The sequence below is a fragment of the Sceloporus occidentalis genome, unplaced genomic scaffold, assembly GCF_023333645.1.
Source record: "Sceloporus occidentalis isolate IW3139 unplaced genomic scaffold, rSceOcc1.0.p SCAF_240, whole genome shotgun sequence".
Classification (NCBI taxonomy): Eukaryota; Metazoa; Chordata; class Lepidosauria; order Squamata; family Phrynosomatidae; genus Sceloporus; species Sceloporus occidentalis.
The window spans coordinates 759869-831957 of NW_028317220.1; the positions used below are offsets into that span (position 1 = coordinate 759869).

Sequence of the window (72089 nt, forward strand, 5' to 3'; positions counted from 1 at the left end):
CTAATGTTGTTAAAGATGCTGTTACACAAATATGAATTGTGCTTTGTAGCAGATCTGCCATTTTCTTCTTTCATCTTTAGCATTTATCACAAAAATGCAGCTAAGAGATGTGTAAGGGGCCCTTTTTAGTTTCTATGGTGTTACATTTTCCAGAAAAGGTGGCACACTACCTTTAACTTGCAGTGGGGCACCTTTGACATGTGCGTGTTGCATTGCTTAAGTTTATTCCCTAAAAAAGGTACGTTTACAATGAGCTGTGATAAAATTAAGACTTGTTATTTAAACCCCACTTTATCAGGTTACATTCTAACCTTGATGTCCAGTTACATTGTTACAGGCTGGTTGGCATCATGCGGTCTTCTTCATGCTGTGTTTGGTGAGCCCTAAAAAGTAATGCCATCCTTATTATTTTCCTTGAAGTTATGTTCTGCCTCCAGTCAAACAAGTGAACTACTCCATGTTATTAACACTATGTTCTGTAAGATATAAGGTTATATATGTTATTCTATGGATATGTTTTATGTTTGAATTAATTTTAAGCTATTTCAAGAATTTAGGAAAAAGCAGCATGCCTTTTAAAGCTGAAAGAAAACTCCTTTCTTTTATATACATCACCTCAAACAATCTGGGGTGAAAAAAAAATACTTGAGCCAAAGCAGGTCACAGCTACAGTGGAGGAAAAAATGATTTGATCCCCTGCTGATGTTGTACGTTTGCCCACTGACAAAGACATGATGAGTCTATAATGTTAATGGTAGGTTTATTTGAACAGCGAGAGACAGAATAACAAGAAAACTATCCAGAATAACGCATTTGAAATACGTTATAAATTGATTTGCATTTTACTGAAATAAGTATTTGACCCCTTTGCAAAATATGACTTAGTACTTGGTGGCCACTCCTCTTTGCAGATCCTCTCCAAGTCATTAAGGTTTCGAGGCTGACGTTTGGCAACTCGAACCTTCAGCTTCCTTCACAGATTTTCTATGGGATTCCACTCCAGGACCTTAATGTGCTTCTTCTTGAGCCACTCCTTTGTTGCCTTGGCCGTGTGTTTTGGGTCATTGTCATGCTGGAATACCCGTCCACGACCCATTTTCAATGTCCTGGCTGAATGAAGGCAGTCCTCACCCAGAATTTGACATCCATCCTTCCTTTGATGCGGTGAAGTTGTCCTGTCCCATTAGCAGAAAAACACCCCCAAAGCATAATGTTTCCACCTCCATGTTTGACAGTGGGGGATGGTGTTTTTGGGGTCATAAGCACCATTCCTCCTCCTCCAAACACGGCTAGTTGAGTTGATGCCAAATAGCTCGATTTTGGTCTCATCTGACCATAACACTTTCACCCAGTTCTTCTCTGAATCATTCAGATGTTCGTTGGCAAACTTCGGACGGGCCTGTACATGTGCTTTCTTGAGCAAGGGGACCTTGCGGGTGCTGCAGGATTTCAGTCCTTCACGGCATAGCGTGTTACCAATTGTTTTCTTGGTGACTATGGTCCCAGCTGCCTTGAGATCATTGACAAGATCCTCCTGTGTAGTTCTAGGCTGATTCCTCACTGTTCTCATGATCTTTGAAACTCCACGAGGTGAGATCTTGCATGGAGTCCCAGACCGAGGGAGAGTGACAGTTATTTTGTGTTTATTCCATTTGTGAATAATCACAACAATAAACTGTTGTCACCTTCTCACCAAGCTGATTGGTGATGGTCTTGTAGCCCATTCCAGCTTTGTGTAGATCTACAATCTTGTCCCTGACATCCTTGGACAGCTCTTTGGTCTTGGCCAGAGCTTGGAATCTTAATGCTTGCTTGCTTCTGTGGACAGGTGTCTTTTATACAGGTAACAAGCTGAGATTAGGAGCACTCCCTACCATTAAAACTATAGACTGATCATGTCTTTGTCAGTGAGCAAAAGTACAAAATCAGCAGGGGATAAAATATTTTTTTCCCTTCACTGTATAAGACAGGCATGCAGTGACAGCATCACTGTGCACCTCCATATTATCATCTGAGAGGCTGCAGACAGAAATAATGCAAAAAAATATTTTTCAAAAAAATCCTACATTCTAAAAAGAACATAGGCTTCTTACAGTTTTTGAAATATGTTTTTATTTATTGGTTGCATATAAAAGGAAGCAAAACATAATCCTATTTTATAGTATTTTGAACAGAAGACGGATAAAAAGGGAAGTGACAACTTTATATTTCACATACATAAAAACATTGAATTTGTCGTCAAGAAAGAACCATTTGGCCCATCTACTCGGCCCAGTCTGTTTCCATCTCTAAGTAGACTATTGACAACGGTTTGCCATTTTCCTACGGCAGGATAGATGGATTAAACTGCATTCCATTTAGTAATTATTTTATTTATTCTAAGCCTTTAGAAATTTGGTGAAGTGGAACTGCATACCACTGCATCCATGTTGCTTTGCATAATGCTGGACCTACTTCCCAACTAATAAGTAGAAAGCTGATTTATATTACAGTGGCATGATAGGGATAGAATGGATTTTAAGGAAAGAAACATTGGAGGTTATCCATAAAGAGCAATTATGGCTCCAAATAGTACAATAGAATACATAACCAAGATAACAACTATGCAATGTTACCCCTGCTTTTGCCAGAACTCTGGAGCCCCTAGGCACAGTCATACACACTTGCGAAACAAATCTTACTTGTCGGCGTGATACTCTCCCCCTTAAGTGCCCATTTCCCAGCTATAGCACCCTGCACAATGAGACTATAGCTATGGGGCTGGTAGCAGTGCAGCAGCCAGAGAACATGTGCTTAGTGTGTCAGATTATTCGGAAGTCGGTTTTAGCACTTCACATCAGAATTGCTCTTTATTCATAACCACGGCAGTCTAATTAGTATACGGACAGTTGTTAAAATATTTTTCATTTGAGCATTAACTACAATGTTGGATGTGGTAATGTAGTTTAGCACTGAAGAAAACCTGGTTTTATTTCATTAGATTTCAATAAACTTCCTTTATCTGCAGACCTGGAGGCATGAGATATTTTGTGTGCTTTTCTGTGCTGAAACACCACATCGAGCTGATTCTTGATGGCAATGCTAATGAAGTCCTGCTTATCCAAAAAGGCATTTTCTCCATAGATTTTTATGAGTCAGAGTTTCTGATAAAATTGAGCTATCAGTTAACCAGAAGCAAGACTCATAAAGAGTGGTTGTCTACTATTTTCTTCTCCCAAAAACTGCTGCAGGGACCCTTTGTGATCGCTCCCCGGAGCAACAACGTGCACAATATACAATATGTCCACGGCCGCCTGCTTTAAAAGAACTTAGGAGGCTATCAACAATCTCTTCCTTAGCTAAAAAGGTGTTACTGAAATGACTCGATATCGAGGCTTTCATTGACACCAAAAAGCGACTAGTGCCATAATGAGAGACATGTTGCCTCTCGCAAGATGGCAGCACCTACTAAAAAATAAACAAGTTCCCAAGAGGTTCTGCATTCAACAATGCAAGTCAATGGAACCCAGCTTACCAATCACAATGTGATTAGTAAAATATCTGAAGTCTTAAAATTAGCACTGTATCTTCCCAAAAATCCTGGAATTGAAAGAGGTAAAATGCTAGCATTTGAAATACCCATGGGGTGTCTAGTTTTTAAAAATTTATGGTTTGATGGGGTAAATTGAATTGGCCAGGTTCACTGATCAGATGTCAAATTTTTTTACAAAAATGTACACCCCCAAACAACCCGACAAACCAATGCATGGGTGGTATCACAGTACTCAGGAGATGTTGCTGAACACATATTGGGGTGTTATTTGGTAGTGACATATACCAGGAGCTGTAAATTCATACCTGAAGTACTATGTGTGTGAAAAAAATAAAAATACTACCCCAAACTTTGGCTAAGGATAGTAGTAGAAAGGTGCATGGAAATAATGGAATGGATGGAAAGATATCAGCATTTGAAAAACCACAACAAATGTAAACTATCCAGACTCTTCTTTAAGAAATAGATAAATAGATAGATAGGAAAGGAATAAAATCTATTTTTGCAAACTGCAGTATTTGTTAAGAGGGGAGGCGGATGGCATATTGCAAGGAATCAAATCCATTTTCAATGAAGATATAAAGAACATCAAATTCAATACATAGCCACCCACTGTTTTTTTGTTTCTTTTTAATAAACTACAAGTTAAAACATCCCTCCTTCTGTGCATGTGAGTGCTTTCTTTACTAATTAACTGACCCCCTACAGCCTACATCCATTTCACAAGCTACAGTCTTGCCATCATCTGGTGCGCAAGGCCTATAGCATGCTACATTATCATTTATTGTTTAATATAGTGTAATCATATTCCTTAGCGCTGTACAATGGGCAGACAGGACAACAAGTAGTATATAACATAACAATTTGACTTACAGAAACAACAGTTGAGGAGCGCCCTGCTCAAACTAGCTTACAATATAAAGGGTGTATTACACAAGAGGTAAAGTTGTACAATATTGCACACAGAGACACAAGACCAATACACTTACATAGTGTTAGCAAATAACCATATAATAGGCCGATCCGCCTGAAGCAATAAGAAACAAATCTCTTATGACAATCACTGAGGTGATGTCTTAGAAACATGGATTCAACAGCATGTTGTTGAAGGACACCTAAATATAGAAAAATATCCATTCTATTTGACAAAGTTATGTAGGGATGGACCATGTGCATTACGAGTATAAATACATAGTATTTTATTTTATAAACTGCAAATGGACCTTTTCGACACCTAGTGGTCAGCTCCTGTATAAAAAGGACCTAGCCTAAAAGTAAGAGTGGTCAGCTACCAGCAAGTAAGCAGGTTGGTCAGCTACCAGCAAGTAAGCAGGTTGGTCAGCTACCAGCAAGTAAGCAGATTCCTATATGTAAGCACCCAGGCTAAACAATGGCAAATTGTTAAAAGTTTTTGGAGTTTATCCAAAGCTCCTCTAGCGTCTCTATTGGGGTTTTTTCCATTTCAGTGGTCATGCAAATTTTATGTTTATGAAATAGACAGGTGGTTAATGTCCTTCATGCATGAATTATGAAACACCTTATAGTTGTTGATGATTAACTCTGTACCTGAGGATACCTTTCCATATCAATCATCCTAACAAGCTAAGCCTGGTAAAGAGACAATTGTCTTTGTAGGATGGGAATCTGCAGTAATGTAAAAACCCCTTGGACTAGGAACTTGTTTTTGTCTGCATGCCATGGTAAAGTGCTGATGCTGATACCTATAATTTTCACCGGAGGAAGCCCGAAGACTTCTTGTCTGGGAATGTTAATGAAATATAGGTCTCTAAATGAAACAACTGAGATAGGTCCACCAAGAAAAAGTGAGTAATAAAGTGTCTGAAGGGGACCATACCGTATTGAGATAATACATAGAAATGGAGCGAGTTTCTGTTTAAAAAGACACCACTATTGCTAATTGTTATATTTTGTTTAATTTACCTTGCCAACTCTATTACAAATGCTAGTTTTTATACTGAACTGTGAAATGTATGGTTTGATGATGCGACAGATTCCCATTTGAAGGGGAGTCTCATGGAAAAATATTTTTCTTTGAACCTTAAATAAAGTATTGTATTCTGTAATGTGGTTTTTACAATTTAAGAAAACATGGATGCACTTTTTTATCTGCGGACTAGGTGGCTGCCATTGTTAGTAGTTGTGATATTGTGGATGACTTTCCATGCTGAAATACGACAGCAAGCCAATTATTTATGGCAATGCTAATGATGTCCTGCTTGTACAAAAAACTACATTTTCAGACGAATGCGCTTACATGCCAAATGTTGCCATTTCATCCATTGTTCGTTTTTTATTTATTTCGTAAAAGTTCGTTGTACATTTTAACTTTACTAGGAGGAGGGAAATTTCACCATCTAAGATGAGTGAGCTGATCTTCTTTGTCCTATCACTCACTGTCACATCATCCTGAGAGCTGCTGCATCTTTCAAAGAAAAAAAAAGCAGACTAGTAATGAAACAAGCCTATATAAGAGCAGAGCAGGCAGGGGATCCGTTCCTTTTACTGTGACTGCTTTATGTAACACTGCTGTGTTGCATCTAACCATTTTAGAGAGTGAGATTCTTCTGTGTGGGACTTGGTGAGCCTCTAAAAGCCCCTCTAAAGTTGTGATTTAATTAAGATCATTTAACCAGTCCACTACTATCCTTAACCTTAACTCTATAACTCTAAGCTAATTTTGACCCACTTTCTTCCATCCATCGGTCTCAAATTCCACTTCCACATGTTATTTTCTCGTTTCCTTTGCAACCAGACAAACCAAAGCGATTTTTGAAAACGTTGGACAAATTTCGTCAAATACAAAGACGGAGGAATTTTGTGTAATACGAAGAAAGGCTATCTATGGATTTCCTCTATAGAAATCCTCTATGGATTTCCATTACTCAGAGCATCAGTGTTTGGGTGATTAGGATTTTTTAAATTTTTTGAAAAGGAGTAGATGTTTTGGCTAGTAGATTGGCTAGGTAGCAGAGCTAGAGCATGTACATATGACAAATACACAGCTCTCTGAAAGTATTGTATTATCTATAAACTAAAATCATGCAATAATTTGAAAAGAATGTTTAATGTGATACTAGTAAAAAAATGGTAGTTCCCATTTGAGGGGAACATGTCCAAAACAAGGAGAAATTCTGTATTCCAGACTCCTTACTCTAAAGTAGTCAATATCTTGATTGTAAGCTCTTTAGGGCATGGCCCTCATCACCCTTTGTTTCTGTAAATCCTAATTGTTATGTGATGCACCTGTTGTGCTGTTTACCCATTGTACATGGTACATTATAAATCAATAAATTATCGTATTTGCTTGATTATAAGACGACCCCCCAAAATTTGAATATTAATTTAGAAAAAAACTAAAAAGCCTGAATATAAGACTACCCTAAAGGAAAAAAGTTTTACTAGTAAATATTAATTCACGTGTAAACTATTTTTTCATATTTAACCCCTTAAGGACCAGGCTTTTTTATTTATTGTACCCTTTGGGATTAAGGCTGTTTTAACACCTTTTGCAGTGCTCACGTTTAGCTCCCGAGTACAGTGATACCCATGTATGGGTTTGTCGGGTTGTTTGGGAGGTAACATTTTTCAACTTCTAACTTTAACATCTGGTCCTACTGCCCCCGTGTCCTAAGTGGGCCATCTTTGAATCCGGCTAATTCATTTTACCCCATCAAGCCATATATTTTTGAAAACTAGACACCCCAAGGTATTTTAAATGGTGGTATTTTATCCCTTATTTTTTGTCACATAAAATGTACTTCAGGTGTGAATTTACAGCTCTTGGTACATGTCACTGTCACACAACATCCCAATATATGTTCAGCAACATTTTTGATTACAGTGATACCACCCAGGCATTGGTTTGTCTGGTATTTTTTTCCATTTTGGTCATTCTGTGCCCATGCCCTATCTTTGAAACCGGCCACTCCAATTTACCCCATCAAACCATTTTTTTTTTCAAATTAGACACCCATTGGGTATTCGAAATGCTTTTATTTAAACTTTTTCCATGACATGATTTTTGGCACTTGCTCATAATAAACATTTTTTATTTTAACCCCTTCAATCCCCTATAGACGTACCGGGACGTCCAAAAAACGCCTATTAAGAAACCCCTATGGACGTCCCGGTACGTCCAGCCCTTCGTGCAGCGTCAGGGACACATCCCTGCCGCTGCACGGGAGACTCCCCACTGACAGCAGAAGCCGACATTTCCGGCTTTCTGCTGTCCGATCTCCTGTAACAGCTTCCAGCATGAAAGCCGGTAAGCTGTTACACTGTAAACTGCCCGATCGCGCATTCCCTTCCGGGTTGCGTCACTGCTCATATGTGGCGGAACGTTGGCGTTCCCAGTGTTTCCATGAACACGACTACTCGCTAAGTGACAAAACACATCAGACGGTTTCTCACACTCTTTGCGTTATTTCATATTGCTGGATTTTATTTAGTATTTGGATGAATCGCTAAATTAAAATTTCCCTGCTAACATTTCATACTTGTCTTCTCACTTAAGTATCATCACGTACACCGCTTTTGGTGATCTTAACTCTTGATAACCTCTTTATTGCAATGGCCTAGCCATAGTTCTAGGACCTCTGCCCAATTACTGCACGGACAAAGGAGTGATTGTTGGTTCATGGTATTAACCTGCATGGTTAAGCGCTTAGTGGTACCCCTTATTTTATTTATATCTTGATGCTGACCTGGCCTTAGAAATATGCATCAAAATGAAATCTTAAATAAATATAATTAAAAACATAATTATCATCTAGAAAGGAAGCCGCCATGAACGCACAATACATTTTAAGAAATACGCATGTATTGCTACTTCCTGTAAAGCGTTTGAAACTCCGACACGCATAACCCGTTCTCTCCATTTAATCATCCCGCCCAGACCCTTCCTGTAATCCCTATACGCCACATGACCATTCGAGTCACATGGTGTAAACGTCACTTGTCCATCAGCCGGATAGAATTAGTCGCCACCGTGATCTATTGGTGCCCACGGAAGTGCCGGAACGGAGTATTATACGGTTCCAGTTTACAAGATAACGCCGCTGACAGTACAGAAACGAGGGCAAGAGAGGTAAGAATAAGTGAAAGTCATAGTCAAATGCTCCCAAGCCTTCTAGAAGCCTCTGTAATTAGCTAGCGTAGCTTTCTGCAGTAAACACCAAGATGGCGACTGAGCGCAGGCGGCTCAAGGGCAGCCCGGGTGCAGGACCCCGGGATTTGGAAACGTGTGTGTATTAATAGGATGGCTTTGAATAAGTGTCTCTTTACCCCTCTGTCGTGGTATTGGATATTTTAATACATATTCGTGGATATGAAAATAAGTGGCATATAAAAAAAAAAAAACCTGCGTTACGTTTATATGGCTGAAGTAGAGTCACATTACTCTACGCTAACCGTCTGACCTATATTAACCCTGACCCTATAATATGTATTTTTTTTTTTTGTTGAATGTATATATGTTTGGTTTATTTGTGTCAATATACTATAAACATTTCAATTAGTTTTGTTAAGCATCAATGTAAAGGTTGAGACCTTTTATTCTTTTATTTGGCACAAATGTCCTACTGCTTGAGGAAAAAGTTTGAGCAGCCAGAAGGATCTTAATTATGTCCCCCCCCCCCCCCCCGATAGATACTCCATGGTACTTTCGTGCAACTTGTAAAATGTAGTGGCATAAATGGAGAGTATATAGTGCTTTAAGGTTCGCTTCAGCCATCAAATGCAATTTAAATGAACATTTTGCCCCCTTTTCAAAAGCCAGGAGGATTTTCCCTCATGTGTGTTATACCCACCATCAGTCGGCCCCAGAGCTAGCTCACCCGAGAGTACTGGGAGACCCCACCATCATTCATTATTATGATCTTTTACTTATATAGAGCCAACAATTTATGCAGCACTTAATACAATACACATATTCAAGGGATATGACAAGACTAGAATTGACAGACTAAGACAAACCGATACATTGGGGGGAGAGAACCCTGCTCGCAAGCTTACAATCTTGAGGGAATGGGGTAACAAACATAAGTCACAGAGAAAGGGCGAGCGTTCATTTGCAGAAAGTACTCTTACTGAGGATAGGTTATGTATGTTTAAGTACTTGTGCTTAAGTACGCGTTAATCCTTGGTTTTGGTGTATGGGGTACTAGACTGTCACTTTAAAAAAAAAAAAACCTCTTACACCACAAGTGATCCATCAATGCATATGTTCCTCTCAGGGGTATGAGCCTCTGCAAGAATGTTTGACAGATGTATAAGAAGTGGTGGATAGTATTATCCAGTCCCTGACTAACCCCACTCTAATCCACCTCCAATTCCCTTCATTGAAAAAAAAATACACTGATCACTGTGATCAGAAAATATCAGATGAGGTTATACTAAAACACGATGTGCGATTTTAGGGTAAAGGAACCAAAGGTAATGTCCTAAGCAGAGCTTGACCCCGCCAATGCACTGAATATTCTGGAAATGGTGAACTGGATCTATAGCAGTCAGGTCGCCTCATAAATCTCGTATTTAACTGTTTCACCAACTACTCCATTGCCCTGGTCTCCTCAACCTTATCGACCCATTGCCTAATGGAGGGGACAGTAGTGGACCCCACGCACTTTGCAGCATGAAGTAAGTGAATTGTAAGAGCATGTTTGTATGTGGACATCTTCAGGCAGGAACGGTGGGGAAGCATCTCACTGGAAGTCAAGGAAGGCAGGACATTTACCACCTATGCGATCACATTGCGAACCTCTACCCAAAATGGCCCCACAAGTTTACAATTCTACCAGAGGGGGATAAAACAACCCTCTGATTCATGGCAACACCAACATAGCGGGTCCTATCCTCTATATCCTGAGGGTGGTGGTGTACCACATCTCTTGTACCCTAGTAATGGGAATCGGACCCCTTTTAAGGGCTCTGTTCCTGGGAGAGGCATCCTTGTGCCTGCATAGGAGAGCCTTAACAAACTTCTCCAAACCTGTTGGCCGAATGTCAGGAACCAATTGTTGGGACAACCAATTGTTATAAGGGGATTTCCCCATCCTGTGAAGACCTGAGAAAACCTTACTGAAACAGTCATTTGTAGGACCCCCTTTCCATCCCCACTGGAAGGTTTGGGTGAGAGGCAACATTAGAGAAGGGTGGGACGAAAAGTGTCCCCCGACCCTCCCCAGCTGCCAAATGGAGTGGTGCGAGGGAACCACCGACTTCAGTGATTCCAGGGGGATCCATAGGCAGTTTCCCAAATGGATCACGACTGGGCTTGTTCCAGTTCCACCAAGAGCATATTCTACGAACTGACAGACCACTTTGAGGCAAATGAGACGCACAATAGTATTTTTGTAAGTCTAGGAGGGTTAGTCCCCATTCCGCTTAGGGAAGGTAAGAACTTTAAAACAATCTGGGAGAGGATCCTCGACAGGCAAATTTTAGTATTAAATATGTTTAATATGTATAGGAATTCTTTAAAAAAAGAGGGTTCTAGGCAACAGATTAATTTTAATGGCATTGATGCGCACATAACAGAAGAAATGCAGTAGACCTAGGCCTTCATATCCTGGCCAAACGTGGAAGCCAACACCTCAAGGTTTTTTGAGGAACATGTGGCCCAGGTCCTTTGTGAGCCAGATGCTTTAGCTGCTTCTGGTACCATTTAAAGGAGAAGGCAGATAGGGGATAGCGTGAGAGGTTCAACACTTCATATTTGTCCCAAATAATTTCATAGTTTGAGAGGGACCCGTAGTTCGTCAAGAATTTTTGGCATAGGGCTCAGGGGTCATAAAACAGTAAATGGCAAGTTGTCAACATATGTGAGGATTTTATATCCCTGTGGACTTTGAAAGCCTGATATAGCCGGGTTACCCCTGATCACCTCTGTGAAGGGGCTCCAGGGTGAAGATAAGTAGTAAAAGGGAGAGGAGGCAATCCTGCCTAGTACCGATAGAAATTTCAAAAGGTGGTTAAGGTCTGTGGGACTGGACAAGTGCACGAGGTTGGGAACTCTCATTGTGTTGTCTCTGACCTCCCTACCTGGGAAAAAACCCTGTTCGGTTGAGGCCAAACCCGTTTTAATCCCGTTTAATCCTAGTTGCGAGGACCTTCACAAATATCCTTGTCTGCATTTAGCAGTGAGGTTGCGCAGTAGTCTGAAGGCAGTGTCAGCTCCTTTACTTCTTTTGGGAGCAAAGTAATGTTGGCCGAAAGGGAATGTGATTGGAATTGGGATCCCTCTGAGACAGAATTCAAGACCTTTGTTAATAGTGGAATCAAAATTTCTAAAACCTTGTATTGTGAAGGCCCTGGGGCCTTACTGGGCTGGGCACAGTATAGTTTATTTTTTATCCCTGTGCCAGCTTAATATTGGCATACCCAATGATAAAGGGTGGGAGAATTTTAGATATACTTTTTTTACCTATACTTTGCGGACATTGCAATAATATTACCACTAATTAACTTAAAAGAAAATGAATTGCTGTTTGAGTTTGTGACCAATATAAACATTTTGGAAGAAGACATTTGCATTGTAACGATTACTCTCTTAAATAACTATAAAAAAGGACTAGTGCTTTACCAAAGCTAACATTACTCAAAAATAAGAAAGTATCTTTTTATTCACTTGATTCCAAATGATCTTTAATCCTGGGGATTTTTTATAAGGATATATTAACTGAAACAATTTAACAGCTCTTACTCAACAGGGTCAGAGTTTTGTGAACTTCATGTCATATGGACCGGGCAGGATAAGGAACAACAACTGATGTCCATGTTGACATAACTATAAATCCAATTGGCAACTGACTCCATCAGTCAAAACAGAATTTTATTAATCCTTCACGTGTGCACACTAGTCTGTAGGTAATCTTTCAGTTTAAACTGTTCAGTAGTTATGCATCGTAAACCAACAGATAAACTGAGTAACACCTTGCATTGCGGGTATGGATCAAATAAGAACCACAAGAAAACAGAGAAATCAACTGAGTAACACATGCAAACCACGCATTGTGTGTATAGATCAAATGAGAAACTTAAGGATTTAAAGAAATGCCTATAACATTTTTAGGATAAATATCCTAAAATGTATGTATGAGTAAGTGTATGCTGCTTAGAGAGGTTGTGTATGTGTGCATGTAGTTATATGGAAGTGTATGGAGTGTATGTATGCGCAACTATATGGTGTTGGAAAGGCCGTGTGTAGGTATGTATGTATCACGTGTTAGATTGTGTGTATGTGTAAGTATAGAGCTGTCCCATACATATATTCATACATACATACACATTGCCACTTGCGCATACACACAAACATCCTGGCACACGCATGCCCTTACTGTACCCCTTTTTACCCCTCATCTACCGCCTGTTTTTCCCATCTCTTAACTTTTCTCCTCTTCCTGTCCCTCTCATTTCGTACTATATTGGGAGCATGAGGTCTGTTACTTCAGACCTCTGTATTGGTGCTCCCTGGCAGTACGCATGTTGAGTTGCCAGGATATGACTTCTAATCCCATCGTCTGACATAAAACACTGGAGTGTTGTGCTAGATGGTGAGGAAGCTGAGGTCTGAAGTGACAGACTATCAGCAATTAAGTACAGCAGGTTGCATGCCAAGTATTGATCTCACAGCTGTTCTTCTATTCGGATTAACCGTAAAAGACTGGACCTGGTACCCTCCAAATGGGACCAAGCATGCCAGCAGAAAGCAAAAGAAGACCTCAACAGCAATTAACCGATATGGGAAAGGCTGAACTTGATGGACGCATGTCTTTTTTCAGCCTATGTAACTATGTAACCTCACACGGTCTGATGCTTTTAAGTGTATTTTATTGATTAACCAGTGCTAGTATACACGTAGACTAGGAGGCTTGCCACATTTTGCGCCCAACTGGCGCTTTCTCATAAGCTTGGTACCAATGTGAGGGTGGGTATAATTAACATCAACCATCACTTACAACCTTAATTTGTACAGTAAAGTATCATCAGCCATCCTGTTTGTGGTTCTTTTAAGACTGATTGCTGATTAGAGAATAAATAACCATTGACTAACTAAGCAGTGATTGTACAAAAATGATACAAAATACAAAATTAATTATGAAACAAAATTACAAATAATTCATTACAAATATATACTGTATTAAATCATATTAATAAAATGCATAATTCAAATCCATGATCTCCTCAACCAGTTCTGCTTATCTGGCAGCATGTGGCGGCTACCCAGACCGGCTCTCGTGGAGCCTGGTTGTGCTGCACCCCTCGCCTCGGCACAGACCCAGGTCCGATGGCTTATCAGGAAATTTCCTGGTATCCTGGAAGCACCACTGAATCAATTAAATTATCAATAGAAAATAACCTGGCATGGTCAATAAATAGAAACAAAATCCAATATATAATCATACTAAGACACAAAAGGATGCACATAGCGTAGTGTTTATTAGCTATCGTTTTCCATGTTTGATCACACCAAATAATGCTTGTATGTACATGTATTTTTACGGAAGTATGCAGTTTTTGTGACTCACCCTTGGGACCTGCTCACTTCCTCTGCAGTGATTCATGCACACATGGTTTAAGTGTCAGAGAGAACCAGACACAACACCTGCCTTATTTCCTGGGAACTTCGCAGGGGTTTTCCATTCCTCTTTTATCATTTTTGCTTTTTAAGGCATCATTTTGCCCCTGTAGTAACATACAGAGACAATTAATTCTTTGAGACTTAAAGTTTGTGAAATTTTTGCCTGCCTCTCTGGAGCTGATGATTATTGCACAGTACTAGAAAGTCACCACCATATTTTGTCTCACTAATTTGTTTCTTTCTTGTAGAATTCGAGTCCTGTGAAAATGAATGTTCAGGGACAGGTTGTGGAAGAGACTGTCTTTGAGAAAGTTGAAGAAGAGACAATTGAATCAATATATGTTGATGTTCCACATAATGCACACGTTAACACAACAGAGGATGCTGTGAGAACGTTGGAGACCCAGGATCTGAGCATGGACCAGAACCTACATAAAATGACTGTTTGTGAACCTTGCATTAAGCCGGGCACTAATGACATGGATGCCGAAGAGACTGATATGAGACAAAATACTAATACAGAGCATCTACTCGTAAGTCTGAGCCCGGATGACCAAAACACACATGTTGTCGTAACACAACACCAAGACAACATAGGTGTGCAGGCTCTTAATATAATTCAGTATCCAATTGTTATGAACACACAGCAGCCCACTGTGGACCAGAGACAAGAGACATTCGATTCCCAAGAGTACAGCACCAAGCAAAGTTCTAATAGCGTAGGCACACAAGATTCTGGCATTGAACTGATCCCAGAAAATACCACACAAAATCACAGGTCAGAGAACAAGGGTAACCAGGAACAATATACAATACTAAATTCAGCTAACATAGACCCACATGAGGTGGTGATCATACAAGGCCATGTTAGCCAAAGTACACAGCATCAGGCTTTGTGTCAAAGACCAGATACCAATAACCACAATGTGGCTCCGAGCCAAAGTGCAGACAGCATAGAACAGAGCTCTTTCATGGAAACCAAAGCTACTTCCTCCACAAAAAGTCTGGATAACTTGGACCCACAGGATTCTGGGATTCCAGAAAGCCTAGAGAACATGGAAACACAGGACATAGAGCAGAATCTGAGCAGAGCGCAAGTGGTGTGCACAATGCAGAGCCTCGATCCTAATAGCTCCATTGAGAACCAAGATAACAAGATCACTGAGGTGACTGATGTTTCAGTGCCCAATGAAAACACAGTATGTATTTTACGGCTTTTTAATCTCCCCACTTTACTTCTTCAACCCCTACGTCCCTTGCTCATACAATCCCTTGGGGTCTATTCATTATTCCGGTGGTTTGTAAAAGAGCTGAAAATATGAACTTCCTGACTTCATTGTAATGGGCCAATACCAGTGATTTTTTTTTTGTGTGTGTGTAAGATGGGCTGAGCCATTTTCTGGAAAGTCACCTCACTGGTTTAACTTTGCTTTATACAGAGCCAACTCTTCTTCACTTGCAGGAGATGCTCGCTGGTGCGAGTTGTTTTAATGCATAGTGACGTTAGGGAGCTGGAATGGTCAGTTCTACAAACTCCATGGTTTGTGAATATACCCAAGAGCCACCCCAACCAATTTCTACCTTCACCTTCTACTCTTCATGGCGCTTATTATCCTATGTTTTCATTTTTCAGGAGCAAATGACACACACACAGGTAGATTCATGTCCATCTGTCTCATGCTCTGTGCCAGGAGTGTGTTCCATGTGTCATTCACTTTTCACTCAGACTTCACAACCTGTCCTGCTTCACTCGGATGCCACAGGACCAACCTATACCACCAGTTCATCTGTAGACAGGATTATACACAGCTCTATCAACCCTCAACTGATCCAGGGTAAGGCATAATCAAGGAGAATCTTGGCCTATACACTTCATTATTTTATCTCTGGAAAAACCAGCATCTGTCCCAACCCAGTGCCTGGCTCTATTATATATACAGCAAATATGGGCATTTATCCTCTCTTCATGATGTTTACTTCCTTCCATATAAACTATGGTAGCTTACCACCTGTTGCATATTGTTACTACTTTATTCTGTGTATGTTTGTGTGAAAGATGTCCTTTGTCCTCAGGCTGCATATTGACAAGTGCTGAGGGCAGGAACCCTGGAATTACTCAGTACCTGATCCTACAGGAGCCAGAAGATGGTAAGCTGGAACTCATTGTGAAATTGTGTAGAATACCTGGTATCACTTTATCCATAAACCCATCAGCTGCCAGTTAACATGTTTCCTGCAGAAGTTGTTGCTGTCTATACATATCATATCCTGTTTTGAGTGTGGCTGGTACGTTATGTGTCAGAACCTTTATATAACAAAATAGAGTGGTAATATTAAATATAATAGACACTTAAAGATGCAAACTGTTCCCCTCGATTCCAAGATGCAGCTACCATGAAAACAGGGCTGGGATATACTTTTAAAGAAAATACCAGGTTTATTTTCTGAGCAAGAATAAATGTACAAAGCTCTAACACAATAGTGTGAGATTTAGGGACAAAGAAGGACTTTTTTTCTTGTTGGAATACAATTAGTACTTTAGTTTGAGAACTTCATATGTTCTCTCTTTAATGCTTATATATATTCACCAATGACACTATTATCTTTTATTTATATACCGCCAACAGTTTACGCAGCGCTTAATACAATACATAAATTCAAGGGGACAAGACAAGAATTGACAGACTAAGACAAACCGATACATTTGGTGGAGAGAGCCCTGCTCGCAAGCTTACAATCTAGAGGGAAATGGGGTGACAAACATAAGGCATAGAGAAAGGGTGAGAGGTAGTGTGGTGGTTGGATCGATGTCAAGGAAGTTCTAGCAGCTAAGATGTTATGCTTCTCTGAAGAAGTGGGTTTTTAGATGTTTCTTGAATGTCGGGAGGGAGGGTGAATGCTGAAGGTTCCTTGGGAGTAGATTCCAGAGATATGGGGCAGCTCGAGTGAAATCTTGTAGACGGGAAAAGGAAGAGGTGATAAGTGAGGAGGAGAGCCTTAGCCCGTGGGAAGAACGTAGGGAACGAGTAGGAGAGTATTTGCTAATGAGGTCAGAAATGTACGGAGGAACAGTATTATGGATGGCCTTATATGTCAGTACCAGGATCTTAAATTTAATTCTAAGGGTAATTGGGAGCCAGTGGAGGGTTTCACAGAGGGGGGAAGCAGAAGAGGAGCGACGTGCAAGGAAGATAAGCCTAGCAGCGGCTTTTAGGATAGACTGTAGAGGATACAGTCGAGACAGCGGAGTGCATACCAGAAGAGTGTTGCAGTAGTCAAGACGGGAAATGATAAGTGAATGAACCAGAGTTTTTGTGGATTCTTGGGTGAGGAATGGGCAGATATGTTTTTAGGTGCAAGCGGCAGGATCTGGCGAGGGACTGAATGTGAGGGATGAAGGAGAGGTTTGAGTCAAGGATGACCCCAAGGCATCGGGCCTGGTTAGTAGGAGAGATAGTCGTGTTGTTAATGGTGATAGAGAATTCAGGTAGTGGAGATGGAGGGAGGGAAGATAATGAGTTCAGTTTTAGAAAGATTACGTTTCAGGTAGCGTTGTGACACCTCAGTGAAGTAATTTGGGTCTATTTACTCAATGAAGAGTTGTTTCAGCTCCTTCACTATACATCATGTATCCTCACCCACTGAATTAAGCATTATGCAGGACCAGCTCAGCCCTTTTAGCTGGCAGTAAAACCAGCTAAGTGTTTGCCCTTCAAAATATCTTTGCCCTTCATAATGTGAAAAAGCCCCATTGTCTTGGCGGTTGTCCTGTTAATTGCCTGGTATCTTGATTTACCAGCTACGTGTTATTCAACATAGTCAATTGATGATTTCTGTGTGCCCTTATATGTATGTTTTTGTATATTATTTGTATATATGTATAAATTTGTGGTACTATGTGGAAATAAAATTACACTGTATTTCAGCTGGCCCAAGCTACCCACTTGCTCTGAGTCCAGTAGCTGTAGGGGAGATGTCTCTGTCACATGACTCTTCCTGTGGCCCCGAAGCAGTGTCTGACATGGATGCTTTGGAAGGAATGATGGAGGTGGTTGTGGTGCAGCAATACAAGTGCAAGATGTGCCAGTACAAAAGTGCCTCCAAAACGACACTACTACGCCATGTCAGAGAGCGCCACGTCCAGACAGGTACCAAGACCATGTTCTGAAGTCAACCATTGTAAAGGCCATATGCAAACAATAATATGTGTATTTATTTTCTAGTCAGAAGGTTGCAAAATTAATTCCCATGGCTCCCTCCCCCCCCCGTTCTGATTAAGAATAGACACAACATTGTTCTCTACCCTCCCAAAGAAATATACAAAATGTAAAGAAAAGACTTTGTAGTTGGTGTATAGACATGATGTTGGTGGAACATGGGAAAAATCCATGTCTGACCGCCGTATCTTGGCAAAGTTGAGTCCAGACACTCATGTCAACATGACTAGACGCTTGGCACTAACACATATGCACACACACCCAAATACTGAAACTAACACAACCACACACACATACTAACATACCCAAAAAAGCTGCATGTTCACAAACTCGCATACCAACATGTTGACCACCATGTTCACGCACTAAAATATCTACATACACACTTTCACTTACATATCCAAAGACACATGTTTACAGACGTACTTTTGATAGCATACCCAGGCACCCATTGTAACATTCCCAAAGACACATGTTCTCATATACCCAGACAGACCCCCCCGATCCACCAAAGTCTCTTGGTTTGACCCTAAGTCTCAGAGGGAAGGGCTGCTTGTATGGGTCACTTTTCTCCTGGTAGGGGAGTAGCCCTTGTCCGGCTACTGAAAACTATCTAGGGGTTGCCCAAGCTACATGACCAGCTAGCTATGTCCACTCTTCCAAATAATGAAGAGCTCTGTTTAGCTTGCCCTGTCAAGTCTCCAGGTATGATGGCCACTGCCAATATGCAACATACACTTACCTCCTGTGGTTTCCTGTGAAAAACCTTAAGTGTAGTGAGCCTTGGGGAAAGATGGTCCTGCTAATTTTTTTTTTATAAGCGTCCAGTAATTACTGTAGAAGTTCAGTTTGCCCAACTTTTGGTGCTCATGGTCTTCCAATCCTTTGTCAACAATATAGAGTGAGACTGAGGACACTTCTGAAATAACCTAATATTTTGATCAAATGGAGTGTTCAAGTTGACAAATACAACGTGATAATAAGTATGTCATCAACAACAGGGAAATGCATATTTCTGACAAATTAAACAATGTTCCACAACCTCTCATGTTTGCTTCTCAGACTCAAAGGATGAGCAAAAGGGTAATGTGTGCAAGGTGACACGATCACGGGAAGAGGACGAGGAGGAGGAAGATGATATTGTAGATGCCGGTGCAATAGATGACCCAGATGGTAAAAATATACACATTTCTGTGAAGCTTTAACAAATACAAATGGAGGTCAATTTCATATGCTTTGCTCCACAAGAACACAGCTTGGTTTAGTGAAATTCACTGTGTGATAAATGGCAGATTATACTGTAGTTTACAGGGTTTGTCCTAAGATTCCCGGGGGCCAGATATGAGATTATATATGCATACAATACGAATGTATACTTTTTATTTTTAAAAAATTGTGTTAATATAATACTTTTATTATTATAATCATTATTTGATTTGTATTTTTCTCAGAGATTTTTTTTGAGTGATCTTCTAACGGTGATCCCCGCACTGGACACCACAGGAAGAAAGTGCCCAAAGATCCTTTCTGGTATTGATAGAAAGTTGTCAGTGCTGTGTTTGAGCAGAGCCAGCAAATATGGCTATTGCTGACCAAGTATGACCTAGGTTACACTTGCTGATGTAAAATAACATAATATTACTTCCTCTGCCATTAAGTGATGGTTCTGTGGGGTTGTAATATTACATCATCGATGCCTAAGGGGTGAAAGCACAGTAAAAACACAATGGTCAGTGCACTAGCAATTTAGTAAATGATCCCTGGTATAATTATGTATTTCAGATGACAGTGACTATAGTCCAGGTGAAGAAGCAAATCATGATCATAACTTGGAACTTGCTGATGGGACCCTCGCTAAAGAAAGACCTCGCAGGCGACCTGGTCGTCCACGCAAGATTCAGCGTATCCAAGGTGAGAATAATTACTTTGTGTTTGAATTTCTTAGACGAAGAAATCTTCAACTCATCTTCAACAATATGTGCTCCTTGCAGGCCCAGAAATAGGCGCTGATTTACTGCCTGTCAGTGACAGTAAAGTTGAGGATCTCATTAGTCCATCTGTCACTGAGAGCAAGGATCCCTCTTGTAATATCCATGAGGAGCAGAAACCTCTAAATAAAACCCGTGGGCGACCTCCTAAACATTTCCGTGGGAAGAAATACCGCAGATACAAAAGCCGCAGGTAGGACTATTTTCCTTGTCTGTGGACTGTAGTGCATTTGTCGGAGAAGCACAGATTCTTATAAGCTTTTCATTGTTTTGCGTTATTCTGTTAAGTTTAACACATTAACTGGGGACTTGACGATTTCCAATTTCAGGTGCCGTGATAAGGACCTAAACATGCCTTATTTAACCCCTTCGCTCACCTATGGATGTACCGGTACATCCAAAAAACGCATAACAAGAAACCCCTATGGATGTACCGGTACGTCCTGCCCTTCTTGTAGCGGCAGGGATACATCCCTGCCGCTACACGGGTGGACTCACCCTTTTCTGCTGCCCGATCTCCTGTAATAGCTTCCTGCGCGAATGCCGGAAAACCATACCATTGCACTGATAACAGTGCAATTTAAAAAACCAAAATACAAAAAAATTTAAAAAATAAAATAAAAAAGATAATAATAAAAAACCCTTACATCTCATTGCCCTAACACACCATCTACCCAGTATAACCCTCCTGCCCCCGTTAAGCCATAAGCATAAAAACTCCCTATAAATTTGGTATTTCTGAAATCAGGACACCTGAATTGATAAACTTGGAGGGGATTTTCAGTCACTTTACCTAATTTTGTGAGGATTCAGAGGGGAAAATTTTATATATATATATATATATATATATATATATGTTTTCATTTCTAATTTTCACTAGTTTTTACTAAATTTCTCATCCTAAATTTTCAGCTAATTATCTAACTATGGTATCAAAAGAAAGCTCTATCTCCCCTTGAAAAATAGATATAGTTTCCATGGGTACAATATTCGTAGGAAAGGAGAATAATTGCTGAACCAACATAGCGCAAAAGGCTTTAAGGTACCAAATACCCCTGGGACTGAAGGGGTTAAACCGAACCCTTCTGTTTTTGCTTGAACATTTGCTTCCAGAATTAATGAAAAATACGTCAGTTTTTGTTTTTTTTGTTCATTACATTTGACCCTGGATTTGATCAGGTCTTTGATGCATAGGTATTATAAATCACCGAATAAGCAGTTGCTCAGGCCCTTCCTCTGCCGCGTGTGTGGCTCCCGTTTTCTTACACACGAAGATTTTACCTTCCACGTCGGCTCTCATGATGGCAACGATCCTCAGACCTTCCGATGCCAGCAGTGTAATTACCGGTGTCGGAGATGGTCCTCACTCAAGGTGAGCGGATGGGAGGAATGGGACAATGAAAGCGTTTTATTAGGGGTCCTATTTGTAGATATCTGAGGAACACGTTTTACACATGACAAGTGCTCAGGAAAAAAGGGCGTTTACAGACATTTTGGGGATATTTTTTTATGTACATTTTGTGCAAGTATACCTTCAGTCAGAAGTAACACTGTTGCAGATATATTTTCACATAGATTCACAAGATTCTCATACACTATTGAAAATAAATACTATGTATTAACTATGCAATAAATGTAATAAAAGTGGATAATATGCTATAACCATTATTTGCCTTTTTCGGCAAAATAAATATTATCTTGAAAGTTGGCTTTTTAATCCTACTCGGCTAATAAAGTTCTAACCTTTTATGCGTGTAATGTGTATTGTGAGTCTTTGATACTTTTGTATCGATTGTATGTTTTAATAAATTAATATTTATGATCTTGCATGGGATGAAGAAAAATAGAAATCTTGGAAAAATAACTCTGTGAATCAAGCAAAACTATTTAATGGTCTTTAATAGAATTAAAACAGAGAATCATCTTGACAATTGTGGGGGATGAAGAGGGAAATGAAACGCGAAGGGAGCAGAGTTAAAGTGCATCCAGTTAAGGCCAGACTCCATTTTTTATTTGTTTATCTTTAATGATTTCCACCAGGAACATATGTATAACCACAAAGGAAACAAGCCACACAAGTGTGATCAGTGTGATTATACAAGTGTGTACAAGAAGGATGTGATAAGACATTCAGCTGTGCACAAGCAGGAACGGTGAGTGGATTACTTAGAGGCGGTGTAGAAAAAAAAACAAAGTTCTTAAAAGTTTGCACGAAAGATAACTTATAAAGAGTAAAAATACTGAATAAAAGTAAAACATCTCTGTATTCAATTAATTGCATCACGCAATTTCCAGATTTCCCTTCCCTTACCATATCCTCTGCAAAGAGCCGTTTGGTCTTTGAGCAAGCTGATGCCTCAGCATGTAGATTTTGGCCTTTTTATACATTTTGGGACACTTTTTTTGTTTTTTAAATACAAGTGCAGCTCTGTATCTGAATTTTATAATGTATGAAGCGTTTTGCTGTGTTTGTGCTTCATCGGAATTCCTGATCAAGTTGAATCTAATTAGATTTCCAGCTTGTTTAGTTGGTTTCTATTGTAATTGCTGCAGTTAATTAAGTAGTGACATCATTTTTACTGTCTGTTTTCTTTTAGAAAGACAACCAACGACCTGGTGAGTGCATTTTTTATTTTACTGGCCAAACATATACTCATTGTTTATATACACTTTCCCTTAACTTTTGTTAACATTGCGCACTCTGTGTACCCGGGACCCCTTTTCATCTGAACTCACAATGTATATTATACTGTCTTTTCTGTTGTCAACCGTCCCACGTAATAACTGCACTGAGAAGGACCTGAAACTTCTTTTCTTCCTCAAGGTAACGAAACCTACCTCCTACCCCTGTCCTGTGTGTAACCGTGTTTATAACATGCAGAAGAGATTGACTCAGCATTTGAAGACGCACAGTGCTGAGAAACCCCACATGTGTGACAAGGTAATAAACATACACATTCACAGCTCAATGTGCATTGTAAAGATTGTATTGTATGTGTACTTACAATGTGCTTTCTTTTGTTCCTGATAGTGTGGAAAAGCTTTCAAAAAGCGGTATACATTCAAGATGCACCTCCTTACTCACCTACAAAGTGTGGACAACAGCAGGTAACAACCACCATCCCTAATAATCTTAGACTTACAAACCGCTCTGTACAACTAATACCACCTCAAATACACTGCGGAACATCATGTCTACATGCGGATATGTGTGTGTACAGTATCTCACAATACACCCATTAGCGTTAGCATTAGCGTCTCAGTAAGAATCCGGGATTCTATGAAATATATATATACTTTTTTTTGTAAATAACTGCCAGTTTTAACCAAATCTATTGTATGTGTTTTTAGACAACTTAAATATGTAATGAATGCATGGTTACTATTTAAAATGCGAGTTCCCCAAATTTCAGGTTAACATTTCACCTAGCAATGAAATAGAATGAATTCCTACAATCAGGAAATCCTGATAAATAAACCTGGCATATGTAATTGCTAAAACTGCCAGTCATTACCATAAATGTATATGTGACAATTCAATCTCTTCTGTATGTGATCGTGCTAAATATAGAGCTGATTAGGAAATCCCTCGCCAGTGTCCCTAGGATGTCTTCTGCACAATTAACTTTGTATACCGTGCAGCGTATATAATTGGTTTGCAGATTAAATCATTATGCTTATTCTCGGAGCGTTTGATCCTTTTCGAATGAGATTCCTTTCCATCACTACCCTCTTCATAAATTACTATAGCTGTTGTTATATATGCTAATTAAAATCATACTTACCATTTCAAACAAACCCATACAAATTAACACATTTAATTAGCAATTTTAATGCGAGCTTTCTTCTATAATATTGTATTTTTTTATTTATTTTTTTGACTGTATCCCATTATCAATTTTGGCATGGCACCATAATGGTTAAAGTCCATATGTAGATAAAAAAAAAAAAATGAGGTATGTGATTAAACATAATGGCTAAAATGCATCTTCGCACATCAGTGCACCTTTTATTAATACCGGTAATATTTGGTACGGCAATCTGTATGTTTGTGCAGCTTCAAAAATCCAAGCAAACAACTTTAACTAACTCATGTATACGCAGGCAACCAATATATAACGAGACATCCAATCCTTTTGGATTTATTCACTAAAGAGGTACTTGGTGGAAGAGCTGGAGTATTATCTCACGGATTTCCCTTTACGTTATGAAGAGCCAATCTCTGGGGGCTTTGCTCCAAGAATAGTTCCATGGCCCTGTTTAAAGCATATTAAAATTGGTTTTATTCATTCAGTCACCTTGCTGATTGAACTGTACATTATACAGGGCCAGCAATACCCCCCACAAGAATTTAGCTAGGGATGACCCTTTAAAATGCATAGTAAATTTTAAGGAGTTGAAATCTACTAGAGCAGGTATTCACGGATGACATTGACTGATTCTCGTAATCTGTGCCCCTACAGGTATAAGTGTGAGTTTTGCGAGTATATCTGTGAAGATCGGAAACGGCTTCTGAATCACCAACTTACCCACATGAATGATAAGCCGTTCAAATGCAGTCAATGCAAATATCACACCTACCGACAGGACTTTTTGTTGTCCCATGAAGCCACCAAGCACTCAGGTTTGCGTTTATTAAAATAGCATGGGTGTCCTTTGGACGCTACCTGGAAGAGACTAGCTGTATTTTTGTACCGTAATAATTTAACCATGTGGCTTGTATATTTTTAGGTGGAAAGCCATTTGCCTGCGACTATTGTCACTTCACTACCAAGCACAAGAAGAACCTGCGCCTCCATGTGCAGTGTCGACATGCACATCTATTGCAAGAATGGGTCCAACGCAACCCTGAGGAAACCCCCTGCCGGCGCCGGCCATTCTTCTCCCTGCAGCAAATTGAGGAGCTAAAGCAGCAGCACGTTCAGCCTGAGAACCCTGATGCTTCAGCACCTGCAATCCAGGAAGTCCAGGTAACTGTTTAAGACTAAAGACTAATTCGATAGTGAAGGTGATAGTTTCTGTGAGTCTGAGATGAGTGACTAGTCGTTCTTGGAATGGAAGAATTAGAAAGATTAAGGAAAAAGGCTAAGAAGAGTATAGATGATAATGTCTATGTACACAGAGGTAAATAATATATGTATAACCAGATATATTGGATACATTTACTAAGGAGGGCTATGGCTTTACAGAAAAACCCACACTCAAGGTGTTCAAGACAATGTCATTTTTTATTTTATGTCTTCTACGCTCACCCAGCCCACCTCGATGACACTGAGTGGTGTAATGGCTCCGAATCCCCATACAGAGCTTACCTATCACATGCTGCAACAGGGACCTCAACCAGGGAATGCGCAGCCACAGAACACACTGGAAACTGCTGCAATTATATATGAGCAAGGTGAGAGACATGTGTAAAGTAGGCAAGGTTCTGGGAAGGTTTCTGTTTTCCAATTCATAGAACCAGATAAAAGTTTCAGATCTAGGATTTTATTGTTGACTCTGATTTTAGGTGAAGAAGAAGACCTCACAACCCGCGCAGCTCTTGACCTTCTTTTAAATATGAGTGCACAGAGGGATGGACAGGGCGGCCCCCTACAGGTATGTGTCCAGAAGCAAAGAACACCATGTAATGTTGTTCTCACTAAATACTGATTTAATTTTGATTTTTTCTTCTGTTGACTCGCTTTGCATTTTGTAAAAAAAAAAAAAACAAAAAAAAAAAAACCATGTATATGTTCTTGCTTTACAGCATTTTTTCACTCCTGCATAAAACTTTTCCACAGTACTGTTATATATTTGACTTGTGCATTTGGACTCCTTGAATTGCAATTTCACAGAAATTTGGTTAATTTGACAATTCATACAAAGGCCTGAAAACGAGGCCAGACCCCCCACAAATTGGAGGAAAACGAACCAAGAGGCTCAGAATTCTCATCTGAAAGTCATGGGTCTGCATTCACTAGCACACTCTAAATCTGCAGACTGCTTCCACTTCTGGCGACCGCTTCCGCATCTTCTATTCTCTCCCTTATCCTTTCTATTCAGTCTTCAATCCTTAATCTGCTGTCTTCGTCTGCGTCTCCAGACATACCCCGGCAGCAGCTATCGCCAAAATGGCGGTGCCGCAGTGACGTCCTTCCCAATCTTCCAATCGGGGAAGAGGAAGGTGCCGCAAGCACCGCCATATTACCCTCCCTTCACATGAGGTCGAAATGATAACGCTTGCGATGACTTCCTCTACCCCGACTGGAAGATCAGGGAGGTGTCATCACAAGCACCGCCATATTGCCCTCAGTTTACCTGAGTGCAAAATAGCTGCACTTGCAGTGACGTCATCTCCCTCAATTGGAGTATCGGGAAGTATGTCACCACAGTGCCGCCATTTTGATCAAGGTTGCCGCTGTGTTATTCTGCAGAGATGCGGACGAAGAAAGAAGATTATAGAATAATATAGAGAAGATGGTCAGCAGAGAATGTAGGGAAAAGTTTGGAGAGTGAGTGAATGCGGGCAGTGGGCAACAAAATGCCCCTTAATTTGTCGGTGAAACAAATGGGCAGGGAACGAAATTCGTAGCATGAAAATGAACGGGCCAAAAACAAACTGAAAAATGTGTCACTTTTTGCCCATCTGCACATGTCTAGTATATATAATGTATATTTTGTAAGGTGTAATGGTATGAATATTGTGTGTGTGTGTGTTAAATTGTCTGACCATGTGGTCACTCTGCACATGAGCATCTTTTATGATTATTTTGAAAACAGGTGGCTGTGGTAAAATCAGGCTCCTGTGGTGAGGGTCAAGGGTCAGAGGTCAGTGCTCAGGAACCACACATGGCTCAAGTCCTGACCTTGCATATGGATGAAAGAGAAGTGACAGAGGTCCAAGAGACCGGATATGAGGAAGCCGATGTGCAGCAGATCACTATTAACACCGCATTCACAACAGCTGAGTACAGTCTAATAAACACAGACAACATCCAGACATCACTTTGCAGGTATGATTTGGAGTTGAAAACATTTTTGGTTAATTAGAAAGGGCTGGAGGAGTCAATGGCATTGCCGAGGCTGTTTAATGATAGGGTAATGAAACCGTTATTGCTTAAGGGTGGAGAGTTGATGGCAATCAGAAAACTTAAGGGGAAAGTTGACAAGGAAACCTGAAACATTTCTGTTGTTGGCTGCAGTGATGCTGAAATCCCTCCAGAGTCACCTCAACATATACTGGACGATAGAGTGAAGGACAAAAATACACTTCAGGTTCTTCATAAACCGCAGCAATCCCAGGTCAGACCCCATATTTGCCTTTACGGCTTTCCAATGTTATGCAGTATGCTTTAAATTGTTACTTCTCCCTCAATACTTTCTTTTTCGCTCTATTCTTTTTCTAAACATAGGTTGCAGCAGATCATTCTCCGCCACCTCCTGTGGCTAAGAAGTTTTCTTGTAAGATTTGTGGTTCTTCCTTCTGGGGTCGAGCAGAGATGGAGAGTCACAAGAGAGCACACGTGGAGGGAGGGAGTGGATTCAAGTGCCACGACTGTACCTTTGTTGCAGCATCTTGGCCTGAAATTCGGGTATGGCAATAACCTCACCCCTGTCATTACTTTTTATTTTTAACACATTTTTTTTCTTGTTTCCTGTCACGTCTGTTCGTTTCTGCATTCTAAATATTCCCGAAATATGTTTTGAGTTTGTTGTTTTGCGTCATAGATCACGTTTTACATTTTAGCTCCGCTTTAAGTTTAACCAGGCTCGAGAAGTTACATGATGTCAAGAGGCGCAAACTTAGTACCAGTAACACCATCAGCCTCATAATGGAGGTTGTATGTACATATATATTCACAGCAGTACGTACATACAGAACAGGTGGTGTTCTTGTTTTGGAATAGATTTACTGGGATCTTTGGGTGCTTGAAGTAGATGGCAACAGAAGTCATGGGAAACTCAAAAATATATATATATAACTAGCTTGGGTCTCCTTACATTACCGGCTTACATATGATAAATAGTTAATTCTAGTTTTAAAGCCTTAGAAGGTAGAGGATTGACGTCCTACTATTTCTGAATATTCCTGTACACTGTTAAATGCGCTTTGGTTGTACGACATGCATTGTGGGAAAATATGAATGTGTCATATGCAATTCCAGTATCCAAAGCGTGTATGTATAGCACCTAAATGTTGATTTAATCTGTGATACATACCTTTTACTCAGATCACCATGGTATATCTTAGGCTGTACAGTGGAGTTATTTGTCATTCACGAACCTAACGTGAATGACATTAACAGGCGTTTCCTGATCCTACATGTGGAACTGCTCAATTAATTTCTCATTAGCCAAAAAACTAAATTTACCCCGCAGGAAGTGTATACGTTTGTGAATTCCACAAACACTAAATAAGATCTTTTTATTTCTGTCATTCTGTACTCTAATATCAATTCCTAACTGTCAGGTCTCATTATTGTCTTACATGCCATGCCATGTTCTAGGATCACATGTCTCTGCACTCTGACCTCCGTCCTCACCGCTGCAATCAGTGCAGTTTTGCATCTAGGAATAAAAAGGATCTAAGCAGACACGCCATGACACACACCAACCATAGACCTCACTCCTGCCACTTATGTGGACAAAGGTGAACAAGCTTGTTTTTTTACTCCAGTTTTCATTCTTTCACCTTCCTATCCCTTTTAACCTGACTGTTATAGATTCACATTCAGTTAACCTTCTTTGTTTCTGCCCCAATTTATTGTATATAGAAGTCTTTATTTCTCTTTTTTCTTTTATTACACTTAACATTTTATGTTTCTTTCCACCTTTTATGTGTTATTTTGTAACACTTTAGGTTTAATAGGAAAGGTCACCTGAAGTTCCACATTCAGCGTCTGCATGGCGGAGTGAGCGCACAGCAGCCTGAAAATGAAGGTATTATGTGTATGCAAGAAGAAAACATTATTTTAACATGTACATATATTGTGGCAAGCATATTTGCCTCATGGGATCAACAAGTCATTCTCTGTTTTCAGAACTTACAACTGCCCCGTCTTTGGAAGAGGAGCATATATTTCTTACTCAGGAAGAAACTGTAACCAACCAGGTTAGAAACACAAACATTTTTATTTTAATGCTGATAGTGGTCAGGATTGTTCAGACTTTGTAATGTGCTTTAATTACCTTATGCGTGATTTTGATGCATAAAAACACCATTGCATTTTGTATGTAACTTTTATAGGAGAATACAGCATACATTCAGGAGATCACAACAGCTGATGGGCAGACCCTCCAGCAGCTTGTTACAGCAGATAACCAGGTAAAAAGATTTAAAAAAAATCTCTTTATTTAATGGTTTTTTTCAGCTATCAACATGTAGAAATGTTTATCATATTATTCTACATATATTCATCACCATTTCTTTTTCTAGGTGCAATACATCATTTCCCAAGAAGGTGTGCCTCACCTTATTCCACAGGAGTATGTCGTCCTGCCAGAGGGACACCATATTCAGGTAGCTTTGGCATTCCCTTTTTTCTGATTCCTCCACAAACTCCAACATGTGGAAATGTTAATTTCCTACAGTAATTAGTCTTAACAGGATGGCTAAAAAAGTTGTGATTGATCTAATTTATCTGATGTTGAGTGTTTGCTTTTTAGAAGACCACAGAGAAGAAAGGGGATATTGGCATAACAAACGTACTTAGAAATGTGCGAAAGCAAACATACTTGTCAAATGAACATTAAAGTAGCTTAATTAGGGGTTTTTTTTTGCTTTCTTTTGGAAGGGTAGGTAGAAGGGTTGAACTTGATGACTTAGGTCTTTTTTTCCAACCTTTTTTCCACACATACTAACACCTGTTACTAACACAAATAATCATGCTAACACCATGCACTTAACACCATACACACACATGCTATTATATGCTCACAAACATTAACAGCTTACACGCTAACATCATACACTCATGCACAGGCATGTTTAATCTCATACACAAATACACATACACGCTAACAGTACATGCGGATATACACATGATAATGCCATACAGTAACATGCACACACATGCTAACACCACACTATTATATACATGCACACACTATCCAACAACATTCACTAACCCACACCCACTGACTCTAACACTATACACACATTATATGTGTGTGTATATATATATACATACACACACTGTCCGCTTTATTAGGTACACCTGTTCAATTGCTTGTTATATATATATATATATATATGTGTATAGATATGTATATATGTGCACATTGTTTACGTGCCATAGGACTGGTTTATTATAGTACACAGACTACTAGGTTACTTTTGGTGTACATGAAAAAAAAAAAGAAAAAGGCCTGGACTTAAATGGCATCTTAAGGAACAAAACCTAACTTAAACATGTCCAGTACAGTACATCCACTATTCAGGTTTACAGCCATTAGGAAAACCCAAGCAAGATTATTTTATTTAAGTCAATGTTGAAAAGGGCACTCAAAGGCATTGGTGCAACTTCCTAAGGTATCACGTAAGTACATATACCAACACAATATATGCAATATATACTTACTCTGTACTCTACACGTGCGATTATTACAGAATAAATCTCAATTCGTTGTTCTGGGTTTTTTCTAGCTTTGAGCGCAGCCTTTTTGCATTTATTAGTGTTAGTAAAATAATTTTGTTTTTCTTCTTTATTAGTTCAATGAAATTTATATGTATTACAGGTTCAGGATGGGCAAATTACCCACATTCAGTATGAGCCAGGAGCCCAATTCCTTCAAGATCCACAGGTATCCTACATTCTCTAGCATTCCTGGCAGTGCTCCATTAAACTAAAACTCTTTATGGGTAAACGCCACAATTGGATGTGGTAAGGGTTCTAAGCGTTGGTTTATTTTTTCTGCAGATTCACTTTGTCCCCATGTCGCCTACTCAGCAGCTCCTCACACAGGAACAGCTTCAAGCTGCTGCACACTCCGCTGTCACAGGTCAGAACAATGTATAATTGTAAAAAAAAAAAAAAAAACTGGTTTGTCATGTAACGTGTATAACACATGTCCCCTCCCCAGCTGTGGCAGATGCAGCAGCGACGCAGACAGTGTACACAGAAGAGAGAGAGGACACTCTACAGCAGGAGATAGAGTATGATGTGATCACTTTGACCGACTGAGGTGATCTTCCAATACAGAGTCTTTCGCCATCGACGTTCTCATTTGCCTATGATGTCATCACCCTTTCCTGCCTTACAGTCCTTTTTGCAAGAAACGTTGACATGAAGACAGACTGTGACAGAACTTTATGCTAAAGATAATGCAAGCAGACTGGATACATTTTGGTACTCTATAAATTATATAACTTATTTCACACAGAGTTGTGGTGGTGGAGTTGATTTGCACATTCTAACAATCTTATGGGGATCAACAGTTTTTTTGTCATTTTCTTTCCCTGAACATCTGCTTAAAGAGACTGCCTGCTTCAGCAAAAGCTGGCTGAGAAAGGGGGGGGAAATGAGACAAATTTTCCTGTCTCATTAAATGCATGCATCAATTAGCATCAAGTTCATTTTACAACACTTAGAGCCCGGACTGTCGCTTTAAACCCAAAAGAACAAAAATAGTGATGGGCAGCATTTAAGGTTAGTGGTCGGTCAAATAATCTTCAGTACTAGAGCAGTGGCTTTTCTAAGACTCTCTTCCTTTTATCCCATTAAGATTAAACTCTGGAGTACATAAATAATCCTAAAATCTGTTTATCGCCCATTCTTCACTGGGTTGGAAACTAATTGTTCATCTGTATGCCCATTCTGATATGTGGTAGGAGCTTCTTTACATGATTATTCATTATCCCTCCCCCAATTGGTATTCCTACAAATGGATTAAACCTACAAGGTAGAGATTCACAGGCGATCACAGTGGGCTTACACCGAAGAAGCTTGAGACTTAAGTAGTGGATATAAACATTTGCAACGCTCCATGTTTTATTCAAAGAAAGTCACATGTTGATAATATTAGAATACATAAAGTGCTTCCCTATATTTATATCTGTTTCGCACAATCATCAATTCTGATTGCACATGCATTCTTGAATGCTTTCTTCAGTGGACAGCCATGCATGCATGCCTTTCAAATGGCTATAACTGAGTTACGCTGAGATAAGGGCCGTCATTGCTTAGTGCTCAAGGACAGGAACCTTACTAGAGGAGGAAAGTGTAGGAGGAAATGCTTTCTATTGCATTTGGAATATACAGTAGAGGGGAGAGGAAACAAACTGAAAATGAAAAGAGATACTTGAGAGGAGGAGGAATAAACTGCTTTTGGGCATGATGTTAGATTGCATCCATCAAGTAAAATCACATGCGCCATGAGCTTTCCATATGTTTTGCCGTGGACACTTTATTCATAACCCACCATCAAGTGGGAGACAAAGTGCAATTAAAATGGCTCGAGGGGTAGCAAAGGACCTCTTCCTTTTGGGTCCACTTGGACATTTTCCTGCTTAATACTGCCTATTATTATAGGGTACAGAAAAACCTTAGGGAGGAGGGCACAGGGAGAAGGTTACGCTTTAAAACCTTCTGGACAAAGGCACCAACATGGGTTAAGATATTATTGCCAAAAGCATTTTACTGCTAAACTTATTTCAGTTTATTTTAAGTTACACAGTTTCTATATTGTGAACAAAATTGATACCCTTTCAATTATATGGCGGGAAATGTAACACATGGTTTTTCTTCTGTACCTCAGGTTATTGTACCGGTTTCACAATGCCTGCTTAAAGTATTTCATGTCAGCAGCCTTGTTGCTGTTCCACGCATGAAATTCTACACACACACACACACACACACACACACCCACCCCACACACACCCCACACACACACACACGTATATAAATGTAGACAGGGCTCTCTCTATATCTAACGGGGCCCAGGGCAAATATCCCTTTCCAATGAGCCTCCCGTGTCTGTGGGAGTCCTGTGCTGTACAGCCTTCTACATCAGCAGCTGGAGCAACCAAAAAGAGAAGCATTTGTGAGGAGGTTTGTACCGATGGTCACACAGACTTCCACCTCCATGCTGCAGAGGTTGTTGAACAGCTGCCATAAGCATGTGCCTATGGCAGACACATTTTGCCTGTATGGTAAATCTTTTAAAAAAGGTTTGGAGGACTAAAAAAAAACCTGCATAATACCAATGCTTGTATAGTTCAAAGAAGAAATACCACAACAAGAAGACATAGTCTTAAATTAGAGGAGCAAAGGTTTAAAAGTAATGTCAGGAAGTATTGCTTTACTCATAGCTTAGTGGATTTATAGAATAGCGTTCAAGCAGAAGTGATAGAGGTTAATACAGTGAATAAGTTTAAGCATGGATGGGATAGGCATAAGGCCAGGGATCAATAAAAGTATTCAGATACTGGGCACACTAGATGCTCCGAATGGTTCTTATCTGCTGACACATTCTATCTTTCTACCCTCAGCATATTGAGATCAATGCAGTGTACAGAGTTGGAGACCTGTGAGCCCGCCACCCCATGTATTGGGATGAATGGATAATTGCATGCACCGATGGTCACCATCTCCAGTACACCCCACATTCTTGTTCCACTATGTGATGTGCTGTGGCAAACACATAGGTGCTAGATGATGGTTGATCCCCTAGCCTTTTAAAATACTCAGGACAGAGAGGACTTTTATAAAGAGTCCTGGCTCCATCAAAGGTAGCAGCATAGGGATGCATCTTGTCTTCACTGTTCTGCATGGGCCAAGAAATGCTTAAGCTCCCTTGGCCCAAATTTATTTACCCATCTCCAATCCTTCACCCTCTCATAGAACAAAACCTAACTCTAGAATCAGTCACCTACAAAAGGGTAAGTAATTATTCAGGTTATATGGTTGTCAGGGGATAGACAGTGTTTTCTTTGGAGTAGAAGGAATATTTGTGAAACCTCTTTACTTGAGGGTATGCGAGGTAGAGAGACTTCCTTGCATGTGAGGTCTAATTCTTTCCGTTGATTTCAATGGGAGCGCTTTCCTGCCCCTGACTGGCAACTTTAGCAGTGACTCAGTGACAAGAACATACTCCCATACCTTATCCATCTCCAATCCTTCACCCTCCCATAAAACAAAACCTAGCTCGAGGATCAGTCACCTACAAATAAAGGTAAGTGATTTCATTTTCCAGGCTATATAGGTGTCGGCGGATAGACAGTGTTTTCCAAAGTTTCTTTGGAGCAGAAACAAACGGGTCATACCTCTTCACTGAGCTACTGGGGGTATGTGAGGTAGACTGCCTTTATTTAATTTAGATTTGGTGGAGATTAGGAAACAGGGTGGCACTTTTTTAACCAGGGGGAGCAGAGAATCAAGGGAATTTGGCCAGGAAAGTTGATATCAGTTTTATTAAAGTAGATGCATGATTGCCACCAGATATAAGGGCTGCAAGGTTCTTGCCACGCGTATGCTGCCTACGTGAACAGGGAGTGATCAGAATCTCCATATTACACCCTAGAGGACAAGGTGGTGCCACACTTCGTCAGTACAAGGGCAGCAAAGTCATTGTATCCATCCAAAGAAATAAGCTTTCCTAGTGTATTGTGAAATAACCCAGTATTTTTATCACATTTAGCATTTTCCCTCTAGGGCAGGGGTGTCCAATCTGCGGCCCTCCAGCTCCTGCGGGGCTACATCTCCCATACTCCTCAGCCTGCCCCTTAGCTGAAAGAGCATTATGGGAGATGTAGTCCTGTAGCAGCTGCAGGGCCGCAGGTTGGACACCCCTGTCTAGGAGAACTGTGTTAGGGTTCCTGGAGGGTGCATGAGTTAGTGTGTGCGTGCGTATTTATGTATTGTATTTTTTTGGTGTATACTTCAGGGATGCTCAGACAAATGCCATGCAGGGCAGCCGTAATTGAGTATACATTTTACATAACCATTTAAAATTTATATATAGATAACTATATGCAATATAATATTTATACATATATAGAAATGTGTGATCTTAACAGACAGAAAAAAAAGATATATTTTAGAGCAAAAGTAACACACTTGCATTAATCTATATTTTTGAAATTTAGTGAAATTTGGCTGTTGGGAAGAGATCCTAAATCTGTGAGCACAAGCCACGTCATAATGTATATAACAGAGGATTGAAATAATATTCTGGAGACAGTAGTAGGCCTGTTTTTGGTGCAATGTTTGCCCAAATTGTTCATGATTTTGGTAGCCATAATTAATTCAGGGTTCTGGTTAGTCAGATAGACTTGCTGCTAGCTCATGGCACAAACACTGGCACAACAGACACAGTACAAGGGTACATGGCACTAAGCTGACCAGCACAATGCCAAGAGGCAGTTGCTGGATCATAAGAAGATAGACACCAAGGGGCAGTGAGCTAAAATACACAAGGCACAGGAATCCCAGTAGGACACGTGGCACAGGCCTGCAAGGGCAGCAAGGGTGAGGGACACAGGAACTTGGTAGCCATGCCAGACTCGATGAGAACTTCACGCTCAAAATGTCTAGTATTGTTATGTCCTCACCAGGCCCTGGTGGCTCCTCCGACACCTCCATGATAGTGATAACCAAGCATTCCGAGGAGTTAGCCCCTCGACAGAGATCTCCAGGACTTAAGAGCACTTCGGGTGCCACAGAGCAACCACGCCTCCGTGTCCACTCTTGACAGCTGAGTTTGGATAGCAGACAGCTGTCATCGGGCAACAGCTGTAGGTCTTCAGGTAATGAAGTCTCCTGTCTGCAGAAAGGGCAGCTGAGGGTGGTTGGGGTACCTGAGCCCCAGGTAGATACCATCTTCCTGAGGCAACGGGCACACACACGATGGTCACACCCTAGCATTTTAGGGCGATGTTGTTTTGTGTCAAAACCATTGTAACAAATTTTGCACTCCAGCTCCAAGGCACCCAGTAGTGGCTCCAAGGCGTCCCCATCACATCTAGACATACTGAGTAAGAAAGCTGATGCCGTTGATAGGGCAAAGTCAGGCCCTGGTGTGACGGGAAAATAGGACAAGGAAAATTAATATGAGTTAGTAAAATATACATGAAGGGCTGGTTGTATATCAGGGCAAGACTCATATTCTGAAAAGAAAAATATTCCCTGTCTACACCAAAGATTTACATGCCTTGCATGTTTATACCCTACCAGCCTTTTACACCGCATTCAATACAGTAGAAAATTTTTAATCCATCTCTAAAACATTTTATAAATGTTGCAACCTAAATCCCCTATATATAGGATATATACTTTCCAAAATCACTAACATATGCACTGCACTTTACAAATCACCATATTCATCCTGTACAAAATAAGGTTTGAAATGCTGTGCTTTATTCCATACATACTCATGTCTAGCTTCCTCTGTATACTATACTAACTTACGCATGTTTGTGTCTCCTATACACATAGTATGAAAAATACATTCACCTTTATCTGTCCTCTGTACACTATATAGCAAATGCATGTTCACCTGTAGCCCTCTTACATCTACTTTATACCAAATGCATGTTCAGCTGTAGCCCTCTTACATCTACTATATTATGTTACTCATATATTACATTCTTGCCCCTATATATTACCCCATGCAGATTTATCTTCAACCCCTGTTGCATCTAGCTTCACACTGGGGAATCTCAGAAGAATGAGCCTGGCAGCTACCTACCTCAATGCTGTTTAATCCGCTTTTATAAAGGAATAAGAAGGATGATTGAAAGCAGAAAAGAGGTACGGACGGGATGAGGCAGAGAAAAAAGGGTTGGAGTGAGTGTAATAGGTATGCAGGGAGGATGGAAACGGTTACGTAAAACGATTCAGCTTGGTTTTATATTTGTGCCGACATAAAATAAGCCCAATGGTTGTCATGGAAACAGAGAGAAGGGACATGACCATCACATCATACTGCAGCATCTGTGGCCAGATCTTGGGATATATGGATGCAGCTAAATGAAAACATATATATAATTTTAGTCTTTTCAAAAATTGTTATGCAGTGTTCCTGGGAAATATATTCATATGGCATGATTGCATGAATTGTTTTCAATAATAAGACATTTCATGGCAAATCACAGATCTGGGTATAGAAGTAAGACATCACATAGTACATATAATTGTAGTGATAGGAACCTACAGGTGCATTCAGGGGTAACATAGCAATAGGGTCTGGTTACAGGAATTAGTAAACTACATAGCCCTCTAGTTAAAGCAACGAACCACTGCAAGTTACAAGGCACTTAGATGTGCGGCTACATCAATAATATGTAACGTGTTGCAAACCACTAAAGTTTGGTCATAGCAAAGGGGAATTACAAGTGATCATGTATTCAGGCATCCGGTAACAACAAAATGGCTTGGCTGTAATCCGCTCAGGAGTTTGGTTAATGTAATATGGTATTAGAGGTTGTTATGTCCACAGTGCTCTGATACCATAAATGGTGGTTTAAAGTTTAAATCATTTGGGAAGTTGGTTACAGTAAAGGATTTTATGATCATAGAGCTGAGAACAGAAACCTTATTACAGTAAGAAGGTGGTTCTTATGTGCAATTAACAGTAGTGACAATCCACAGTGGCATCTGTAGGTGAGGCCAGGTGGGGCCCCTTTGAGAATAAATATATAGAATTTCCCTTCTATAATTCTTTAGGCCCACCTGTGCCGATCTCTTCAAAGAGGGACTTGGACCAGCCCACTTGCAGAGGAGTGAATGCAGTGGGGGTATTAGAGGGAGTGTGTGTGTTAGTAGGATTGTGTATGTGTACAACTGTGTAAGTGGGTGTTGGAGGGGATTTTCATGTGTAAGTGTGTGCTAGTCATCTGGCACACTGGGCGAATGACTGGTGGACTGCTGGCCAGCATTGACCCAAATTCACCCGATCTTCCGCTCCAGCACCAGTATGTCTTATGTATGTCAAGTTCAAAGCTATTGTTAATTTCATGTAATCATTTTCATGTAATACCACTACAGATCAGCTGGCATTCTATAAACAGTGCCAGCAGATTTTGTAGCACTTTATGGTAAAAGTGCTACAAAATCTGCTGGCACTGTTTATAGCCTTCACTATAATGTTATTGTCATTTTAAGTTCTCTTTGTTAAATATTTTCTTTTATCTCATATTTAACAAAGAGAACTTACAATGACAACAACATTAATACACATTAAAACACACTGGAGAAGAGGTAAGTTAAAACTAGACTTGGGCACCAGGGGGCTCTTCGTACTCGTCTTCGGAGAAAAAAAAAACTTTGTATTCCGCGAATATGTGTTCCTGTCTTCTTTTCGGGCGAATATTCGTGGCCATTCTTCGTGCTCGTTTCATCTTCGGTTTCTCCCGGCTGCGTAGCAGGGGTTAATGCGGGGTTAAGAACACATCGGAGCAGCAGCAGCAGCAGATGCGTTCGCGCCGTGAAGGTACGTGTGTGCGACTCTATTGGTCGCCGGAAGGGGGCTGGTTTGGCAACAACAAATGAATTGCAGAACTGCAGAATGCACCTCATTCGTTGATGGCAGGCGAGCCCCCTGCCGAAACGACCAATAGAGTTGCACACATGTACCGAGGTGTACTGTACACAAAATGACCTAGACAAATGCTTCAAGGAACTTGGCCTCCTTTTTATCATACACAGTCACACATCCATAGATGTTTCATAAAAGAATAGGGATTATTTTACATTGATTTTGGACCACTTGTAATACATGCCTAACATTTGCTACCTATTTATAATGGCATACTTTGCAACAAGCCAACTTTTACTGGACAGGACTGGAAAAAGGCAGGACTGTCCACAAAAATGTTGGGTGTGTTGTCAGATATGCGAATGGAAAAATGTTGGACAAGAACTAAAAAATAGCTTAGGGTTAATGTACGGTTATTTTTAAGATTATTAGCAGTGCGCTGTTTTGGTTAAAGATGTATTATGTCTAAATAATAATTAAATTTGAATTTTAATGGGTTTATTGAATTTTATTTTAAAGTTATATTTATTATTATTTACTTTATTATATTTATTTAATGTTGTAGTGCTACCCTACCCAGCTATACCTATGTGCACTAGCATACCTAGTTTAGCTAAATTTGATGGGACAGGAAAAAAGCAGGACTGTCCCTGAAAAAGTTGGGTCTGTTGGCAGCTATGTGGATGGAAAAATGTTATAGGGTGAAGTGTGAGTTATAGCGTTAATGCTAGTGAGTGTAGAAGTGAAGGCCAGGACAAATAACAGGAGGAAAGGTCCTTGTGATTTGTGAATTGTACATGTGTGTGTTATGTGTTATGTCACTGTGTTATATATGTTATGTGTGTTATGTGTTATGTCACTGTGTTATATGTGTTATTGTGTGTGTCATGTTTGGTAGGTTGTGTATCAGACGGAAAAAAATGAAATGGAAATGGAAAAGGCGAATGAGTGGGCAATTGGCGACCCACTCACCTGTTTCACCCCAGGGCAAAGCATCCAAACAACTGTCAGTCCTAGACGTTTGGCAGCAGACTTCCAGAGCTCAGACACTAGGCCCTAGCGTAAGCTGGCTACTCCGGCGGAGGTAGCAGGCGTTGCCACACCGCAAACAGACGCAGCCAGGGGGGAGAAACTGCCCTTACCATTAGGGACATTTTGGGCATGACTCTAGCCAGGAAGCGAACTGGCATTGAAGAGACGCTGGCACCCCCACCAGCAGCAGCAGCAGCAGCATTGGGAAAGGCGATTGAGTGGGCAATTGACGACCCGCTCACCTGTTCCACCCCAGAGCAAAGCATCCAAACACTGTCAGTCCTAGACGTTTGGCAGCGGACTTACAGAACTCAGACACAAGGCCCTAGCGTAAGCTGGCTACACCGACGGAGGTAGCAGGCGTTGCCACACCGCAAACAGACGCAGCCAGGGGGGAGAAACTGCCCTTACCATTAGGGACATTTGAGGCATGACACTAGCCAGGAAGGGAACTGGCATTAAAGAGATGCTGGCACCACCACCAGCAGCAGCAGCATTGGGAAAGGCAAATGAGTGGGCAATTGGCGACCCGCTCACCTGTTTCAGGCCAGAGCAAAGCATCTAAACACTGTCAGTCCTAGATGTTTGGCAGCGGACTTCCAGAGCTCAGACACAAGGCCCTAGCGTAAATTGGCTACACCGGTGGAGGTAGCAGGCGTTGCCACACCGCAAACACGTGCAACCAGGGGGAGAAACTACCTTGAACATTTTGGACATTTGAGGCATGACACTAGCCAGGAAGCGAACTGGCAGAGAAGAGACGCTGGCGTGGTGCAGCAGCAGCATTGGGAAAGTTGAATGAGTGGGCAATTGACGACCCGCTTGTGACAGGGCCAGGCTAGCTGGCTCATGTGTCATATGAAGTTTAGCCGGGTCACGGAGCACTTTTGTGTCCGGTTCTGTATACTGTGACCCGGTAATATATTATATTGTGTTTATTGTGTAACCGGCCCAGAGACTGATGTGGATTCAGCCCCAGCCTTCAAAGAGACGATCCTATAATCTGGCTGGGGCTCTTAATCAGCCAACACAGCCCTGTCTGCCCAGACGGCCCCGCACTACAGGGGGGATAACACAGGTGGGGGAACCCATTGTATTCTGTAATCCCCTCACCTGATACATCCCCTGTATACTGATGGGATTTGTGATGGGATGTGGCTGATGGGATTGGGGGTTGGGTTCGGTGCACATTGCATTGAGATTGGATATAAAGTTCTGTGTGTTTGTAATAAAGAGAGTTCTTCTTGGTTTTCTACGAATGGTGGTCTGGATGATCCGTAGATAGCTGAGTGCTATCCGTATGAGGGACTGACTGGTGATTCCTCAGACCTCAAACAGGGGTACCCAGCCTTGGGTACGGTGACCCTGTAACACCGCTCACCTGTTTCACCCCAGGGCAAACCATCAAAGTCTGTCAGTCCATGGCGTTTGGGAGCGGACTTCCAGAACTCAGACACTAGGCCCTAACGTAAATTGGCTACACCGGCGGAGGTAGCAGACGTTGCCACACCACAAACACGTGCAACCAGGGGGAGAAACTACCTTAAACATTAGAGAAAAAAAAAAATTTACTTTCCAAGCTAAGAGCTGGGTAACCCAACTTAGGCAGATTGAATTTAAGAAAGGCAATCTGCTCCATCAGATGAGGTGCCATGCGTGAGCGCTGTGGACTCAGTATGTTTCCAGTCATAGAAAACACGCGCTCACTTTGAACAGTGGTTGGCGGACATGATAGAAGCTGCTGCGCAACCCATGAGAGTGCAGGCCACACACTCTTCTTTTCATCCCAGTAGCTAAGAGGATCAACATTAGGTGAAGGAACTTCACAGAGGTAAAGTTTGACCATTTCAGCAGCACTACTCTCCTTTCTGCTGCTAGCTCTGTCAGATGGTCCAACTATACTCCCAAGTGCCTCTTCCCAAAACGCAGCTGCTCCACTCAGCTGTGTTGTTGTGATGCTTGTGGTACTGCTGCTGATGCTGCTGCTAGGAGTAGCAGACCACATAATCTCTTCCTCCTCCCATTTTACGCTGCCAGTCACCCACCTTGTTGACCAATTGCTCCCGGTAGCTACTGAGAACACTGAATTTCAAAGCTAGCTTTCCCTTAATTCTTGGATCGCAAAGGCACGCTAGCATCATTTCGCGATTCTGTTCCATGCGTTTGCGAAGGTGTACTTTTAGCAGATCCTTCAGCTTCCTGACTATGGCTGCTACGTCAGGATGTAGAGTGCCACCTTGAACAGCCTCACGGTTTTCAAGGAACACATCCATCTTGCTGCCTAGATGGGAGAACACTGGGATTACCTAGGCCAGACTGGCAGTGTTTGAGCTTAAATTTTCTGTGGTGTCCCTGAATGGTTTAAGGACTGCCACTAGCTGGGAGATCACTGTCCAATCCTCCCTATTCAATGGAGATGTAATCCCAATATTGTGCTCTGAGGCAAGATTATGGGTTGCCCTCTGCTGCTCCAAAATCCTCTCCAGCATGTCTAACGTGGAGTTCCACCGTGTACTGACATCCTGTCGCAGGCAGTGTACGGGAAGACCTGACCTCTCTTGCTCTTCCCTCAAAAGTTGGCTAGCCTTAACACTATGTTTAAAGTGCCCAGCGATCTTTCTGCAGCAGGACAGAACTACTGCTGCTACATTAATTCCTTCTGACATTGCTGCCTTCACTACAAGATGGATGATGTGGGCTGCACAGCGCACACCAACAATATGACCATCTCGCAGCGCTTTCACCATATTGGCACCTCCGTCAGTTACCACAAAACCAACTTCAACATTGGTGCCCGCCTCTGCTCCCACCCAAAGGCTAAACATTTTCCTGATTGCATGCAGAATATTTTGGGAAGTGTGCTTTTCATCCATCACTTCTGCATGGAGAAGGAATGATCGGTAGCCTGCTGCAGCAGCTTCCTTGGGCACACCGGGCTGCCACCAGTGTGCTGTCAAAGAAAGAAAGGCATGCTGCCCACTAGGTGCACTCCACAAATCTGTTGTGAAATGAACAGACTGACCAGCAGCCTTGGAAAGCTCCTGTTTCACTGCTGCAACACAGGACCGATACAATGAGGGGACAATGTTCTTGCTGAAAGTGGAACGTGACGGAACTGTATATTGTGGAGCCACAGCCGCCATCAATTGTTTGAAAGGCTCCCCTTCGATCATAGAGAACAGCAATGAACTGACCAATAAGTCACGTTACTTTATTGGCCTGCTGTTTGGGCATTGACCTTTTGGATTGGAATGCCACAAATTGTTCCAGGGTGGGCTGGACATGCAGTGCTCCAACCTGCCTTGGTCTCTGGCTGCCAGCACTAGCTGCTGCTGCTGCTGCTATTGGCTCAGAAGCAGCTGTTGGGGTTTTTCCACGGCCACCAGCTATGCTGCCTGCACTAAGTTTTACTTCTGCATCTTTCCCCAATAGCACAGCGTTGTGTTGAGTGCTGAGGTGATGCTTCATGCTAGCACTGGTAAAATGGCCAGACACTTTCCCTCTGCTTATTAGCTTCCCACAATGTTTGCACTTTCCATAGCGCCCTTCTTCAAAATTTTTTTTAAAGTGCTCCCAAATTGGGGTGCGCATAGCCTTGGAGTGTGCCTTGGGTGCTGCTCCTACTGCTCGGGGTGGATGAACAGAGGCAGAACTAGTGGTGGTGGGACTGGTGGTAACAGTACTGGCCATAGTGGGACTGCTAATTGCTTTAACTTTAGATTTGCTAGGTTTTGCTGCTGCTGGTGGTGGTGATGGTAATGATCGTAGTGGAGAAGGTGGAGGCTCAGGGGGAAAATTGTGCACTAGTCATTTGGACACTGCTCCCTGAGGAATCGGATTCCTGACCACTCATCTCCTCTACTTCCTCTGGCTCATAGTCTAGTTCTTCATTAGCCAGATCGAATGGAATTCCTGCTAGGCTGGACTAGCTAAGACTGATATCGTCGTGAGACTTGTGACTAGTAGTAGTGCGAGCAGGAAGAACAGACTCTGCACTTGGCCTCTCAGTCTCAGGCTCCTCTGCTACCTGGCTAGGTGGAGTTCCACTATGTGTAGCCCTCTCTCTAACTGTCTTTACAAAAATATTGTAAGGACTTGGTGGCTTGCTAGAGGTACTAGGAGGACATGGCGTGACGGTACCAGTGGGAACAGTAGGCGCAGCACTAGTGGTGGTAGAGGCGGTAGAGGTGGGGGTGGTGGTGGTGGTGGTGGTTTTCCCTACAAAGGAATGAGATCGCTTTGGTTTGGGACCCCTCTGAGTCTTGCTGCTAATTTGGGTCTGCTTGGTATCTTGCATGCTGCTCGTGGATGGGGAAGATGCTGCTTGGGGCAAAAGGCACTTCTTTTTACTCACTGGGCTAGTAGAAGTACTAGTTGTGCTACCCTTTAACTTTGAACGTGCTTCTGGTACTTTAGGCTTTCCGTAAAAAACCATAGAGCTTGTGGGCCTAGCCGCACTACTACTGCCTGCTTTTGGTGCCTTTCCTTTACTTGATGATCCTTCAAGCAATGCTTCCCCAAATGATAAGCGAGAGCTTGGCCTACTTGGCCGACTAGACTGACGCAAAGGCTGCATCTTAGAACTGGTGGTGGTGCTGGTGGTAGATAGAGCTTGTCCCTCCTTAGTCCCAAAAGGAGGATCCATTTCAAATTTTGTGTTGTGTGTAGTGTAGTTGGAAAAAAAAAAATAAAAAAAAAAAAATTAAAGACTTTGAATTTACACGGGCTTAAGAGCCTATCCTACTACTATGCTAAACCTAAAGCTATATTAGTATTCTAGTCTAACTCTAGGCAGACGCTCTCAAGCCCACTAAGCTAAAGTGAGGTTAAGTTATATATATATTATATTATTAATAGATTAGAATTACTTATATTATGGATTATAGATAGAATATAGATTATGAATTAGAAATAATTACTTATATATATTATAGATTATGAATTAGAATTTATATTCTATTATATAATATATTATAGATAAGATTAAGAAGATAAGAAGATTAAAGATTAGAATTATTTTAGTACTACAGCTAGTAGCTTGAAGCTTTGCTTAGTACAGTTGTTGTCGTCACACAGTCAATTTTTCTTGAAAAGAAATTAGAAATAAAATAAAATGTCACAGCAAAACAGTTAGCTTCACTGCTTGCTGAAACACACAGCACTTATGCGGCTGCACTCACTAGCCCAACAAGTTCACTTCACTAATGGACTGAGGTGAGCAAAACACTAAGGGTACTTTTAATAAAATTAAAATAAAATGTAAAATAAATGAGAAAATCTTTGCAAAACAGTTAACGTAACTGCTTGCTGATCAAAAAAGAACACAGCACTTATGCGGCTGCACTCACTAGCCCAACAAGTTCACTTCACTGATGGACTGAGGTGAGCAAAACAAATGAAATAAAATGAAATATTATTAATTAAGAAAAATTGACTTGGTCTCTTGCTGTTGCTAAAACAAAGCACAAACTATAGAGCTGCAGCACCAGTACTAATAAGATTAGCTGAACTATAAGCTAGTAGTATAGTAATTATTAATTATATTTTTTATAGTTAATTTAATTAACTATTAAGATAAGAATTATAGAATTATTGATATTAATGATTTTAGATTAGACACTAGTAGATGTCTTGAATGTCTACAGTACACTCTACACTAGTATACTATTACTAACGTAACTATAGTATATATAACTGACAAATATATATAATTTTATAATGTATTCAATTATTAATTATTAATATTACTGATTTTAGATTAGACACTAGTAGATGTCTTGAATGTCTACAGTACACTCTACACTAGTATACTATTACTAATACTATACTAACTATAGTATATATAACTGACAAATATATATAATTTTATATGTATTCAATTATTAATAATATATTCTATTAAATTATTTATAAATTCTATTATTTAATTTATTTAAGCAGGACAGGCAGTAGGCACTAGTGCCAGCCCAGGGCAAGGGCACCCCAGTGCCAGTGAGGCACTGAGTGCACTGTCAACTCAACAGCACTACACAGTTGATGACAAATTAAATAAAAAAAATATTAAATTAATCTAATTATTATTATTAAATATTAATTCAGTAGAACTGAAGTGAGGATGAAGTACACTGTGAGAAATGGCAGGCTGAGGCTTACCAGTCTCACACAGAATAGAACAATCTCTCTGTAACGCTCGGATGCAGCACAGCAGGTTTGCCAAAGCAGTCACAGCGAAAAATGAATGGATCTCTCAGGCAAGCTCTGGTCTTATAAAGGCACCTTCAGAATTAAAAAAACAGCAGCACAGGCATTGGACGAGACCCTTAGCATGACGTCACAAGAGTGAGCTGATTGGAGAGACGAGGATCAGCTCACTCCTGTTTGCAATTTTGGCAGCTGCGCGGGAAAAACGAAGACGATCTCTTCATGCTCGTTTCCATGTTCGCCTGAAGACGAATGCGCAAGTCTAGTTAAAACCACTACTTCAAGCCTATTCACAGAAAAGATCCGCTATTTAACTATAGTAACATTCACCCCATCATGGTATTAAGATTGGATATAAAATTCAGCTAAACAAATTAAAGTGTGTAAAATTGAAACACACATTACTGTAAGTACTAAAATACAAGGATATCATTGACAATCTATTTAAATAAAAGCAAAAGGAAAATCCGGCGGCTGTCAAGTGGGCATTTTGGATCCCTAAAGTAAAAAGCTTTACTTGCACACTATTTGATGTAGTGTTTGTGGATACCCCTCCTAATTATTGAGCTTAGGTATTTCTGCCACATGCATTGCAAAGAGTTGTAAAAGCAAGCACATGGGCATTCTCTCTCCATAGACAAACACTGGCAGTAGAATGGATCGTACTGAAGAGCTCAGTAACTAAGTTAAAATGCCACCTTTGCCACAAGCCAGTTTGTGAAATTTATGCCTGCTGGATTTGCTCCGTTCAACTGTAAGTACTCAGCTCAGTCACAGTAGATCACTCTGTTTAGGGTTGCAAACTGCTGAAGCTCATTGCGGGTAACAATAACCTGTCCTCTGAGCGGAAATTAATTTCCATTGACGCAAGCTGAAGATCGCTATGTACAATAAGGGGCGAGCCTAGCGTTAGTAGCATCTGGGTGCAGTATTTCTTTGGCACCCCAACACCATGACTAACCAATGCATGTTAACACACACACTCGTACTCCATGTGCACCAAATCGTCATTGCAGGGCTGTTGTAAGTTTTATAGGCATGTTTAAGCCATCGGATGGGATAACCTTTTTATTGAAAATTTTCAATTAGGGCTTGGTCTTTAAATATAAACTGTTCTACTGTCTATAAATTATCTGTCTCAAGTATTCCAAATGGTATTCCTCTCCTGAGACAGCTTGCATTGTCTTGAGATACATTCATGAACATTAGAGAGGTTAAATCCAAGCCAATATGGGATTTACTACCTCCATACGAAGCAAATTAGCATGCCCTGTTTAATTAATTATTTAGAGAATCCACTTTTATGCCTTTACCCTGTGCGTGATATGCATAATTGCTGGCTGCCCTGGGAAATTAATTATTTATTTAGGTATTTCACTTTTTGGCATTATCGTTTATTTGTGTGTCCTTTGATTTGTTTATATCGAATCATTAGTACCCTGTTAGCTAGTCTCCCATGTGTCTGCAATTTTATTGCAGGGTAATTAATCAATTGGTAAATACCTAACAAGCAGCCATCCCTATATCAGAACTGACTTGGGAGGCACAAGCCACTTTCCATCTGTGTGCCAGTTTACTAAGTTCCAATTTAAGGAGTTTACCAAGGGAGTTCAACAGGAATTTGGATGCTCTCTTCAATCAATACTGAACAGTCATTAACTGCTGCATACTGGTTACTATGTTTGCTTCACCATCGTTCTACTCCCATCACCATCATTCTCTATGTACCATATCCACATTTATCACCCTCCCTCATTACTTTCTTCTTCCCTTCTCTCATCTTGAGCCCTTTTATCTTCACTACCTCTCTCTCTTCCACTTCCCTGTGCTCACAGCAATTCATCTGCTACCACAATTCCAATTCCGATCTTCTCTCACTATCTCTGCTTCTACTTTTAGGCGTGCCTTTTCTTCCGTCTCTTTCCACTCGACACTCCAGAAACCTAAATAACCTTACTCACATACCCTGCTGCTCCTTGTACCTTCCTTTTACCTCTGCTCTCTAGAATACAAAACCATTTCACCTCTAGTTCCCTGCACCTTCTTGCTCTGACTGAGACCTGACTAACCTCTTGTAAAACTGCCTCTCCTGCTGCTCTCTCCTATTGTGGCATCCACCTCACTCACACTCCCAGACCAGATGACAGGAAGGGTGGTGGTGCTGGCTTCCTAATCCCCCTACCTGCAAATTTCAACCTATTCCTTCTGTTCCATCGCTCTCTTTCTCCTCATTTAAGGTCCATGCTGTCCCATCTCCTTACGCATTGCTGTTATATACCGCCCCTGGCCCTGCTAACATCTGTTTCGCCTCATGTCTTCCCCACTTCCTCTAATCTGATGTCCTTTCTATTATGCATGGATAATTCAGCATCCCAGGAAATACCCCTTTGAGTCTCATAGCTTGTAAATTACTTTCCATTACCTGTTTTTGGCCTCAAACACCACATATTAACTAACTCCCCCACTCATAATGTGGGTCACATCCTGAACCTTATTTTCTCTAGCATGTGATATGTTAATAACTTCTCTTATTCCCCTTTCCCCATCTCTGCCTACCACTTCCTATCCTGCTCTCTCACCTTGCTTCATACTCCTTCCCTACTCCCTCAAAACCTTGCCTAAACCTGCTGAAGTCTGTGAGCGGCATCGAGAGAACTGCAGTGCAGGTAAGGGGGTGGGGAAGGGTGTTTGAATGAGTATGCGTGATTGAGGGAATGAATCTGTGAATGAATGAGTAGATGAATGAATGTGTGTGTGATAGCATGGATGTGTAAGCATGGTACAGGGCGGCTGTAAGTGATGTGCAGACCCCATACTGCTGGCAGCATCAATATACAAGGGGGCAGCTAGCCAGGTTTCAGCATGTACTGGTTGACTTGGCATGATAGGAGTGTGATTACTAACAGTCCCATCATGCCTAGGTTCCAGCATTTACTGGTTGCCTGGGTATGATAGGAGTAAGATTGCTGTTAGCAATCACACTCCTATCATGCCAAGTCATATTGTTGAATTTTTTTGTCCAATTGTGGTGTGTTACTTACTTTTAATAAACGTGTGGTTAACACACCAAAATTGGACAAAAAAATACAATAACAATATTAATTTATAAATGATTGTTGACAGCAATCACACTCCTATCATGCCCAGCCAACCAATACATTCTGGAATCTGGATATGCCTGGATATAGATCTATCTATCTATATATATATATTAACATTATTAAAATGTTTTGTATAATTTCGGTGTGTAACTTATTTTCATTTTGGTGCATCCCTAGAATAAATAGAACTATTACATTTTTACTTATCCAGAATCCTCAATTTGTAGTCACAAAACTTTCTAGGCCCAGAAATCAGAATCTACATATTTTATTAAAGGCTATATTTTCTCACAGTGAAAAATGAGTGCGGCCCTCGCACATATACAATTCTGCTGAAGTGGCCCACTGCAGAAAAAACTTGGACACCCCTGCCCTAAGGTTTAGTTCTAGGACCCCTTTTGTTCTCACTTTACACTACCTCACTTGGCAAACTAATCTCATCCTTTGACTTTCAATACCACCTGTATGCCGATGACACCTAGATCTACCTTTCCTCTCCTAAACTCTATCCTTAGACCGTGTAACAACTACCTTGCCTCTGTCTCTAACTGGACTTTTCCTAAAACTTAATCTCTCGAAAACGGAACTCCTCATATCACCTCCCTCTAATGCTAACATTCCCTCACTAGTTTCCCTCAGTGTCAATGATGCAATTATCTCTCCATGATGGAGTGCCGGCATCAGTCCTAACACAAGCTGCCAGTAAGGCTCTTGTCCCTGCCCTCATTATCTTCTGCCATGGTTATTGTAACTCTGTCTTAGCTAGTCTTCCTCATACATGTTGTTGAGATTCCGTTATACCACACAATAATGATACTTTATTTAAGCTAAAGGTTTATTGTGTGTGTGTGACAGTTGGCAAAACAACTACAGTTATCAGCCAGAAAGATGACATCATTGCAGCTTTATCCAGGCTTCGGTAGCAGCACCACTTACATCCTTTCATGTATGCTGCAGCCCATCCTCCACAACCCCAAAGATTTCGGGGGAAAAAACACAAAACGCTACACCCGTCTCGTCCCTCAACAATCCATCACGAATGTCGCTGCCAGACTTATCTCCTCTCCCATCACCTTACTAACACCTCTCCTCTCTGTCTCTTCATCATGATTCATTTCAAAATCTTGACTCTTGCTTTCAGAGCTCTTCATAGCGTTTCCCTTACTTACAGCTCCTCACTGATTTATAAATACACTCCTTACCAGTCTCTCCACTCATCCAATGATCTGTCACCTCCTCTGATTTGTAGCGCTCATATTATGCTTGCAAGACTTCTCAAGGGCTTCCCCTGTCCTCAGGATTGCCCTTAACCAGCCTATCTGTCTTTCCTCCTTCTTTTAGTACGTCCTTCGGTAAAATCCCTAAAGACCCACATTTTAAAGGACATCTATGAACTTACACCCTTAACACCCTTCCTCCCATATTCTTTTAGCTCGCCTTTCCTAGTACCTTTCCTGCAATACTTATACTAGTATGGCTGGTCCATCCCTAACAATGGCACTAAAATCTGTAGGCTGGGTTACTATACCCTTAACACAGGTACTTCCATAAAAAGTGTGCCTTAGGTCTTACCACTAAGTCCAGACTTTTTTTCCCCTAATGACAGCCTGGATTCTCCCCTATAGGCAGTGATGCTGGTTTTACTTTGTGTAATGGCACAATTGCTGGTACATCGTTATAACAGGAATTCCAGATTGCGTGATTGGGCATTTCCTTTCAGCAGGTGTCAATGTCTGGGATCTTTGACTGAGCCCTGCTTTCTAATCGTAGTGTGATCGATGCAGGGGAGATTGAAGGGGTTAAATGGTTAATATTTAAAGAGTCTTTCATTGAGAAAGTTCCTAGGTATGGGTGCTTTTTCTTATTAAGACACAATTCCTTCGCACTCAAGCTACCCAGATACCTATATGTGCAATAACTTATAAAACATGCACAAAGAAGAAAAAAAAACTTTCAGCATGGTCTAAAATAAAATATTTAAATAAGATCAGGGAGCAATTTACTTTTGCCCATCCCATCCCTAGACAGGGATTTGTGTCAGTTTGAAGATGATAAACCTAATTAACAATCTTTTAAATCTTTTCAAACATCTTTTATTTGTACTTAGGACTATGTCAGTGAACATGTGCTATGTTTCATTTTAATTGATGTTCTATGTCACCTATATCTATATAATTTTCCCTCAAGGGTTTTTTTTTATACACAGCAATGGGACAACCTTTAAAGAGGAAATGTACCTATACATCTATTTAGAGCATGGTATATGTGAATTTTGTATTCCCTTAAAAATGTTGCCTTGTTGTCATAAAGAAGCACTTTAATAATAAAATTACTAACTACATGAAAAGTTCTGGAACTCTCACGTATCATGCAACAATATTTTTTAAATCTATCCAGACGTTCAAGAAGTAATATTATATGAGTTTCAATTGTTAAAGTATCACCATTACAGTGCCATCTCCTGGAATAGCCAACAACCAACATGTAAAGTAAATTTCTTGGGATAATATTAACAAGAATGGATATTAACATACTCTGTGGTTACTTAAAAATGCATTCTTTGAAAATGATGCCGCAGTTGCCCTCCTCCGTGGTCCAACAATTCTTACCACTGATTAGCTGCTTGAAGTAGCAAATGAATGGCAGAAATCAATGGGACCCCTGGAGAAGTGCTACTTCTCTGGTCCTCCAGGTCAACACTCAAATCCTTTAGGTCCCAGGAGCGGGGTCCTGACACTCCATACTCACTGCCTATTTCCCCCCCCCTTAAATTTTATTATAATTTTAACTACATCATCAGATCTGTAAAAAAACATGGCTTGCATTAGATGACATAAAGAACTCCAGTAGCTGCTTTGAACATATAGTATCCACTAGAATAAGTACAGTTTATAACTAAGTTTTCCGTCTATTCACAATTGCTCTCCTAAGCCTGGCACAACTAGTTAAAGGACAGCTTCCTGTATATTAGTGTAGGTAGATAGATAGGAAACCATGAGACATTTAATGCATTACTTATTACTTAATATTCCCAAGAGCATGGCTGCAAATATGTTATACTGCAGCTACTGAGGAAGGGGACTGCTACTATACCCCAAAATGCATTTGGTTTGTGTTTAAACACACTACTATATTGGACACTGTTCAGATACTGGCTGCTAAGCCGGCGGCAATTGTGGAAGTTTGGGAGGCACTTTTTGCCTGTATGCTGATTGACTGTGGAATCCATGCGAACACCCAGCGAAAACCATCACTGAGTTGGTCTGTGTTTGCGATTTCGGCCGGAACGTCCTACACACAGTTAACAACTGACGGATATCCTCGGACCGTTACGTCAGACGCCGGTGATTGCCAGTGCGCTCGCCTTTGTGAGAGGCTACCTTCCATCCAGAGCCATATCTCCCAGTTGGAGCGTTGCCCTGGAAAAGATCTGCTAGCGACAAAAATCCGGTCTAACATCAGATGGTGAGCGGTACAGTGTACCATCTTTTTATGATCCGTTAAGAAAAAGAGCGTCTGTTTTACCAAATAAGGCACCGGCCAGTGATTCTATAAAGACATAGTGCTTACTGCCTACCCCAAGGGATCCATACCATACTGAATGTTTGAGGACATCTTTCTACAGATATTTTATCAGCATAATGTCTACAAAGTATTTTTTAGTTGGATACAACTTTGTATAGGTTTTTCTTATATGGGACTTTATACTCATTAAGCCTGAACCGTGTACCAATATTGATCAGGAGTGTTAAATTATTATATGTTTTATTATATATTTTTTGGTATTTTTTTCTGTCTATTATTTTTGTGGTAATCAAGCAACTGAGTCTAGCCACAAGGGCCCTGTGGTTTCTTAGACTGACAGTTGTGATTTTATTAAAATTGTTTACTATACTGTTACATATATTTCTAGATTTTTCTTATTTCCCTAAACTGCTATTTCCAAACCTCATTGTGGTTTACTGAGGACTGATACAATTGTTTTAGTATTTTTCCATATGTTGATTCCACTTGAGGTATAGGTGGTGTTTCAGTTAACCTCGTTATCTTGAACGTGAGCTGCACTGTGTTGTGTGTTTTTTTTGGTAAGGCTGAGAATGAGTCTTTACATTTTATAGATTATTTTTGCTTTTCAGAATACGAAAACAATAATCAAACGGTAATTGTCATATAGCAATCTATGTTGAAATATAAATAGAAATGCACGCTCATGCTGTGGTCTGCTTACAAAATAACACTATTTACAGACAACACAGGTGTCTTAGCATGATGTCCCTTTCTTTTTTTGCATCTCCAGCAATCCAAATATATCACGTATTTTAAATCAATTATAAAAAAAAAAATAGTTGCTCTTTGAATGTGAAAAAAACATCTTTTGATGGTCAGTCTAGGTCAAAAGGATTAGTATAAGGTAACCAATATTTCTGTGAGAGAGGGCATGTGTTGCCACTTTTTTTCTGTTTATTACTATGAAGTGAAAGCAAAGGTTGTAAGAACAAAAGAATTGGAGTGACAACTTGTGGTGCAAAAAGAAAATAAAATTGATGTCATATTCAAACATTTGCTCTCTGAATGGGGTACAACCCTTCTCGTCCATCAGAAGGTTTTTTTTTTTAATAAACAATGTTATTGAATTGAGCCGAGATAAAAGATTTGAATTTGCCAACTCACTAATATTTCTTGGAGAGTAATGTTTTAGAAGAGCTTGTTTGGGGAGCAAAGAGGGTAAATCCTTAAAAAAATGAATCCATGGAAACCCTGGCTTCAGTTACTATGGTAACAGTGTGTGAACTTTACCTAGGATTATTCTAAATAAATTGAAATCTGCTTTAAAGAATGTGCATGTGAGCATAATTTAGCAACTACAAAGTAGTTTTGTACGTGTATGTGCCTAGTGTCAAAATGTTAGAGATGAAACAATTGATCTATTTCTGGCTTGGATATAAGGAGTTTGTTGATCAGGTGTTCTTTTATCTGTGGGATAATGAGACCCACAACATTAATCTAGTTCTGTCAAAATCATTGCTATTGTAGTGAAGTGGCAACTTTTCGCATTGGATACTAAGGCATCTACAATGGAGCACTTTATTGTTTTTGTCAAGGGAAAAGTTTCTATCACCCGCAAACACACATAAACGTCATCCAGTTATGCCAGCAATATGTACAAATGTTGCTTCAACTGGTAGGTTACAGACGTAAAATATTATGTTTTATTTTTTTAAATGGACGCCACCATCTTGCAAGAGGCAAAATCTCTTGCTTCGGAGCGGTCACAGTGCATCCTGGGGTGGGTTTAGTTGATGGCGTTCTAAGCTCTTTTAAAGCAGGCGCCATATTGTATATGGTGGATGTTGACTTCCCGGGGAGGTGACACACAAGGCCACTGCTGCAGATTTTGTTGTTGCTGAATGCCTCGACACTGACAGAGGTTCACTACATCGAAGCCATAGTTTGATCTGTTAAGGGAGGAAAAGGAATATATTTACCATCAATTCCACTCTTGGTTCTAACAAATTAACCTGAGATGAAAGAAGGAATTTCCAGTGTTTTTACATTTCAGTCCAGCCGGCGTTGAGAGCGCTTACCTTAGTGCATTAGGACCTAAATGCATTTTTGTTAGTGTGTTTTATGTCTGTAATAAATATATTAGAATTTTTACTTTTTTACACTATGGTAGTTTTTTCTTGTGTCTTTGAGATTGAATTTTATTGAAATTAATGAATTGTGGTAGTCGACTACCTTTAAGGCACATACATTATCTGGAAAGTATAACAATTTTATTAAAGGCTTACATTTTTAGTTTACAGCTGGAATAGTTTAATCCTGGTGCTGGTTAATAAATACAGCATAGTCATGTTCAGTCATAAAATCTTTTCTTTTTAAAGCCAACTAAACGTCACTGTTCTTGTATCCCAGAAATCTGAACATGGTTTCACTGTGAAATACTTCTCTAGCAGCTACCTTCTGACACCAGAAGAGGAAGATTGGGGATCTGGTTTCCTCTTTGGCTTTACCACTTTTGAAGCACCTGTCCACTTTTTCCCACATGAAAAAGGGAATGCATGATTGCCTTACATTTCTAGGTAAAAAACAAAACTGGACATGACCCATCAGGCTTTTTAACTTAAAAGTTAAACTTTCCAAAGAACACCTGTTATCTTGATTGATCTAAAGTTGTACATCCCTTTGGGTAATGCCTGCCCAATTGTCTACTGAGGCATTCTGCTGTTTTAATCTGGGTGTCTGGAGTAGTGGTACATCAGGAGAGTAGAGATGAACAGATAGTTTTGTATTCCAAAAATGTATAATCCAACCTAAAGAAATACAATTGAGATGGTTTTTTTTTTCATATCGCTGTTTGATCCATTCATACTTTCAAAGATTGCTCGATTTTGGCTGGCTTGTGTCCCATACAAAAGAGGGCAAAGATAATATGAAACATTTGTTGCTAAATCAACACAAACATGACTTCTTAAAAGTCTCCTGTGTTGTTGTTTTTATGTAATTAAATATTTTGAGAGAAAAAAGGGTCATGCAAGAATTCTTAGTTAATGTTTAGTCAAGGTGGATTAACATAGAAACACAGAAATTGAAGGCACAAAAAAATCATCTGACCCATTTTTCCTTGTGATCCCAAGCAGCACTGTCAATGAGATATAGCTCAGCCTTCAGGAAAACAAATCAGTACTTGCCCCTCCCAACTGCCCCCTCAGGGTTTTGTTTCTGCTCTACCAGGTAGAAGCTCTTTCCCATCCACTTTTTCTTCTGTGGGTCCATAGTGGGACCATGTGCCCATTACCCTGTGTGCTCTCGGTTGAGCTAGAGAGGATCTATTCATCCTTCTGTTTCACAGGCCCTGTAGTTCTTTCACTCTAGCTTTGTTATGGGTACTCAGTCCACACTACTCATCCCATGGCTACTCCTGGGGCTGAATTGGCGGGTGTACCCTGATTCAGATTTGCAAGGCTCCAGTGTGGTCCTCATCCGATACCTTTGTCACATATTACTGACTTGGCCTGTCTTCTCCAGAGGGCTTCATGTTTGGCACCAGTTTTTTCAGTTTGTGGTATTTTGACTTGTTTTTCCCCACCCTTTATATATTTTGTATATCTCATCCTCGGTGCTGCTGAAGATCACAAGGGAACATAATATTTCTCTATAAGAATATGTAGTATTTCAGATTATGTTGGAGTACAAACTTCATGATGTTTTGCAAACATAGACTTGACAAAGGCCCTGTTTGGCCAAAATGTTGCTTTTTTTGTTTTGCTTTCTCAGAATAAAGTAACCTAAGGATTGGAAGCTGTTTGGAGTGCTGGGATTCTTTTCTGTGTTTGTATACTTCAAGCGGGTTTATGCTTCCTGGGAGTTGAGTGCTGGACCATTTTTTCTTTTTTTGCACACATAGACTGTCTGAGCATGATGGTTGTATAAAAAGTTTATATAGTCTGTTTTCAATGATGGAAATGCTGGGAACCATTAGTGACTGACATTTTGGTTTGACTGGTTGCAGGTGCACAAACACTGTGTCCACTGCTGCTTTGAGATATATTTCCCATCTAGTGATGTTTTTGCCTGCATGCATACACCGATCACTCATAACATTATGAACACTGACAGGTGAAGTGAATGGCACTGATAATCTTGTTATCATGGCAAGGATTATCCAAGGAACGAAAAGCGGTGAACTGGCGAAAGAGTAATGGGCGACCAAGGCTCATAACTGCACGTGTGGTATAAAGGCTGGCCTGTGTGATCAAATCCAGCAGACAAGCTACTTTAGTTCAAATTGCCGAAAAAGGTAATACTACTTCTGATTGTTGCGTATGGGGCTGCGTAGCTGCAGACCAGTCAGGGAGCCCATGCTGACCCCTGTCCGCTGCTGAAAGCACCTACAATGGGCACGTGAGCATAAGAACTGGACCATGGAGCAATGGAAGAAGGTGTCCTGGCCTGATGAATCACGTTTTCTTTTCCATCACATGGATGGCCGGGTCTGCGTGTGTCGCTTACCTGGAGAACACATGGCACCAGGATGCATCCATGGAGGCTCCTTGTAACTCACAGGACTTAAAGCACCTGCTGCTAACTTCTTGGTGCCAAGACACCCTCGGGGGTCTTGTGGAGTCCATGCCTTGACGGGTCAGGGCTGTTTTGGCAGCAAGAGGGGGGACCTATACAATATTAGGTAGGTGGTCATAATGTTGTGACTTATCGTATATCGTATGTATATACATCTATAAATGAGTTGATTAGTAATAGTGGTACAGAATCTTGTCTGATCCATCTGTGAACTATTGGTTTAGTGAATGTTCCTTTAAGGAACATAAAGGCAGTTGCAGAAAATTACTCACCTAGAAATGTTTGTGTTTAGTGGGCTTATAAATTCTTCTTTTCTTAGAAAAATATGTTTAGTCAAGCTCATAGACTCAGTCTATATGATCAGGAAGAGAGCAAGAGATGGTGATATTTCATTCCTTCACTCAAAGACTAAGACTAAAATCAAAAATAGACTTTTACTGTTTGATAAAAGTAATAAAATGGTTAGACGTTAAATTAATTACAGGGAATAATTAGCACAAACAACGTGCACCAATCACAATACCAGAAAACATACAAATGAGGGAAGGTGGAGAAAACATGCAGATTCTTATGTACAACACCAAATATACTTCATAGAGCAGATATGCAAAGACCATTATACATAGGAAAGCTACACAACCATTCTCCTTCTTGGGAGATGTGCCTACACATACTTCATAGAAAGGTGTAGTGCACCCACTTTCACACCTTAACACACATGTACTGTATCCGCTAAACTTAATATAAATAAGGGGATCTCCACTTTCTTTCAATTTTGCACACACGTTCCTACAAGTAGTCATGGCACGGGTGTGGACCTATGTATATTTTCTCCTCTCCCCACGATGAATAACATTGGGTAAAAAAATATTCTACCATACAGGACAGAAGGGGACCTTAGACCAGTGTACTATATGACCAATGAAGATCTGCAATTTACTCTACAATATGAAGGTTGCAAACATTATGCCATATAAGACTGGGGAAACATTCTGTCCTGTGAATTTGGGCAGACTCTGCCTTAAGATGACAAGACATTTTTTCAGTCTGCATCTCTAGTCATGCTATCCTTGCTGGTGCCTTCCTCTCGTGTGGACTCCTTTTCGCTCCCCCCAGAACAATTGGATAAACGACCAGAATGTTTGAAGGCTGCGGTTAATTCTTGAACACGCTCAGGAGTCGGTGCCCATTTCAAGAAGCCTGGTTCATTCTGAAGAAAGAGTACTGCGGTATTGTGCATGGCCTTATAATAAAGCTCGTCTCTGGGGAGGCACAAAAGATCAAGAGGGTATTAAAACTAAGTCAAAACAGTTTAAAAAGGTATTAAGACAATATTGTTATGAAAAACTTTAGTAGAATGGGGCAGGCTTTTTTGCTACAGACAATACTATGTGAAAAGAGGAACAGGTAAAATACAAATAGGAAATGGAATTATCAGAGAATCGGTGTAATGTGATAGGCAGAAGTGTAGTGAAATAACTTAACTGTGACTTTAATCTACCCCAACAGATACTTTCTTTGTCTTAATAAAACCCCTTGCAATTTCCTCTTACAATGCCAATTATACTTGCCTCTTGCACACATACTGAGCTCCACTGCGGTACTCGTGCTGATAAGCACTGAGAACCAACTGATGCCGTTTGAATCGACTATTCTCCATGCGGATGAGTGCCGATATGGGAGGATCTCTCCCCTCTGGGATGAAGATGATGAAGGACAGTGGTTGATCTGAACTCTCCAGGAGGTTCTACAGAGAATTGGATGAGGCATTTGTTAGAGACTGTGGCAGCCATCGAATTCCAGCCAATCATATGGGAATGAACGCACCTCGAAATGGGTCACCATGGCGTCTAACAATTCCTCGCAGAATGGAGGATTAGCCTCAAAGGAACCGCTGACTGGGAAGAAACTCAGACACGGTCTATGGGACAGAAAGAAAAGCTAGTTCCATAATAAGATAAACAGAAATAAGACAACACAGCTGTTAGTCTTAACAAAAATCTTTATATGTTTAACCCCTTATGCACAGAGCTGTTTGTTTGTTTACCCTTGCAATATCATTGGCGATAGCTGTTTCTTTATTCACACAAGGTTATATCTTTTTCAGGACAAGAAGGGCTTTCTTTAAATACCATTATTTTGATCATATTATATATCATTTACTATAAAAAAAAAAAAAAAATGGTGAAAATTTTTATTTTAAAAATTCTTTAACTAATCTACAAAAGCTAATGAAAAGTCTAATATTTGTCCTAAGTTTAGAAATACCGAATGCTTTTTTTTATTTTTTGCAAGTTATAGGGCAATAAGTAAAAATACCATTTTGCTACTTCAAAACCTAATTCTGCCCCCATGCCCTGTTTCGGGACATATTTGAATTCAATTTACCCCATCAAACCATATTTGTTTGAACGTTAGATGCCCCAAGATATTTAAAATGCTAGTATTTTAACTATTTCCATGTACTAATTCTACCACCAGCCTTTATCAATGTTTGTGATATTTCTTGTGGGTTTTATTCTTCACACAAATACCCCAGGTATGAAATTACAGGTCCTGGTATATGTCACTGCGTTATGTATAAAGCAATATCTCCTGAGTATAGTGATACCACCCATGCTTAGGTTTGTTGGATTTGCCACGTAAAAATCATACATTTTTTTTTTTTAATCTAGACACCCCATGGGCATTTCAAATGCCAGTATTTGTACTCTTTCCATACAAGGATTTTTGTGAAGATACAGCGCTAATTCTAGGATTTGCTCATAAAAATAAACTTTTTTTTTTACATTTTATTGGAACTGGATGGTTCCCCTGATGGTGACATCACTGGAGAATTATATAACTGTTTTTTTTGGTTATTTTTACTAATTACATTGTGATTAGTAGGCCGGGCTCCACTGACTTCCATGGTTGAATGCAGTACCTGGACAGACCCTCTTGGGAGCTTGTTTATTTTTTAGTGGGTTGCATTACAGGAACACAGTTTGGGATAAGAAAGCAATCTTTCTAAACCCGTTAAACACCATGAGATGCGCGTCAATTGTCGTTAAGGGGATGCATTGTCGTCAAGCGGTGAAAGAGGAAGTGCCTCATTTGCAGATTATAGCTTTAAACTCCCTAGAGCTTGTTGTTTGTCATCCAGTGTAATTTGCTTTAGAAATATTTAGTTTTTAATCTAATGGAACCTGAGATATGTGCCAAAGAGTGACAGAATTAGCAAGTTACTATCAACTAGTCTCTCATCCCGATGTTACCAACCATTCTTCTTCTCAACCCTTACAAACGCAACCAAGTACTACCTGAGAGCAGAAAGTTACCGTATTTGCTCGATTATAAGACGGGGTTTTTTTCAGAGCAAATTCTTCTAATTCGTCTTCTAATCAGACCTCCGCTGGGGCCAGGCTGCTTACCGGTGCTTTGGTCGCAAGCAGCTTCTCTTCTACCAGCGGCAGGAGAACAGGAAGCTAGCACAGTCCTCACATAACTCTGCCTCCCCCCTCCTTCCTCTGGGGGCGGGGCCAGAGAAGTTGCTCGCACAGCCGGGCCCCTGCATAAGTCTTAGAGTGAGAGATCTGCAGTTCAGGTAAGGGGGTGGGGGAGGGTTTTTGAGCAAGTATGTGTGATAAATGGAATGAATGAGTATTTAAATGTTTGTGAATGAGTGTGTGATAGCATGGATGTGTAAGGGTGGTGGTGGTGGTAGCATGGCATAGAGAGGCTGTACTCACTCTACTATCATCCCCAGGTTCCAGCATGTACTGGCTGCCTTGGCTTGATAGGAGTGTGATTGCTGTTAGCAGTTATATATATATATATATATATATATATATATATACCTCCAGAAATGCCTTTTAACCCCTATTTGCCACTCTGCCCCATGATATGCCTTTTAACCCCCTATATGCCACTCTGGCATATAGGGGGTTAAAAGGCATATCATGGGGCAGAGTGGCATATAGGAGGGTATAAGACATTTCTGGAGGCAGACTGGCATATAGAGGGTTAAAAGGCACATCATGGGGCAGACTGGCAAATAGGGGGTATAAGGCATTTATGGGGGCAGAGTGGCAACCCTGGGGGCAGATGTGCATAACTGGGGGGGCAGGTTGGCAAATAAAAGGAAATAAAAAAAAAATATATTTTTCTCAATCATAGCTTTTATTAAATATGAAAAAATTGTTTACATGAATATTTACTAGTAAAACTTTTTTTCCTATAGGGTAGTCTTATATTCAGGCTTTTTGTTTTTTTCCTAAATTAATATTTAGATTTTGGGGGGTCGTCTTATAATCGAGCAAATACGGTAATATGGCCACTGCACTATACACATATCGTGGATTAATAATGTGTATGCAACTTGTAATCATAATATACATTTATTTACTGTACTGAACTGCAAAATATAAAATTTGTGAAAATATGGATTTATATAATGTATAATTATGAATTTATAATCCATTATTTGCTAGCAATTTCTCTACCACAAAGGCAGTGTAGTTGTCTGCTTACCCTCTGGACCCAAAATATCCATCTGTGTCTGGGAAGGCAGAGCAGTACTGCTTAAAGTAACAGTTGAGAGGGGAAGCGAAACATTCAGAAGTCACCCCAAATATTCTGTGAAGAGCCTGAAATACATGGACTGGCAGAGCTTCTTGCAGCCCAGATCCCTCATATTGTGCTGTGCCAAACATCACCTGTGTGTACAGACCACATAGAAGGTACATTGTAAATATAACAAACATGATACTACCTATATTTATATTTCCAGATCTCTCTCTTCGTACCTGATATCTACGTAATAGACACCATACTCGAGACAGGAACTTTTCTGATCCAGGATCATCTGTGCAGCTGAAGCGATAGAGCTGAAACTACAGTGGTAGCTGGGTGTCATAAAGTAGAATGGCGAGTCATCAAAACACAACAGGGGCTAATGCATTCAGAAATTTTTGGGGCATACAACAGAATTTCGATTTTATTCTAGAAGAGGGGTAACTGTAGACAGCAGCAGACTTAATAACAAGAGCACGGGAACAGGTGAGGACCATAATCCCCTTCCACTCTGAAGGGGAGAGCTCCTTACCAATTTACTGAAGTAGCTCTGGTTTACACGCACAGTTTCCCCTTTAAATCGCACACAGACCATGCTTCCTTCAAGATGTACATCTACCCCTCCTTGCTGGTGTAGAGCCGGCACTGACAACCTCACAGGGTGACAAAACACCAGCTTCTCTGGGGCTGCTTCAGGTGGACCTGGCTCTATAATACAGCAGGTGTCACTTATAAAACACAAGTCATAATGGACTTTTGTACAGCACAGACACAATTTCCTAATGTTGATGTTGGCAGAGCAATACACACTGTTAGTGCATCGCACATTGTTATGTGAAAATAAATGTATTTCTCAACTTGAAAATACACATGTGGTTCTCAATTTCTCAAAAGTGTAAATCATGGGTGTAAGAGACATATCAATACGTACAGGCGATGGAGGCAACATTGATAAAGGGTACAAATATGTAGAGAGATAAATGAATGAGAATGAAGGCAACTGTGTAATTCGGAGTACGATTTATAAGTGTACAAGTGAACTATATGTAAAAATGTAAAATGTTAAGGTGGTATAGGCATGTAACTCTGTAGTTTGTCTTTTCTTCTATCATGGAATCAATGACCCACTATTTCAAACTGCAAAACAACACAGCATTCCCTCGCATATTTATATAGTAGAACCCTACTGTACTCTTCTACTGCATACCTGGTATGTTGGCCTCACGCAGAAGTGCCAGGTGCTTCTCCCGGGTTCTCTTTACATATTCCCTGGAGATGCGATATATTTTACTACATATACCTTCCACTGAGTCTCTTGCCACAGCTGCCATGTGTGGGCCACATTGCCTACGCAGGTGTTCTAGGCGGTCCTAGGGGCAAGAACACATTGGTAAAAATTAACTGGACATGTCACTGGTGTCTTCAAATAGCTAAAAAAACAAAAAATTTTTTTAGGTTTGAGATACATATTGAGACTGCTGGTTTTAGGCTGAGGGGAAAATACAGTGAGCAAGACAGCCTAACAACATAAATGCAAACATATGGTGAGATTTTTTTTTCTTTATTTAACAAACCATATAGTCTTCTTTGGTTGCTAAATGGTCTCTCCTGAGCCAGCTAAATGTGTCCTCTACGTTCCACTTCACCAGTTTTCGACTGTCGGAAGAAGCACTCCTAGAAAGGAACAGAAACTTTGGCTACTTCACTCACATAGGCAAGGTGGAAGGGGGTAATATGTGTAGATGGACAGTCAAAAATATACACGCATATATACTATAGCAAGTACAAATTAAAAAGTGCCTGAAAGTGTTCATTTGTTAGGTTTTGCAAGTGAACTATAAGGCAATAATGGGATAACCGTTATCATTTATAAGAGTCTGTAGACCTCCACTAATATGTGAGTTAACAGCACCAATATTTGCAGCATTATACTATGTATTTTTATTTCTTCATTTTCATGCATATTCAACCATTTAAAGCCTGACTGCATCATCATTACAATATTTAAAGGTTGTTATTTTTAACCTATGACATGTGGATATCACAGAGCACGCGTCACTGTTTTTGTTTCCTTTTCCAAAATAGGAATAGCTATTTACATACATAAAAAAGCAAAGTCTGCAAATTAGTTGTATGGGCACTTACCTGGATTCAATCAGTCGCTTGGCTGCCTCTGCGTACTTAAAGAGTAGACGTTTTGCTTCCTCGCGATGCTTAATACGAGATAACCTGAAATTTTAAAATGTTAGCGTTCCAAAAAACTAAGATACACTACTGCTTTACCATACAAGTAATGTATGCAAACGAGTATAAGACACATAGTTGAAAACCCCTACAGTAACTCCCACAGATGACACATTTTCTTCTAGCTAGGGAATGGGAGCACAAGAGCATCATTATTACCTCATTGGGACATCATTCATTATTTCTTGAAACATGGATGGAGACACTGTTGGATCACAGTCACTTGGCAGAAGTGGGTCAGGACCCATATCCAAAACTTTCCTCTCCAACAACCAGCGGTTAAATGACTCCCGGGGTGGTTCAATTCCTGCATGCAAAAAATGGAAAGAGTTACTAAAATTTAGAATTTTCTGTTACAAACATTCCAATTGCACTATTGAATAAGCAAAAAGGATTTTTTTTTTGTAAAGACACTGTAAGTAAAAACCTCTACACAAGTTAAAATAAGCAAACAGGCAAACATACTGAGGCATATAAGTACATAAAGCATACGGTCCAAAATGCAGACAGACTTATGAATTAGGTAAATATGCTCTCTAGGCATATGAAGCATATGTAAAACATGGTAGGAAAACATAGGAAGGAACATAGCCCCTATTGTACATCTTGCTCTGTTATGTGGTGAATGTAAATAACAGTAGCATGTACAGATGAGGGGTTTCTTCGAGAGCTGCGCAATTAACTTCAGAAGAAATGGCCGCATGAGCAGATAGTGATCTATCCAAACGAGTATAACATTTCAAATGAGGAAACAAAGAAAAGATGAGGACGAAACGCGTAAGATAACGACACTTTTCTTTGTTTTTATGGCCGCTCAAGAGGAACAATAAAGCGCATTTGAAATGTTATACTCACGTGGATAGTACACCCACGCATAGGTTTGTTTGATTGTTTGGGGGCAAAAAGGTAACGTGGGAGGTGCACATATTTTTTTTTTTAATTTTGCACCTATGTCCTATTTGTGACATCTTTGAAACCACCCAATTCAATCTAGCCCATCAAATCATATATTTTTGAAAACTAGACACTCCGGGTATTTCAAATGCTGGTATTTTAACTCTTTTCATGCCAGAATTTTTTGGGAAGATGCCCAATTTTAAGATTTGCTCATAAAAATATTTATTTTTTAATTTTACATTTTTTGGACATATTTTCTTTGAACTGAATGATTCCCCTTATGATTTCAATTTTGAATTTTATTTAATTTTTATATATTTTTAATTAAATAATTAAATACATTTTCATTTTTTAATATTTCTTAATTTTAATTCACTGTTCACATAGTGATTAGTGAGCTGTTCTCCATTGACCTGCTCAGGAGGGTCTGGAGAGAACTTCTGAATGGGTGCGGGCAGCTTGTTGGGAGCAATCAAACGGAGTCCCTGACTTTTTTGTGTTGTAAGTACTTTTTTTTAGTCGCTGTCATAATTGAAAGGAATATAGCCCCTGCATTATTTCTGGTGTTGCTGGATGCTTTAATGTCAAGGCATTGCAGCAACACCAGTTGAGCAAAGAAAGCAAGTCATTTTCGTGACGTGTCTGGCATGCCAATTGTCGCCAATGGGTTAAGACTAAATGATGGGTTATATATTCACATAGTGTCAAAAGATAGGTTATATATATATATTATTTTTTTTTTAGGATAAGTAGACCTATGTGTGTACAGTTAGAAAGAGACAAATTATGGTAAAACAAATACACATTTAAAATTTCAAAGAGCTCTGAATTTTGGGGTACAAATACAAGCTGCTTGTTTCTCACTTAAACGAGTGCCCAAATCATGGGTACTCACAAGAGTTGATACAAAGCTACTTACATCAAATGGCCCCTCTGCTTTCCAGCATTCCTGCCATTTCCAGCTGCTGGAAGCAGCCTATTCCTGGCAGGAAAGTACTCCCACAAATGGGAACACAGGCAGAGGGTCTTAATAGCCCCCTGAAAAAACATTGCAATGTGCCCCATAATTAGTAAAGACTTAGTAAGTCTAAGTGCTTTAAAAGGGTGGTTGAGAACATTACAAGATGAAAATATGATACAAGAATTTAGTAATTATGTACAAGTACTGTACTGCCCAGCCCCTTAAGGACAATGGACTGTCCCTAAACCCATTGAAAACAATGCATTTTGAGCCCGTATATGTACGGGTTTTGTCATTAAGGGGCTAACAATGAGTCACAGACTATGGCTGGGGTTGACTTGGCTTTAACAGTGGAGCAATGGACTCCAGCGTTTAAGGCTAACAAGGTGCTATTAAAACACAAGGGACCCACTGGGCTGCCAAATAGACACCACTGTGTATAGTACAAAGAGCCATTACCCTGAGACACAGTAACATATAAAGCTAGACAGCCCCCTCACCTTCTTTGCTTGCCCATAGCGCCCTGTTGCATAGAAAAACGCCCAGGCTCATTTCAGTTACCTTGCATGCGTATACTCTGGTGGTACACACAATATATCTGGTGTAATCACACAGAAGGTTCATTGTACATACCCTCCCTCTGCTGGCACAGCTCTCGGTAATGTTGCCTTAGTTTCAGGACAAGTTGTGACCTTAGGAGTTCCACTTCAGGGTGTGGGGGCAAAGCTTGTGATGGGGGAGGCAGCAAGTGTGAAGGGGGGGGAGGCTTCACCACTACATTGCTCTGAATGTCCAAATCCCAGTATACACTGTTGAAAGAAAGAGACTCAGCTGTTTTTTCAGAGGTATATACTGTGGCATAATCACAAAATTATTACTACAAAACTATGCATTTTGCCCCTTGCTTATTGTATTAAATAAGTTAAATGTTACTCATTGTGAACATACTGGCCTCCCACACACTTTCTATGTTGCTAAACTTACTGTGTTTTAAACACAAGTTTTGTGGTAGAAATATGCACTGTAGTCCTACTTTTCTCTATGTAATGATAGAAAGTATGCCATGATAACATATAGGTGTTAAAAGTCAAGAAAGGTGGAATAATTTGGTAATCATGTTAACTGGACTTATTTGTATGTATTGAAAATTGTTTTTTTATGAAAAACCTACGTCTGTTTTTAGCTGACTTGGTCAGGGATTTTCTCAGAACAGTTTAATTTAATCAAATGTCTTTTCAATAGTTGACCTAATTCAATGCCTTGTTCCATACTCATGGAACATCACACCACTAATATTACCAGATTCAAAAAGTATTGATTTTGAAGTGTCACACTCACTCGGTGGGCTTTATCAGGGCTGCAAGCTGTTTTTCGTCTAGTGACACCCCTGGGAAGACAGGGGAACTTGGCACTGTTGCTGGGGTCACAGGAGTGGACTCCACCTAATTAGACAAAGAAGGTAAGGATACAAATGGATAGATTCCAAATAGTAGAGGAGTCATCATGAACAGAGGAGAATGCTCACTCACTTTCAGCTTTTTAACAGAATCACAGGCCAGCAGCTCCTCAGATATCCTCCTTTTCTGAGGCCTGTTATCCTTCGGTGTCTCTGGTGTTGCACCGTCTGAGGGAATTGGAGCCGCATTGAGACCCAATGGATCTGACTGTCAAAGAAAACAAAATGCCAGCTTCTTAGTGCCCCATGTGATCTTTTGACAGCCCACAGCAGTACTATATTACCACCTGTCAACCCATGTCAATACAGAGTACTGCATAAGTATCACTTTATACAGTAGTAGTCTGTGCTATGAATGCTGTCTTGTACCAAAGCATCACAAGAGCTAAATATGAAGTATAGACTGATTTAAAAGAGAAAATCAGAAAAATGCCATGACATTTCATTCCAAGCTTTCTTGCAATTGTTAAGAAACTGTGTAAAAATGTATATATTTTTGTAGATGAAGCCCTATCCTTTGTATTACTAGTATTAGATTAAAATCACATCTTCTGTGTCAATGTCTCAGTCACCCACCCAAAGGGATCCTCTGACCCGTGAAAGTCTATAGTGGAAATGACTTAATTGAATGACCAGGACTTCCTTATTCCCATAAGAATCAACTGAGTTTGATGTTTGACCGAAAGTATCACATGACTGAAAACTATGGCAACTAGTATACTTTTATAACATACATACTGTATATAGCACTGTAATGTTTATAGAAAATATTTGTCCACGGGACCTTCCCTTTCTTTATTTATACAATATGTTTATGCATACATCAAAATAAAATGAGTACAATCACACATACAATGCAGATGGATAAAATATAAAGCATGTTTTGTAAGATGTCCATTTACTTAATTATAAACAATTTTTGGTCCAGAATAATTGGTACTTACAATTACATCGTGATGGCCAAGAACTGGCATCTCCCAAAGAGACTGATTTGTAAAGCGATTGAAGTAATAAGGACGGCTTTCCCTCTTACTCCAGCACTTCTCCCATCCTGCTTGCAAGAGTTCATCTAGGATAGAGGCAAAAAGGTAAGCAACCTAACAGCATCACTCCTCCTACGCTTGTCCAAGACAAGATATTACCTGGGAGATCCGACAGGGGGCGAGGGAGTTGAGGAGAATGTGATGTGCTTGGGCACAAGCTGACCAAAGCTGTGTCCTCCTCAGGACTTCCATGATTATCACACGCCATCTCCGTGGAAACACACTGAGGACACAAGAAGAAAAGGATTTGCACTCTCCTGTACATTAAGCGGTGTGTTCCTTGAATGTATATGTTATATTAATGTAGCTAATGTATAGAATATAGTAAATTTCTTCCAAACAGAATTGTGGTGTGTTTGCGCGTATTTAAATGCACACGCAACATAAATGTTCCTTAATCTGTGTATAGAAAACCTTTATATTAAAGATATGTAACTGAGTCGGCTAGTGACATTTTCCTTCACTTGGAGAAATTAATTCCACCATGCTATATAAATGCTTTATAACTTTACCTTCAAAAGGATGTTTTTTTTTCATTTTTTTTTTTTTTTTTTAAACATGTAATTTTTGGCCCTTGAGAGAAAAACAAGTTATTATTAGGGTGTTTAGAAAAATCATTAAGTGTGGGTACTTTCTAGGGAAAAAAAAAATAGTATATATACTGTGTTATTTCATTTCCTCGTAACCTATTTTAGGCTACTTTATGATATACATCTCATTTAATTATATTTGCTTCAGTGCGATGTGCTGGCTGTTTCTACTATATAACAGGCACGCCATAGCATGTATCATCGGCACCATATAACATTATCTCTACATACAGCTGTTATTAAATAGCCAATGTGAATGTGTAGGTGACTGATTCATGTTTACAAGCAGCGGGGCATCTGACCAATTCACCGTGTTTACAGATCATGCAGCCATACAAAGAGCACACACATACTGCGTATACACTGCAATGCTCTACACACATATACTGTGTACAAAAAGCTCAATTAACGCCGAAAAATATGGTAAAATGAACCAGGAAGTGGTAAACATACCTACAATATATATGTAACCAGAGAGATTCACAAATATATGCACCACTGGTTTACAGAGCCATGCATACAACGCATACAGACATGCATTTAAACTTACATTCACACTAAGAGAAACATTTAATATGCGTACACACACATCGCCCTTCGCTGTATATTTTATTTATTAAGATTTATTCGCTTTCCTGTCAATTTTGGCGCACTCGTGCAAGCGCCTTTTCGTTTCGTGCCCGCGCTTTTAACGCGCGCTCCCCCCGGGCGGTTCCATCATGGCGCTGGAAGCTGCGCTGGCGGCTCAGAGTTTGCAGCGGATTTACGGGGCGGTTAAGATGCGCAACAAGCACGTTAAGGGTTCTGCGGGTGCTTGGGAGTTTGCGACGCCTGTCGGTACGGGTGGCAAAGCGTGGGACGCCCCGGGTGCCTCACCTGGGGCCGAGGCAAGCTCCGTCACTGACTCCCGTCTGCTCACTGCTATACCGCCTCCGCCTCTCCCTCCCCGCCGGGGCTGCCATCTTGTATTCCAGCCGCGGCCCTACATAATACGCCTGCGCAGCCTAAATGCCTTGTGTCTTGTCCGTGCCGCCATATTGGCTGAGGCATTTAAAATATAAACAACGGTGTTTCGATCCACTGGTAGAGACGACCAAAAACGCTTAGTTTTAATTTTGCAGCTCAGTGTAGTTAGAAGCGCTGAAGAACGTGGGTGCATCCGAGTATAGTAATCAACGGCTCAGTAGTGTTACTTAGAATCCTGCCTCCCTCATAAGGTATCCCCTTCTGGACTGTTTTTTTTGTGGTTTTTTTTTATCGTTTTTGCGCTAAATGACCAGAGCAGTTTTGTGCTTTTGCTATGTATTTATTCAACTGTGATTGTTTTTTTCCAGCACATGTAGGGCTTTCTTTTGAATTAATAATTATATATAAATATATAAACCATCATTTAGTATGAAAAATAACTAAAAACAAGTGCAGAAGATCAGGGGGGAAGCTAAATCTATTTAGGCATTTGTCTTGTTTTTGAAAACACCTCAAATGCCTGGTATTTTGGCACATATGTGGTTAAATATGAATGACACGCATTGCTGTTTCTAAATATATAAAAAATATTTTTTTTTAATGTGAAATGCTGGGAGTTGGGCCTCAATAGCATTCAGAAAAAGAGAAACTGCTAAATGAAAGTATATATTTTCTGAAAGTTGTCATCTCAAAGTATTTTACCAGGGGCATTTTAACACTTTTTATTTAACCATTATATCGCCAGTCTGTCCTAAACATTGCAGTAAAATTACATTTTTAACTAACCCATTCTATCCTAACACAGTATTTCGGTAAAATTTTTTCGCTGGGTATATTAAATTACTGAAAAAGCTTGTGATTTTCATAGGAGCACAGCATTGACTAATATTAAGTCCCCACAAGCTTAACCCCTGCAATGGTATTTAAGGGGTTAACACTGCCTGATCGCTCTTAATAGAGCATCAGGCAGCAGGGGAGGGTTAAGGTTAATCCCCGTCCCTGGAGGAGCCTCTATGATTGCTCCTGTAGGAGTGGTCAAAGGGTTATTTGGGGCTCTTTTTTGCTGGTCTACCTGGAAGCTTCCAGGAAGACCACCAGCAGCAGTGCCCCGTACAGAATGGGTATTAACCACTAAAATGCAGCGGCATTGAACGGGTTGACGCTGCAGTGACGCTTTCTTGAAACGATCAGGCAGCAGGGAAATGTTGCGGAGACCCAAGCAACAAACAGACCCTTCCCTGAAGCTGCCTGGTGATTGCACGTTAAGCCTGTAGAATTTTTTCTCTGCCCAGACACCCGGACAGACAGCAGCAGGAGTGCCCCCCTGATCACTATGATCGTGGCGACGTAGGGGCATTTTTTTTTTGCATGACTTAGCATGTACGTCATGTTTGGAGTAGAAATGACTTAGCAGGTACGTCACGTTTGGAGTATAAATAACTGCCATTGTGCGCGTGTAACATTAGCATTTCCTTTTCTGTGTCATTTCTTCCTTTTCTTTTTGTAAGCAAGTAAACGCAAGTTCCCAGCCTTGTGCAGGAATAAGCCAGGAATATATATCAATCGTACCTGAAGGTTTTTTAACTTCTTAAGGACAAGGCTGTTTTTTTTTTTCTTTTTTGGACCCTTTGTGACCAAGGCTGTTTTAACCCTTTTGCAGTGCTTGTGTTTAGCTGTAATTTTCTCTTCTAAGGGTTTTCTTCAGACACTAATTTTATATAAACAAAATAAAATATGAAAAAAGCACTTTCTCTTTTATTTGAAAAATCTTTTACTCCTCTACAAAAGCTAACGAAAAAAACTGCTAAATAGATTCTACTCTTTGTCCTGAGTTTAGAAATACCCAATGTTTCTTTGTTTTTTTGTACGTTATAGGGCAATAAGTACAATAGCGTTTTGCTATTTTAAAACCATTTTTCCCCATCTTTGAAGCTGGCCAATGCAATTTACCCCCATCAAACCATATATTTTTGAAAATTGGACACCCTAAAGCAGTGGTGTCCAACCTGTGGCCCTCCAGCTGCTGCAGGACTACATCTCCCATACTGCTCTTTCAGCTAAGGACCTGGCAGAGGAGTATGGTAGATGTAGTCCTGCAGCAGCTGGAGTGCCGCAGGTTGGGCATCCCTGCCCTAAAGTATTTTTAAGTGCTGATATTTTTTCTCAATT

General features: G+C 40.3%; 2 protein-coding genes and 1 pseudogene across 2 annotated transcripts; 1 reads left to right on the plus strand and 2 right to left on the minus strand.

Moving 5' to 3' along the window:
• The first annotated feature begins 8474 nt into the window (after window positions 1–8474).
• On the plus strand, window positions 8475–31502 carry LOC149276417 (zinc finger protein 335-like; annotated as a pseudogene).
• Window positions 31503–35576: 4074 nt separating this feature from the next.
• Window positions 35577–36287, minus strand: LOC149276418 (E3 ubiquitin-protein ligase RNF182-like). Its single transcript, XM_089503682.1, has one exon. It carries the CDS (start codon window positions 36285–36287, stop codon window positions 35577–35579), a length of 711 nt encoding a protein of 236 aa, XP_089359808.1.
• A 21964-nt stretch (window positions 36288–58251) lies between these two features.
• Window positions 58252–68572, minus strand: LOC149276419 (mRNA (2'-O-methyladenosine-N(6)-)-methyltransferase-like). Its single transcript, XM_089503683.1, has 15 exons — window positions 68464–68572; window positions 68266–68390; window positions 67395–67529; window positions 67204–67307; window positions 66499–66674; window positions 64167–64314; window positions 63909–63992; window positions 63338–63437; window positions 62971–63133; window positions 62296–62471; window positions 61997–62083; window positions 61722–61906; window positions 59037–59130; window positions 58781–58956; window positions 58252–58471 (listed from the first exon to the last, which is right to left on the minus strand). Exons 1-15 carry the CDS (start codon window positions 68570–68572, stop codon window positions 58252–58254), a joined length of 2082 nt encoding a protein of 693 aa, XP_089359809.1.
• Between the last annotated feature and the right edge of the window lie 3517 nt (window positions 68573–72089).

Excerpts from the sequence above, each read along its gene's own strand:
- LOC149276418 (XM_089503682.1), bottom strand. The coding sequence starts at position 36,287 with ATGTCTAGATGTGATGGGGACGCCTTGGAGCCACTACTGGGTGCCTTG.
- LOC149276419 (XM_089503683.1), bottom strand. The coding sequence starts at position 68,572 with ATGGCGTGTGATAATCATGGAAGTCCTGAGGAGGACACAGCTTTGGTC. Across the intron at positions 67,530-68,265 it reads TTGGCCATCACGATGTAATT|TCAGATCCATTGGGTCTCAA; the intron begins GTAAGTACCAAT and ends TTTCTTTGACAG. Across the intron at positions 58,472-58,780 it reads GCTCAGTATGTGTGCAAGAG|AGACGAGCTTTATTATAAGG; the intron begins GCAAGTATAATT and ends GTGCCTCCCCAG.